Source organism: Zeus faber (genome assembly GCF_960531495.2).
Source record: "Zeus faber genome assembly, chromosome: 1".
Classification (NCBI taxonomy): Eukaryota; Metazoa; Chordata; class Actinopteri; order Zeiformes; family Zeidae; genus Zeus; species Zeus faber.
Window position 1 is genome coordinate 1,279,332 of NC_137193.1, and position 72,089 is coordinate 1,351,420.

Consider the following 72,089-nt stretch of genomic DNA (forward strand, 5'->3'; position numbering starts at 1 on the left):
GCACATTAAAGAGGAAGAGGAGGAGTTCCCCGTGAAGACTGAACATGATGAAGAGTGCGCTCAGTGGTCCCAGCTTCATCAGCGCCAAACTGAGGAGGAGAGAGAGGCAGAAGCTGTAGCCAGCACCTCAACTCAACAGATGGAAACACAAGTAGTAGAAGTAGAAGTAGAAGTGGATCCACAGACTGAGACTGAAGACAGTGACGGAGGTTGGGAGGAGACGGCAGAACCTCCGTCAGGTAACTGTTTTTTTTCCCTCTCCCTCCAAGATCTTCTACTGAGTCAGTTCTGACTAAACTGCTTGTTACTTTCCGACTCCAATGGGATGATGCATTTATCTTTTAAACCAGTGTTTTTCAACCACTGTGCTGAGCTCACTATTGTGTAATGAGATCTCAATCTTGAGGTTTCACTCATCTTTCTGTGTCTGCATTTCAGCGTTGCCTCCAGAGCTCCAGCAGCTCTCTGTCTGTAAAGAGGAGCTTCCCCCTGAGCAGCAGGAGCAGGGCCCCGGTCTGGGCCAGGAGGAGCCGGGGCCCCCGCACATTAAAGAGGAAGAGGAGGAGTTCCCCGTGAAGACTGAACATGATGAAGAGTGCGCTCAGTGGTCCCAGCTTCATCAGCGCCAAACTGAGGAGGAGAGAGAGGCAGAAGCTGTAGCCAGCACCTCAACTCAACAGATGGAAACACAAGCTGATGGAGAGGACTGGGGAGTGTCAGAAGCAGCCAGTAGCTCAGATCCAGCTGCTGCTTTACAACCAGCTGGTGCTGAGCAGCTCTTCTCTTCACACTCCTCTCAAACTGACACTGAGGACAGTGACGGAGGTCGGGAGGAGACCGCAGATCCTCCGTCAGGTAAGTTTTTATTTTTTATCCTACCAAGCTGTTGACCCGATCAATGTCAACAAGTAGAAACTTCATTAATTGTTGATTCCCCATTCAATAAAATAAGCTAAATTATATGAATGTGATTGCGCGTTAATGATTGCATGTCCAGTTGATTTGTCCACTTGAGAGGGCAGAACGGAGACCGGCAGCTTGTGAGAAGTGCCGGCATGCACTCGTACACGCTCCATAAGAGCAGTTCACCTTATGGATATGATTTGGATTGTAATATCAAGGATAGGATAATAATGTTCAACGGAACATGAGGCTTTGATAGCTTCTTCTTCTTCTTCTTCTTCTTCTATTCTTTGGGCTGCTCCCGTTAAGATTAGATAAGATAAGATGAACCTTTATTTGTCCCAGAACGGGGACATTTGCATAGTTAGTTAGGGGTCACCACAGGGGATCATCTGCCTCCAACACCTTGTGTTCTGCCTCTTCCTCCCTGACACCACCCGCCTGCATGTCCTCCCTCAGCACCTCCATCAAGCTTCTCTTTGGCTTCCTCTTTTTCTCTTGCCTGGCAGCTCCACCCTCAGCCTCCTTCTCCCAATGTAACTCTCATCTCTCCTCCACACGTGTCCAAACCATCTCAATCTGGCCTCTAAAACAAATTATACAATTATAATAAAAGCAAAAACACATCTTATTGTTTTCATTTAAATGTTATATTTCCAATACTTTCTTGCTCCACTGTCTTCTAATGGAGTGAAGAGCATTTCAATGGTTCAGTTAGAATTCTCATTGAGCTTTGTTCACTGGAGAGATCTATACCTCTAAATAGTTATTGTTTAGCAGCTAGGATTGCGTTTTGCGAGTTAGATTTCGGGCGAGGATGCAATAAAAAACTGTTTTGTGTTTTCCTTCCCCCAACCATAAATTGAGGCAGAAAAAAAATAGTGTTTAAATTTCTATGTACAAATTGGTGCATAAAATATCACCCCACCCGTAATAAACTTTACTGTCTATATATACCTTATTTATTGTAATTGTAATTGCATGTTTTGTATGTTAACAAATAATAATAATTGTCAAAATCCTTGTTGGTTTTATAATTATTTTTAATAGGCCTACGTTTTAAATTTGCCTAATTTAAAAAATTAAGTACATTTACTTGAATTTGCTTTACTTAAACAAGAACATTTTTCTATGTGGCAAGTAAAACATCTATTATGAGATGTTTCCAAACACACTTTTTAAGAGAAGTGGCTGAAGGGCAAGTGCCTTAAAAAGCTTAATGTCAAGCCCTGGATACTATATGTACTACAATGGTCAGCATTTTCAATACTTTGAAGCATTCGTGCCTTGGTGACCTAAAAACTTTGTCAAAGTACAATTATAATGGAAAGTGCATAATTTTCATCAACTTACCTTAAGTTGTATGTGTGAAAGCATTATCTTCAAAGAGACTAAAGGGTTCAGATGTAATGTGTACTATGTGATGTATGCTGTCATAATGAAAAGTACTGGGGTAGTGTCCATTAAGGCTGCAGGAACAAAATTTTAATATAATTAGAATGTAAAAAAGACATTATTCAAATCCTGAAATTGCCATTATATTGTATTATTTTTTTAATAACAAAGTAATTCATTCTAAATGTTTTGGTTAAAGTAAGCAAATCAATTCATATGTGATCAGCAATAAAGTTCAATTTAAGTTAATCCAGTTTGTAGAACAGTGAACGCACATTAGACAGATAATAATCTGTAACTGTGCAAAGTCCAGGTCCCTCCCACCTCGTCTGTCATTATGTGTACAAGGGAGAGTGCGTCTTTGACCAGAATGTCCAGTAATTCTACTGATGTGGTGATCCGGCTTCCCAGCTCCTCTTGGTAGCGTGCTGATGTGTCCTTGAGCAAGACACTTAACCCCTTCACTGCTCCCTGGGCGCCGCTACATGGCAGCCCACTGCTCCTAGACACATCAGTTACTAGGATGGGTAAAATTCACAGAAAAGCATTTTGTTCTCTGAGTACTTGAACTCTATGCAATGACAAATAGTTGAATTGAATCTAATGAAAGTGGGAAATATACCCCACGATCATCAGCAGAATGTCTAGCGCAGGGCTCCGGCTCACAGACCGTGCCGGGCCATGGGGCAACAAAGCCAAAGCCAAAGAGAAGCCAGGGCTCAACCTCACGAGGGCGAGCCGTCAAACAGGGGCCTCGGAAGGCACCCGGGAGCGCTCTCCGCAGCCCCGCTGGTCTGCAGCAGGCTAGATATCACCCAGCATCAGGGGCTGTCAGGCACAGCTGGCAGGGGCCCCCCCTGGCTGCGCCTCACTCAACACTCACCCATGCCCCACTCAACTTAGCGCTTAATCTGCACTCGTTTTGTCTGTGGGGTTAGAATTGCAGGCTGTGGGGCATGAGTCGCTCAAGCATGTCCAACCCAAACCACACAACTCTCCTATTGGAGGTGAGCATGTTTTTTAACTGAAATACATGGACTAGTACTCGGATTCTCTTATGCCATTGTAAAAGCACATGTTTCCCCCCGGATGCTGCGTTCATCAAATGAGCGTCGCCTGGCTCTGCCGGCCGTACAGCCATGGCAATCCAGGCTGTTCTCATTTGTAGTTCCACGTTGGTGGAACGAGCTGCCAAAAATGACCAGAGCAGGGACCTCCCTCTCTGTCTTTAAGAAGCACTTGAAGACCCAGCTCTTCAGAGAGTACCTCCTCTCCTAACCTACAATTACTTAGCACTACCTAGCAGTATTTATTGTTACACTAATTTCTCTGTCGCAATGTAGCTTGAATGTTATTCTCCCTTGTAAGTCGCTTTGGATAAAAGCGTCTGATAAATGACTAAATGTAAAATGTAATGTAATGCCATTGCTGTTTACGCATTTTGTGATTGTTGACTGAAGATCCAGTGGTACTGAAGAAGCATTATTCCAAAGATGAAATGTATACGTACTGTATTTGTGTGGCTACACTCTTTTGACTCAACATCTTAAGTTACTGGAGCCCTTTCAGACATTTTGTAATCGCTTTGTTTTCTCCCTCTTCTTCTTCTTCTTCTTCTTCAAGGAGTGAAATCCCAGTCGGCCTGGACTCTGGGATTGGAACACATTAAAAAGAGTCACAGCGAGCTTTACTTCCAACACCTGAGAAGTGGAGAGATCAGAGCACAGAGTCTCCTCCCCTTTGCAGTGTCCCAGCCAATAGGAACCTCCGGAGCCACCCCGACCCAGAAAGACACACCAGGAAATCACAGTTGTGACCTGTGTGGGAAAACCTTCAGGTGGCCATGCCGACTCAAAGCACATCAGACTGTCCACACCGGAGAGAAGTCATTCCACTGTGACCAGTGTGAGAAGACTTGTACTACAAAAAGTCAGCTAAAAGTACACCAGCGCATTCATTCAGGAGAGAGACCCTACCAGTGTCTGCAGTGTGCCAAGAGTTTCAGGAAAAAAAGTGTTCTGGACAGGCACCAGCTCATTCACACAGGAGAGCGATCATATCACTGTGAACAGTGTGGAAAGAGCTTTTATGTAAAAAATAAACTTACGGAGCATCAGCGTTGTCACACAGGAGAGAAACCGTATCACTGCCAGCAGTGTGGAAAGCGGTTCAACGCAAAAGCTGATCTTGATGTTCATCGGCGCATTCACACAGGGGAGAAGCCCTATCGCTGTGAGCAGTGTGGAAAGAGCTTTAATGCACAAAATAAACTCAAACTACATCAGCGCATTCACACAGGGGAGAGACCATATCACTGTGAGCAATGTGGAAAGAGCTTTAATGCACAAAATAAAGTCACACGACATCAGCGTATTCACACAGGAGCTAAACCGTACCGCTGCCCACAGTGTTTGAAGAGTTTCACTTGGTCCTCGCAGCTGAAGACACATCACTGCGTCCAAACTGCTGATTAAACCTCCTTGGTTTAATCCTCGGCAGCCCACCTCCACAGGCTCGCAGCGAGTTCCCCAGCCTTGCCTTCTGCACTGTTTCACAAGCTCCTGCTACTTGGTGCGGTTCCTCTCATAGACCTTGTCCATATGCATTTCCCAGGGCTCTTTCAGTTCCAGCATGATCAGTTTCTTGATGGACTCTGAAACGATGATCATGTCTACTGGCCCAGGTTCATTTCTCGTCGCCAGTCCGTGGAAGTGGTGAATAGACCAGACTTGGCTCTTGGTTGTAAGTCGGGCTTCTCCCCGGCTTTGAGGAACGTGATGGTCTTTGGCTGGTGGTGGCCCTTGTTGGTGTTGATGGTCGTGGCCTTACTCTCGGCGACTACCTTAAGAATCTGGTCATGGCGGCAGCGATAGCACCCATCCCCAAGGGCTTTAGGGCAGCTGCTAAGGAGGTGGGAGCATGGACTTGATGGGAAAGTGTACTGCAGCCAAAGATCACCCGGTCCAACATCTGGCAAGCAGACTTTCATCGCATCAGGTTCTTGGTCCAAGCTGTCTATGCTGTCCTAGCAAGTCCAGCAAACCTTCACATCTGGGGCTAAAGTGAGACCCCTTCCTGCCCTCGTTGTTCTGGAAGAGGATCCTTCTGTGCTGTCCCGTCCCTACCATCCTGCTGGCTTTTACTTCCTCCACGCCTGCCCAGACTTCTTCCTAAACGAGATGTTGTCGCTCTTTGCCCTGGACGTTGTCGACCCTGGTCATCGGGAAGTAGCCTATGCCTGCACACCCTGTTGCTACGGACCCCATCAATGCCTTCTGATTTGTTTGTGCTCCATTTCCTGTCTGTTCGAACCTGGATGCCGGCAGATGCCACTTTTAGATCCCTGGATTCTCTGTACTGGAGAGCTTCCCCAGTCCATGACACCACAAACTCTTAGCTAGGCCACTGATCAGGAGCTCGAGGATTTTTATGGTGCCATACAGAGCAGCACTACTCATAGGCTTAGCCATATTCACAAGTAGCTGCTGATCTTCCTCTCCAGGGCCTCAACTGTCTTTATGGGCACTGCACACACCAGCAAAGACCACAGGATCTAGGGTAGTATGGAATGCTATCAAATCCAGGCCTTGAACCTCCCCGGCAAGCCTCTTTTGTCACCGATGTCTTTGCTGGTTTTCTGGATGGAAGCAGCATCGTTGCTCTGTAATGGACGGGATGGTGGGTCCGGTCAGGGAGAACCGGGACTTGTCCACTAACTTTCCCAAGCAATAGAGACCTTGATTTTGTTGGTTTAAAGCTCATCCTTACCCAGTTGATAAGGTTCTCTAGGCCTTGGAGTATCTACCTCCTATCTATGACAGATGTAGTAGTAAGGATGTCAGTCAGGTCGTCCATGAATGCTCTTATTGGGGGCTGTCGCACTCCAGTCTTGGGCAAAGGGCCCCTGCATTCTACCTCTGCTGATTTGACAACCATGTTCATGACGAGGGCGAAAACGGATGACTGAGATGGTGCAGCCGGTTTTAATGCCTTTCTCAAGCCAATGCCAGTAGGATGTGCTGGACCCAGCAGTGACTCTTATACTGAAGTCACCGTAATAGTCCAGAAATAGGTCCTTGATTTTGCTGGGAACATGATGTCGATAAAGGGCAAGATCAACAAGTTTGTGTGGTATGGATCCGTATGCATTTGCAATGTCCAGCCACAACAGTCAGGTCTCCCTTGCCTTCGGGCGTCTCCCTGATGAGTTGTGTGACCACATTGTTCCAAACAGCCAGGCACATCCCTGGATCCCACCCTTCTGAACGGAGGTGTCAATACAGCTGTTCTTCAGAAGGAACTCGGTTAGTTGTCCTGACAGGGTTCTACTGTAAAGCAAACACAGTTATCACCAATCACAGGCAATAGTTAATGTGTTAATATATACAATATACAACATAATGCACCTGTTTTTGTTTGGAAAAAACAAATGTCAACTTTAAATAAATGTAGTAAACCATAAAGCATAGTTTCCTAATGTGTTAAACTGTCAGACAATCATGAATTTGCAAGAAATAAAATAACAGTTAAGTTTTGGTTTTGCCATGATGTAATACTTTTATGCAATGCTTTTTAAATATATTATGGTTTGTTGACTGATAGAATCTATCGACTTGTGTGATATTTAAAACAAAGGATATTTCATTCACTTTTTGAATTGTATAGTTTGTAGTTTATGTATTTTCTGTATATATCAACTATTTTTATGCTTAGAATCTAGTCATATATTACATATTTCATTAGTGGGAACTGGGATGGACAAATAGAATAATATGGTCAAATTCTTGTGTTTTCTTGTTCTGGGACTTTGCCTTTTTAATAAAACCTTCCAAAGTCTGTTGCTTGTCATCTAAACACCTTTGATAATTCACATTAAAGGGATTGTTTCTATATACTGTTTATACAATGTTTATACAAATGTAACATAGTGGAAAAGGTTCTGTTTAAATCCCGCTAAAGGGACAACTATGCTATCTGCTGTTGTAAAATTGCACTTGCATTGCATAGTGGTTGCAAAGGTTTCAAGATTTCAAGAGGTTTAATCGTCACATACATATAAATACATATACATACATACTTTTTTTATATATGCAGTGAAATGTCAATGCAGCGCACCCAGTGATTTGTTCTAAATTGAACACAATAGCAACATAAAAATTTCTACTTGATTAACTAACTAATTCCTAAAATGTAATGCAGTAAGTCGAATACTATAGAATAAAATAAAATATATAATAAAATATGAACTCAAGGGTAATGCAGAGTGGGGGTACAAAATAGAATAAAGGGAATAGACTTATGTATATGGGATAGGCTATTAATATATATACAGATATGTGCATTAAAGTGGCATGTGAATAAAGTGAGGTAGTGTTTGTGAGATATACAGCACAGTATACAACAGTACAGCGCAGCAATACGATAACACCGAACAACCCAGAACAGTGACACAGTATGCGGTACAGTATGCTACATATACTACAGTAAGGTAGTGGAGCCTATGTGTGTGTCTCAGTGAGGACCCCTGGTGAGGTCAGCATTGACAGTTCTAATGGCTTGCGGGAAAAAACTCTGTCTCAGTCTCTGTTCTCGCTGTGTGACTGTGGAGGCTCTTGCCTGACGCAGCAGCTGAAACAGTCCGTTGTTGGGGTGATGAGGATCCTTCATGATCCTGCAGCTCTGCTACTTCACCTCCTGGTGTATAGGTCCTACAGGGAGGGGAGGGTAGTTCCAGTGGTACGTTCAGCTGAATGCACCACCCTCTGCAGGGCCTGTCTGTCCTGAGCAGTACAGTTCCCAAAGCAGGCAGTGATGTTGCCTGTCAGGATGCTCTCCACCGCTCCACAGTAGAAGGACTTGAGGATCCTCACCGAGATCCTGAGTTTCCTCATCTGCCTGAGGTGGTAAAGACGCTGCCTCGCCTTCCTCACCAGAGTGTCTGTTTGTAAAGTCCATGTTAAATCCTCTGTGATGTGGACTCCCAGGTATTTGAAGCTGCTCACCCTGTCAACAGACGTCCCATTAATCACCAAGGGTGCGTGCATACTCGGTTGTAATCCTCGCCTCAAGTCCACAATCAGCTCCTTAGTTTTGCTGACGTTCAGGTGGAAGCTGTTGTCCTGGCACCAGAGTGACAGGTCAACCACCTCCTCGCGGTAGGCCTTCTCGTCACCATCGGTGATCAGGCCCACGACAACGGTGTTGTCAGCAAACTTGATGATGGTGTTGGAGTTGGACCTGGCCACACAGTCATTTGGGTATAAGGAGTACAGTAGGGGGCTGAGGACGCAGCCTTGGGGGGATAGTGTGTTCAGAGTGAGGGAGCTGGACATGTGCTTCTCCACCCTAACCATGGGCTGAGAGGAAGTCCAGGATCCAGGCACACAGCATAGTATTCAGTCCGAGCTCCTTCAGCTTGACGGCCAGTCTGGTGGGGACTATGGTGTTGAAAGCTGAACTATAATCAATGAACAGCATTCTCACATAGGCCCCCTTCTGGCCATCCAGGTGCGTGAGCGTGGTGTGCAGTACCTGGGAAACCGCATCATCCGTGGATCTGTTCTGCTGGTACGCAAACTGCAACGGGTCCAAGGTGCGGGGGAGGGAGGCGCAGATATAATCCTTAATCAGCCTCTCGAAACACTTCATGACCACCGAGGTGAGGGCCACTGGACGGTAGTCATTCAGGCAGGCAGGAGAGGCGATCTTAGGGACAGGAACGACGGTGGACCTCTTGAAGCAGGACGGGACCACTCAGTCAGCCAGGGAGATGTTGAATATTGTAGTGAACACCGGAGCTAGCTGGTTAGAACAGGTCTTCAGTGCTGTTGCCAGACTTAAACCGTGCATAAAAGGAGTTCAGTTTGTTGGCTAGGGAGGCGTCGACACTCTTGGCTGGGGAGTAGTTGCTTTTGTAGTTTGTTATAGTCTGCAGCCCCTGCCACAAGCGTCTGGTGTCCCGTTTCTCCATCTGTAGCTCCACAGTCTCCCTGTGCGTCCGTTTAGCGTCCCTCACCGCCCTCCCCAGATAGTAGGACGCCGCTTTGTAACTGTCCATATTTCCGGATACAAGACCTTTGTTGTAAGCGGCCGTGCGAGCATTCAGAGCAGAGCGGATGGATTTATCAACCCACGGTTTCTGGTTTAGAAATATCCGAACTTTAACCGTGGGAACGATGCTGTCCGCTAATGTAGCCACGAAGCTACATTAGCTACCTCTGTAAACTCGCTGAAGTCACTTGAACTTGATTGGAACATGTCCCAGTCTACGTCAGTCAGAGCGTCCTGAAGGACAGCCTCTGATTGGTCCGTCCACTGCATTTATATATATATATATATAAGAGGGACTGATAGACAAAATAAGAAAATACAAGAAAGGGAGAGAGCTCACGCTGGGGAGGACGTTCTCAAACTGGCAGCGGAAGAAGGCGTTTCCGCAGCTAGCAGATCGGCCCCTGGGCGCCTTTCACTCGGTGCCTTGTCCCTCCCATGTCCCTGGTCAGGAAACTGAAACTGTTGAGACACTGGCCCAAGCTGTCGATCAAGGATGACATGCTGTGCAAGGTGAATAAAGACAGACAAATGGACATGACAATTCACCAGTTTGTTGCTCCGGGCTCCCTGAAAGCCCAGGCCCTCCAAGGCCTCCACAACTCAACTGGTGAGGGCTACCACTTCCGGTTCCGGTGACGTCTTTGCGAGTACGTTGCTGCTGTTGTTGTTGCTGCTGGTGTCGATGTTGCTGCTGCCATTGTTGTTGTTTCTGTGGCTGTTGTTGCTGCTGTTGTTGTTTTCTGTTGCTGTTGCTGCCACAGCGGTTGGAGTCGCTTTTATTGTTGTTTTTGTTGTCTTTGTTGTTGCTTTTGTTGTTGCTGTTGTTTCAGGGGCATTCTTTCTTTTGGGTTCGATTCCCACCTGGGGCTCTGTTGGCACCGTGCTCCGGCGGGTTATCTCCCAAACAGGAGCCTTTCTGTGTGGAGTTTGCATGTTCTCCCCGTGCTCACATGGGGTTTCCTCCACCTCACGTCAGTAAGGACCCCCACCAAAAACATGCACCATCATGGTCTGACCAGCGATGGACACTTATCACCTGGTCCCCGGGTGCGTCCACGTACGCTGCCCACTGCTCCTGGCTGTGCCCCCGGAGGAAGGACAAGCCAGGATGGTTAAATGCAGAGGAGCCATTTCACCGGCACCATCAAAGCATGTGCATGTGTGTGTGCAAGCATGTGTTGTAGTGTGGTGTGTTGTGTGACGAATAAAGACTGTTTCTTCTTCTTTCTTCTTTCTTTCTTCTTTGTAATGACCGGCTAACAACTACGTTCTCTTTTTCTTTTTTCAAGATTCAAGATTTTTTTTGATTTTTTATTTGTCACATACATATACCCCATTTTTTGTATTTCTTTGTAAAGCGCATTGTGTTGTCCTGCTATGAAATGTGCTCTATAAATAAAGTCTGACTTGACTTGACTTGACTTGACAAGAACATAGCTTTTTGTTATACAGAACCACCACCAACCCCCCTCTTTGGCAAACTATTTTAGCATGTTTGCGTCTATAAACAAATAATCAATACTCCAAGAGGGGGAGAATCACCATAGATGAGACAATTAAACATAGAACCAAACAACAAGAGGCACATGAATAAACTCAGAAACAAACAACAACATGCACATGAATTTACTCAGAAACAAACAACAGCATGTACATGGATAAAAACAACAGAGTTAGTCAGGATAACTGGAACAGCAGGCAGGCACGTGGCACGTGGCCTCTTCCTGTCATAGTTATGGCAGTAAATGAGGGCATAAAGAAGAGGAATGCAACCAGGAGGCTGCTGTGGTGCATTCACCTGGAGTAAAAGGCGTCTCCAGGGATACTGAACTCACGCCAAGAGGACACGCCCCCAGTATCTCAGAGTGGAGAGTGTTGTCTATTTTATACGATACTGAAACCTAATTTTATGTAGTAGAGAGTACTGGCTATTTTTCACAGTTCTGAAACCTGAATTTATGTACTTGGAAAATTATTTTGAATCATTCATATCTGGCTGGGTGGTTAAAAACATGTTTTTGCTGTGGTGTGAAAAACGCAGAAAAAATTATTTTCACTTTACAGATATTTTAACACTTAACGTGACGTAATACAAAAAATAAAACATTAAAACCATTCGCTGGATACAATTCAATTTCCTTGGAGTTGTAGGTGTCACAGTTGGCATTATATTAGGATACATACATACAAAAAAAAAGATTACAAAAAGCCTTTCAAATGGACTACAGTCTTTCCATTTTACAACGAGACTGTTGTAAACCTGCAAGTCCTCCACCTCTGAAAATGAGAGTAGGAAGCTTCTCAACTAACTTGGGCCCTACTCTGAAGTAGTAGTGTTACTCCTAGTTAATCTAACAATGTGATGCATGTATGTATCCATAGATGCTGCCAACTATGACGTCTACAGCTCCAGGGAAATTGAATTGCATTCAGCTAATTGCCTTAATGAGTTTTTTTTGTATTACTTACTACTTAACATTAAGTGTTAAAATACCTGTAAAGTGAAAATAAGTTGTGTTCTGAGTTTGCCACGCCACAGAATAACCACCCAAACAAATTTGAAAGATTCAAAAATCTTGCCGAGTACATAAAATTAGGTTTCAGTATCGTATAAAATAGACAACACTCTCCACTCTGAGATACTGGGGGGGTGTCCTATTGGCGTGAGTTCAGTCTCCCTGGAGACGCCTTTTACTCCAGGTGTTTATTCCCAAAACAGCGTTTGATCCCAAACTCCGTAAGCTGTTAGTAAAGCTTATCACCACTGATGCTCACTGATGCATCATGCTTTCCCCCATTTCTCACACTTTACATGTAACCATATAGGGTAATGTTATTTAGTCTCACTAAACATGGGGATGGTAGCTCAGGCGGTAGAGCTGGTGGTCTAGTGATCCAAAGGTTGCTGGTTCGATCCCAGGCTCCTCCTGCTAGCATGCCTTAGTGTCCTTGAGCAAGACACTTAACCCCTCATTGCTCCTGATGGCTGCGTCCGTCGCTGTTTGAACAATTGTAAGTCGCTTTGGATAAAAGCGTCTGTTAAATGACTCACAGTATCTTTGTTTAAATGTCAAACTTGTGTCACAAAGCAATGTTCAGCTTTTACACCATTTTTGACACTGCTGATGGAGGTCACCACAGAGGCTTTATCACCAGCTTCTTAAAACTTTCAACCAGTTCATCGCAGTTGCGCCCAGTTTGGCGCGATAGTATGCTATGGGTTGTCTTCGATGGCCACTGCATGTTTCCTTCATCAGAATGGTGGAAACATAGTTCTGACTATGATGAGCCACATACAAAATAAATGGTTTTGCATAATCCGGGTTTGCTAACGTGCTAGCACCCTGCATTTCCTGTTTTATATTTTCAAAAGCTGTTACAGTATCACAGTTCCATGTGAACCGAGCAGGCAAATTAGTCTGGCCTGCACTTTTTGTTATTTCTCCAAGAGTGGCGGTTTTCATTTTATTCTCAATCCAATCTGAGCTGAATTCTGTCATTGAAACGCCGTCATCCGTCTCAGTCTGCGGCTGTGGGGCTTTGCCGACCCCTTCCAGCTGACTGGGGAACTGTTGCTTTTGATTGATAGGTAATTGTCCGGCCCAAGGACTCCACCTCTGGTTGACAATGTTGTAATTTTTCTGGGACACTTTATGCCCTCCTCCTGCTAATTTTTGCAATACAGCCATGGAGTCACTATGACCCCAGTTCCTCTGAGTCAGCTTTCAAAACCCGATTAAAAATATGTGGTGAATGTTTAAAACCTTGAGGCATGTGTGTATACGTGTACTGTTTTCCTTTGTATGTGAATGCAAATATATGCTGGCTCTCCTGTTGCCAGTGGAACACTGAAAAAAGCTCCACACACATCAATCACTTTGAAGTACTTGGCGTCTGGGGGGACATTAGTCAACAGTGTGTGGGGATTTGGAACCTCGGCCTCCTGATCCTCTACGACATCATTTACAGCTCTTTGATCATGCACTTGCAGCCATTTTTGTTTATCCGCCTTCAGCACTGGCAGCAGAGGGGTGTTACAACAACTCTGAGTTTCTATCAAATCCCCTGCTGCTTTCAAACCTTCTATTGTAGCTTCGGGGCGTGGCTCGTACTTTGTGTATATATGGTAACTAGAGGATTGGTGGGTAACCCTTGACTCGGATGTTGCTAACCTGGGGGCGGACCGGGCTGAGTGATCGGTATCACGATGCCTGGTTCAGCTGCGGTTGCCACGCCTTACATTTTATTTTTGTCTCTCTTTCTTTGTCAGTTCCTCCAGCTGGAGCTGAGACAGTTTTCGCTGTATTTCCTTGCCTTGCTCTGTCAGTTTTTGTTCATTCAGGCGAAATGTATCCACCGCGTGGATGACATGGTCGTAAAACTCCTGATTGTTCTTGGATGAGGTTAATCCAATACTCCGCTGTGCGCCTGGATCCTGGACTTCCTCACAGGCCGCCCCCAGGTGGTCAAGGTGGGGAAGCACATGTCCAGCTCCCTCACCCTGAATACAGGATCCCCCCAGGGCTGCATTCTCAGCCCCCTACTGTACTCCCTGTACACACATGACTGTGTGGCCAGGTCCAGCTCCAACACCATCATCAAGTTTGCTGACGACACCGTGGTCGTGGGCCTGATCACCGACTGCGATGAGAAGGCCTACCGCGAGGAGGTGGCTGACCTGTCACTCTGGTGCCAGGACAACAGCCTCCACCTGAACGTCAGCAAAACCAAGGAGCTGATTGTGGACTTTAGGCGTGGATCACAATCGAGGACGCACGCGCCCTTGTGGATTAATGGGACTTCTGTTGATAGGGTGAGCAGCTTCAGATATCTGGGAGTCCACATCACAGAGGACTTAACATGGACTGTTCACACAGACACTCTGGTGAGAAAGGCGAGGCAGCGTCTCTACCACCTCAGGCAGCTGAGGAAATTCCGGGTCTCGGTGAGGATCCTCAAGTCCTTCTACTCTGGAGCAGTGGAGAGCATCCTGACAGGCAACATCACTGCCTGGTTTGGGAACTGTACTGCCCAGGACAGGCGGGCCCTGCAGAGGGTGGTGCGTTCAGCTGAACATACCACTGGAACTACCCTCCCCCCCTTGCAGGAGCTATACACCAGTAGGTGTAGTAGCAGAGCTGCAGGATCATGAAGGATCCTCATCACCCCAACAACAGACTGTTTCAGCTGCTGCGGTCAGGCAAGCGCCTCCGCAGTCACACAGCGAGAACAGAGAGACTGAGACGGAGTTTCTTCCCGCAAGCCATTAGAACTGTCAACGCTGACCTCACCAGGGGTCCTAACTGAGCCATGCACTAGGCTCCACTACCTACTGTACTGTATGTAGCATACTGTACCGCATACTGTATCACTGTTCAGGGTTGTTCGTGATGCCGTATTGCTGCGCCGTACTGTTGTATACTGTGCTGTATTATCACTACCTCACACTATTCACATTCACATGCCACTTTAATTCACATGCCACTTTAAATGCACATATCTGTATATACATAGGCATATTCCTTCTATCTATTCAATTCATTTTTATTGTATTTTATTCTATATATTTTTTATCTTATTCTATAAGTATTCCACTTACTGTATTACGTTTTAGGAGTCAGTTAGTCGGTCTATTAGAAAGGAATTTTCTACTTTTTATTTTATTTTCTATTTTTTCCTAGGACATATTGTGTGCTATCACCGGGTGCGTTGCATTACATTTCACTGCATATATGTATGAAAGTATGTATATGTATGTGACAAATAAAAAATCTTGAATCTTGAATCTTGAATGTATACAAATATACAAATATACATATATACAGATATACACATATACAGATATACACATAGATACACATATACACATATACAAATAAAGTGTTTGACACATAAAACATTGGAATGAAGTGGTGTAGAAGCTTAAATCCCCTGAAGATACTGAGGTAAATATGTTCAGTTTCAAGTTCTATAGTACACAGTGACATAACACAGTACACAGTCCTCCTCTCCCCTCTCCTCCTCTCCCCTCTCCTCAGGGCTGCTGCTCTTCTTCGTTGGTATGGCCATAAACATCCACAGTGACTCCATCCTCCGCAACCTGAGGAAGCCTGGAGAGAGCGTGTACAGGATCCCTCAAGGTAGTAATACGCAGTACTGCAGTACTATGTAGCACTACACAGTACTGCCACGGTAGATGGTGGAGTACTCAGTGAGGTAGTGCAGTACTCTGTGTCTTCTCCAGGGGGGATGTTTGAGCTGGTCTCTGGAGGAGAGGAACCTAGAGGAGGATCCTAGATGAGGAACCAAGATGAGGAACCTAGATGAGGAACCTAGATGAGGATACTCTTCCCTAACTTCCGCCACTTTCCCTTCCGCTTTCAAAGCGGCTCGGGTCACACCACTGCTCAAAAAACCCTCACTCGATCCCAATCAAGTAGGAAACTATCGGCCGGTCTCTCTCCTCCCATTCCTTTCCAAAACCTTAGAGAGGGCGGTCTCTAGACAGGTTACAGAATACCTGTCTAGAAACAACCTTCTTGATACACTTCAATCTGGCTTCAAAAGTGGTCACTCCACTGAAACAGCCCTGTTGTCTGTGACAGAGGCCTTAAAAACTGCTAGAGCTGCTGCCAAATCCTCGGTCCTCATTCTGCTTGACTTATCAGCTGCTTTTGACACAGTCAATCACAGCATACTCCTGTCCATACTCTCAAGCATGGGCATAACGGGCAGTGCACTTTCCTGGTTCGAATCTTACCTTATTGGGCGCTCGTTCAGTGTGACATGGCGAGGCCAGCTGTCTGTGCCTCACAACCTCACCACAGGGGTGCCCCAAGGCTCGGTGCTGGGACCCCTCCTCTTTGCCATATACACCACCTCACTGGGCCCGATCATCCGCTCACATGGCTTTTCATATCACTGCTATGCGGATGATACTCAACTCTATCTGTCCTTCCCGCCAGACGACCCCACTGTCTCGACGCGGATCTCGGATTGTCTCGCTGACATATCCACATGGATGAAGGATTATCATCTTCAACTAAATCTGGCGAAAACGGAACTGCTGGTCTTCCCGGCCAAACAAGGTATTTATCACAACATTGATATTAAAATTAACTCATTCTCTTGTTCCTACCAAGGCTGCAAGGAATCTTGGTGTCATTATTGATGACCAACTGACATTCTCGGACCATGTTGCCGCAGTCTCCCGGTCCTGCCGCTTCGCACTACTCAACATCCGAAAAGTCAGGCCGTACCTGACCCAATATGCCACTCAACTGCTGGTACAAACCTTGGTGATGTCCCGTCTCGACTACTGCAATGCCCTCTTAACAGGCTTGCCGGCCTGTGCGGTGAAGCCACTTCAGATGATACAGAATGCGGCGGCGCGACTGGTGTTCAACCAGCCAAAGAGGGCACATGTCACTCCGCTGCTCATCGAGCTCCACTGGTTACCTGTAGCCGCCCGCATCAAGTTCAAGTCTCTTATGCTGGCCTACAGAGTGACTGCTGGGAATGCTCCCGCCTACTTAAATGCTCTTGTAAGAGCACATGTTGCCCCCCGGATGCTGCGCTCGTCAAATGAGCGTGGCCTGGCTCTGCCGGCCATACAGCCACGGCAATCCAGGCTATTCTCATTTGTAGTTCCACGTTGGTGGAACGAGCTGCCAAAAATGACCAGAGCGGGGACCTCCCTCTGTCTTTAAGAAGCACCTGAAGACCCAGCTCTTCAGTGAGTACCTCCTGTCCTAACCTACAATTACTTAGCACCACCTTGCAGTATTTATTGTTACACCAATGTTGTTGTTACACTAATCTCTGTCGCAATGTAGCTGAATGTTATTCTCCCTTGTAAGTCGCTTTGGATTTACATTTAGTCATTTATCAGACGCTTTTATCCAAAGCGACTTACAATTGTTCAAACACCGACGGACGCAGCCATCAGGAGCAATTAGGGGTTAATTGTCTTGCTCAAGGACACTACAGCATGCTAGCAGGAGGAGCCTGGGATCGAACCAGCAACCTTTAGATCACTAGACCACCAGCTCTACCGCCTGAGCCACCATCCCCTGGATAAAAGCGTCTGCTAAATGACTAAATGTAAATGTAAATGTACTAAATGAGTAACCTAGATGACAAACCTAGATGAGGAAACTAGATGAGGAAACTAGATGAGGAAACGAGATGAGCACCCTAGATGAGTATCCTAGATGAGGAACCTTGATGAGGATCCTAGGTGAGGAACCTTGAAGAGAATCCTAGATGAAGATCCCAGATGAGGAAGCTAGGTGAGGATCCTAGATGAGGAACCTTGATGAGGAACCTTGATGAGGGCGGGCCCAGATCAGGGCCCAGGAACGCAGGGGCCCTGGAACGCAGGCCCTAGCCTGGACAGAGCACTTCCCGGTGGGAGGATATAAACAGGATGTGGACAGGATGTGGAGGATACAAACAGGATGTGGAGGATACAAATCGGATGTGGAGGATATAAACAGGATGTGGAGGATGCAAACAGGAAGTGGAGGATATGAACAGGATGTGGAGGATATAAACAGGATGTGGAGGATGCAAACAGGATGTGGAGGATACAAACAGGATGTGGAGGATATAAACAGGATGTGGAGGATATGGACAGGATGTGGAGGATATAAACAGGATGTGGAAGATATGAACAGGATGTGGAGGATATAAACAGGATGTGGAGGATGCAAACAGGATGTGGAGGATACAAACAGGATGTGGAGGATATAAACAGGATGTGGAGGATATAAACATGATGTGCAGGATACAAACAGGATGTGGAGGATACAAACATCATACCTCACTGTTCTCAGCTAAGCTTTGGGATCCATGTTGAGATGTGATGTGTCTGAACCGCCCTCACTACAAGCAGGTGAACAGACAGACAGACAGGGCAGGCAGGCAGGCAGACAGAGAGAGAGACAGGCAGGCAGGCAGACAGAGAGACAGGCAGACCTGCTGTCCAACTGAATGATGGTGTAGTGTACAAATGCAGAACGTGTGTTGAAGCCTCCAGCTAACTCCACCCCCCCCCTCTCCCTCTCTCTCTCCCCCTCTCCCACTCAGCAGTTGACCATGGAGTGCAGGGAGACGCTGGTGGACCTCCTGAGCTGGAGTCTTCTTGTGGGAGCTCTGCTCCTGCTGCCTCATCAGAGCAGGACCCCCACGCGCTACGGCCGCTACGGCCGCTACGCCCGGCCCGGCCTCCCGGCGGGGGCCCGCTGCCCGGCCCGGCTGGCCTGGTTCCTGCAGGAGCTGCCCTCCTTCCTCGTCCCCCTGCTCCTCTTGCTCTGCACCAACTCCCGGCCTGGCCTGGGGAGGGGCCTCCTGCTGGGAACCTTCTGCCTGCACTACTTCCACAGGTGTGTGTGTGTGTGTGTGTGTGTGTGTGGGGGGGGGGGGTCGTGGGGGTGTTCTTTCAGCCATCCACTCTCAATCGATCGACCGGTCGATTAATTGAGAGTGGATGGCTGAAAGCCTGCGTGGCCCCCAGTACGGACCCCTGACCCCGGTGGTCTTCCCGTCCCCCAGGACCTTTGTGTTCTCGCTGCGGACCCGGGGCCGGCCCTGCCCTCTGCCCATTGTGCTGAGCGCTGCCACCTTCTGCTCCCTCAACGGCTTCCTGCAGGGCCACCAGCTGCTGCACTGCACCCGCTACCAAACCCTGGAGGCCCCCGACCGGGTGCTGCAGGCCCGGTTGGCCGCCGGTAGGTGGCCCCTCATGCAACACAAATATACTTCATACTGAGTGTGTGGCTCTGACTCCAAGCTTTTACTGCAGTGAAACACAAATAGCGAGTACAGGTACCCTGAACCCGCATTTCAATTCCTACTTCAGCAAAAGTTTAAAAGCACCTGCTCTTTAATGTACTTAAAGTATTCAAAGTAAAAGTACTTCCTAACATAATACTTCATAAAGGAAGCTCATGTAGATGCTCATATGCAATAGAATAGTTGTAGTGGTATCATCATAATATGTATACAAATATACATATATACAGATATACACATATACTGATATACACATAGATACACATATACAAATAAAGTGTTTGACACATAAAACATTGGAATGAAGTGGTGTAGAAGCTTAAATCTCCTGAGGATACTGAGGTAAATATGTTCAGTTTCAAGTTCTAAAGTACACAGTGACATAACACAGTACACAGTGACATAACACAATACACAGTCCTCCTCTCCTCTCCTCTCCTCTCCTCTCCTCTCCTCTCCTCTCCTCTCCTCTCCTCTCCTCTCCTCAGGGCTGCTGCTCTTCTTCGTTGGTATGGCCATAAACATCCACAGTGACTCCATCCTCCGCAACCTGAGGAAGCCTGGAGAGAGCGTGTACAGGATCCCTCAAGGTAGTAATACGCAGTATTGCAGTACTATGTAGCACTACACAGTACTGCCACAGTAGATGGTGGAGTACTCAGTGAGGTAGTGCAGTACTCTGTGTCTTCTCCAGGGGGGATGTTTGAGCTGGTCTCTGGAGCTAACTTCCTGGGGGAGATCCTGGAGTGGACGGGCTTCGCTGTGGCCTCCTGGTCTCTGCCCAGCGCCTCCTTCGCCTTCTTCACCCTCTGCTCCATCGGGCCCAGGGCCTACCACCACCACAGGTACCTCCTCCACCTACACCACCTCCACAGGTCCCCTTCTCTACCTCCTCCACCTCCACTAAAACCACAGGTACCTCCTCTACCTCCACCTACAGCAGATCCTCATCCTAGATGAGGAACCCCGATGAGGAACTTAGATGAGGATCCGAGATGAGTAACCTAGATGACAAACCTAGATGAGGAACCTAGATGAGGAAACTAGATGAGGAACCTAGATGAGGAACCTAGATGAGGAAACTAGATGGGCAACCTAGTTGACGAACCTAGAGGAGGATCCTAGATGAGGAACCGAGATGAGGAACCTAGATGAGAATCCTAGATGAGCAACCCAGTTGACAAACCTAGATGAGGAACCTAGTTGAAAAACCTAGAGGAGGGTCCTAGATGAGGAACCAAGATGAGGAACCTAGATGACGAACCTAGATGAGGAACCTAGATGAGGAACCTAGATGAGGATACTAAATGAGGAACCTAGATGACAAAGCTAGATGAGGAAAATAGATGAGGAAACTAGATGAGGAAACTAGATGAGGAAACGAGATGAGCACCCTAGATGAGAATCCTAGATGAGGAACTTAGATGAGGAACCTAGATGACAAACCTAGATGATGAACCTAGATGAGGAACCTAGTTGACAAACCTAGATGACGATACGAGCTGAGAACCTAGATGACGACCCTAGATTAGGATCCTAGATGAGGAACCAAGATGAGGAACCTAGATGACGAACCTAGATGAGGATCCTAGATGAGGAACCTTGATGAGGAACCTAGATGAGGAACCAAGTAGACAAACCTAGATGAGGATTCTAGATGAGGAACCAAGTTGACGAACCTAGATGAGGGTCCTAGATGAGGATACTAGATGAGGAACCTAGTTGACAAACCTAGATGAGGATACGAGCTGAGAACCTAGATGACGACCCTAGTTTAGGATCCTAGATGAGGAACCTCGATGAGGATTCTAGATGAAAATCCCAGATGTGGAAGCTAGATGAGGATCCTAGATGAGGGTACTAGATTAGGAACCTAGATGACAAACCAAGGTGAGGATCCTTGATAAGGATACGAGCTGAGAACCTAGATGACGACCCAAAATTAGGATCCTAGATGAGGAACCTAGATGAGGAAACTAGATGGGCAACCTAGTTGACGAACCTAAAGGAGGATCCTAGATGAGGAACCGAGATGAGTTCTTGTGTTTGACGTACATGAGCCAGACGTGACCGTCAAACAGACCGGGCGGGTCTGGCAAAGTGTAGTTCCTTGAGCACCTACCTACCCACCTAGATGAGGAAAATAGATGAGGAACCTAGATGACAAACCTAGATGAGAAACTAGATGAGGATGCTAGATGAGGAACCTAGATGAGGATGCTAGATGAGGAACCTAGATGACAAACCTAGATGAGGATCCAAGATGAGGAACCTAAACGAGGATCCTAGATGAGGAAACAAGATGAGGAACCTAGATGAGGGTCCTAGATGAGGATACTAGATGAGGAACCTAGTTGACAAACCTAGATGAGGATACGAGCTGAGAACCTAGATGACGACCCTAGTTTAGGATCCTAGATGAGGAACCTCGATGAGGATTCTAGATGAAAATCCCAGATGTGGAAGCTAGATGAGGATCCTAGATGAGGGTACTAGATTAGGAACCTAGATGACAAACCAAGGTGAGGATCCTTGATAAGGATACGAGCTGAGAACCTAGATGACGACCCAAAATTAGGATCCTAGATGAGGAACCTAGATGAGGAAACTAGATGGGCAACCTAGTTGACGAACCTAAAGGAGGATCCTAGATGAGGAACCGAGATGAGTTCTTGTGTTTGACGTACATGAGCCAGACGTGACCGTCAAACAGACCGGGCGGGTCTGGCAAAGTGTAGTTCCTTGAGCACCTACCTACCCACCTAGATGAGGAAAATAGATGAGGAACCTAGATGACAAACCTAGATGAGAAACTAGATGAGGATGCTAGATGAGGAACCTAGATGAGGATGCTAGATGAGGAACCTAGATGACAAACCTAGATGAGGATCCAAGATGAGGAACCTAAACGAGGATCCTAGATGAGGAAACAAGATGAGGAACCTAGATGAGAATCCTAGATGAGGAACTTAGATGAGGATACGAGCTGAGAACCTAGATGACGAACCTAGATTAGGATCCTAGATGAGGAACCTCAATGAGGATTCTAGATGAAAATCCCAGATGTGGATCCTAGATGAGGAACCTTGATGAGAAACCGAGATGAGGAACCTTGATGAGAAACCGAGATGAGGAACCTTGATGAGAAACCTAGATGAGGAACCTTGATGAGGAACCTAGATGAGGATCCTAGATGAGGAACCTTGAAGAGGAACCAAGGTGAGGATCCTAGATGAGGAACCTAGATGACAAACCTAGATGAGGATCCTATATGAGGAACCTACATAAGGATCCTAGATGAGGAACCTGGATGAGGAACCTAGATGAGGAACCTAGATGAGGAACCTAGATGAGGGTACTAGGTTAGGAACCTAGATGACAAACCTAGGTGAGGATCCTTGATAAGGATATGAGCTGAGAACCTAGATGACGACCCAAGATTAGGATCCTAGATGGGGAACCTTGATGAGGAACCTAGATGAGAATCCTCGATGACAAACCTAGATGAGGATCCGAGATGAGGAACCTAGATGAGGATACTAGATGAGGAACCTAGATGACGAACCTAGATGACGAACCTAGATGAGCAACTTAGATGAGGAACTTAGATAAGGAACCTAGATGAGGAACCTTGATGAGGATCCAAGATGAGGAACCTTGAAGAGGAACCAAGGTGAGGATCCTAGATGAGGAACCTAGATGACAAACCTAGATGGGATCCTAGATGAGAAACCTAGGTGGTGAATCTAGATGAGGAACCTAGATGAGGATGCTAGATGAGGAACCTAGATGACAAGCCTAGATGACAAACCTAGATGAGGATATGAGATGAGTAACCTAGATGACAAACCTAGATGAGGAACCTAGATAAGGAACCTAGATGACAAACCTAGATGAGGATCCTATATGAGGAACCTAGATGAGGAACGTAGATGAGGGTTCTAGATTAGGAACCTAGATGACAAACCTAGATGAGGATAAAGATGAGGAACCTAGATGACGAACCTAGATGAGGATCCTATATGAGGAACCTAGATGACAAACCTAGATGAGGATCCTATATGAGGAACCTAGATGAGGAACGTAGATGAGGGTTCTAGATTAGGAACCTAGATGACAAACCTAGATGAGGATAAAGATGAGGAACCTAGATGACAAACCTAGATGAGGATAAAGATGAGGAACCTAGATGACGAACCTAGATGAGGATCCTAGATGAGGGACCTAGTTGACGAACCCTGATGACGAACCTAGAAGATGATCCGAGATGAGGAACCTAGATGAGGAACCTTGATGAGGAACCTAGATGAGGAACCTTGATGAGGAAACATGAAGAAGATCCGAGATGAGAACCCTTGAATATGATCTCCAAGTCCGGAGTAATATTACGTTCAGCAGCGCTGTTGTTCTCAGCGTCGCTGTGGGAGAACTGACTATCATCACGGAAAAGTCCAGTACGCGCTGCCCTCCACAACTTTGTCTCCTTGTGTCTGTAAAACACGTACGATTTAAAGTTTGAATTCTATCAAAACGGTTCCACATTGTGACTTCACATCACATGGAAAATGGAGCAATGATCTTCACCTGGACTCTCGATCGGCGTTGTTTAGCGCTGTTCAGCGCCTCGGCAAGTGAACTGAATTGTCCCATGTAATCTAACGGGAATATTTAACTTCTCTTTTTAAAAAATAAAAAAAAAGATTAAAGATTAAAGATTTTTAAAAAAAGGAACACGAACCTGGAAAAATCTCATTTTCTTTCAAGAAAGGTTTTTTCAACTTCACATATTGTCTTTCTATGAGTTTAATATGAATTATGCATATTTATATTCATTAGATCGCACCTTCCCTCCTGTTTTCCAGGAATTACCAGCAAACCTTCAAGGATTATCCAGGTTCCAGGAAAGCTCTGGTTCCTTTCCTGCTGTGAGGACCCTGCAGTTGTTCATGGAAAACACTACAACAATGTGACAACAACGTGACAACAACATGACACGTGACAACAACCTGAAAACAAGGTGATGACAAGATAACAACAATGTGAGAACATGACAACAGGGTGACAACAACGTGACCACGTGACAACAACACGTGGACACATGATAACAACATGAAAACAAGGTGACGACAAGATGACAACAATGTGACAACATGACAACAGGGTGACAACAATGTGACAACAACGTGACAACAATGTGGTAATACCATGACAATAACATGACAGCATGACAACAACGTGACAATAATGTGACAACAATGTGACAACTACGCGACAACAATGTGACACCAACTTGACAACAACGTAACAACAATGTGACACCAATGTATGAAAGTATGTATATGTATGAAAGTATGTATATGTATGTGACAAATAAACCTCTTGAATCTTGAATCGTTAACAACGTGACAACAATGTGACAATTACGTGGAAACGTGACAATAACGTGACAACAATGTGACATTTCACATCTTTTCGAATCACAAACTTTTGAAAAACATTCCAAACACAGAACAACAAAGACACATCAACACAGGAAAGTGAGAAAGGCATCAGTGACGTCAGGCGTCCAGCAGGGGAAGTGCATGGACAGAACAACATGGGGGGTCTGGTGTCACTTTAGGTCTTCAGTGCTTTTTGGTTCGGATGTGGTTGTGTGGTTGAGGTTTGGATTTTATAAATGTTTTGTGAATGTGGAATTTCCTCCATCACTCCACACAGTATTTAGTCTCAGCTTCCCAGTCACTCATTGCCCACCGTCAACTAGCTTACCCGAGTTGTAAATCTACTGGCTCCTAGTGCTTGTTTCAAGTCTCTAGTCTATGTCTCTTTATTTTGACTTCCCCTTACCTTCAGGTCTCCGCCCGTCGACCAAGGCTGTCCGTCCTTCTCCGTCCAGCCATGTTCCCCGTCTCTCCAAGGTCAGCAGGTCCTTGATTACATTTCACTGCATATATGTATGGAAGTATGTATATGTATGTGACAAATAAAAAATCTTGAATCTTGAATCTCTCCACCCGGACCCTGGACCCCTCCTCCCGGTCATCATCATCATCCCTGCCCAGCCCTGCTCCACCCCTACCTGAGCGTGTGGGCTAATAAACTTCCTTCGTCTGCCTCCCATCTCCCCGTGCCGTGCGTTTGGGTCCCTCCTGGCCCCGGTCGTGACAGTATGGTCTGGCCATAAAACATGAACCCAGCCGACACAGAGGGGCTCCGCCGCGCACTCCACAACCAAGAAGTGTTGCTTGGTCAACATGACCAGGCCCTCCGGGACATCGCGGAACACTAAAATGCACTATAACCTTTACAGGTGAACTTAATTTGACCTTCTCTAAACTTGTGAATGCACATGTCCAACTGTTCAATGTTTCAGTACTTTTTGCACAACTTGCTGTTCTCTAACAAGGAGCTGAACGGAAAAATTCACAACAGGTGTTTGATCCATGAATGGACCAATACATTTACTGGTTCAATTAGAGTTGGTATTTAAACAGTCCTCTTCATCATGCTGTTCACATGTTGACATCATGACACCAAGACCACAACTAACAACTGATCAACAGCACCTTCAAACAGGATGTTGTCAGAGCGAAGTGGCCACTGAGCTTAGAGTGTCACAGAGTGTCATCAGCAGGTTGCAACAGAGATACAGAGACTGGGAGAGTCACAGAAAGACATAGAAGTGGACGTCCTTTGGCCACATCCCACACTGATGAGCGCTTCATTGTGAACAGTGCCCTGCGCAACCGCATGATGATGCCACTCAACTCCAGACACATTTAAGGAAGGTGAGAGGCACCAAGTGTCACATCAGACCATTCAAAACCATTTACATCAGCGTGGTCTGCGTGCTAGACCACCTGCAAGGGCACCTGACCCCACCACCATCGTGGCACGGTGGCGCAGTGCATTGCACTGCTGCCTCACAGCAAGAAGGTCCTGGGTTCGATTCCCGCCTGGGGCGCTGTTGGCACCGTGCTCCGGTGGGTTATCTCCCAAACAGGAGCCTTTCTGTGTGGAGTTTGCATGTTCTCCCCGTGCTCACATGGGGTTTCCTCCACCTCACGTCAGTAAGGACCCCCACTAAAAAAAACAAAACATGCACCCATCATGGTCTGACCAGCGATTGACACTTATCACCTGGTCCCCGGGCGCGTCCACGTACGCTGCCCACTGCTCCTGGCTGTGGCCCCGGAGGAAGGACAAGCCAGGATGGTTCAATGCAGAGGAACCGTTTCACCAGCACCATCAAAGCGTGTGTGTGTGTGTGTGTGTGTGTGTGTGTGTGATGAATAAAGACTGTTTCTTCTTTATTTTTGTTTCACCAGGCACAGGCATCATGGTCTTGCAGGGGCCAGGGAGCGTTGACGCTGGACGAGGGGCCAGGGGCCTCAGTGCTGATTTCTGATGAAAGTCCATTCACGTGGAGCAGAAATGATGGAGACGTCAAGGAGAGCGCTACGCATCAGCCACTGTTGTCACCAGACGAGCCTTTGGTGGTGGTGGTGTTACAGTGTGGGCAGGTGTGTCTAGTCAATACAGAACTGCCCTACACTTTGTGAATGGTACAGTGACAAGCCCATACTACCTGAATGACATCATTCATCCAGTCATTGTGCCCCTGCATGAACAACACAGGCCTCATTTCATCTTCATGGACGACAACGCTCCAGCTCATGGAGGTGTCATCATTAGGGAACGGCTGCTGGAGACTGGGGCACCTCAAATGGAGTGGCCTGCACTTTCTCCAGACCTGAATCCCATAGAAAACCTATGGGACCAGCTGAGTGGCCGTGTAGAGGCTCCTAACTCTGTACCCAAGAACCTCAATGACCTGAGGGCCCCCTTCAAGAAGAGTGGGGGGCCAGGCCTCAGCAGACAATAAGTCGACTTGTGAACAGCTTGAGACGTCCTTGTCAAGCTGTAACTGATGCTCGAGGCCACATGACAAGTTATTGAGACGTTGACATTTGTTGTTGTGGTAAACCCACCACTGTTGTTGGCTTTTGTTTCAATACATAGTTTGAGATGAGGAAATCACCATTGTATCTTCTACTTAAATGCTCTACTTTCATCATATATCACTGGAGCGTCAACTTTTTAAATTTTCCATAAATTTCACCCGAAAGACAAATATCCAGAACTTTTAGTGAGTAGCGTGTGTGTGTATATGAAATAACTCGCATAGATAGAACAGTGCTGCAGGTGCACACCCTGCGTCTTTCGACGCAAACGCTGAGTGACGTCACAACCGTTGTGACCACGTCGCTCTGACGCTGCTGCGTCTTCAGGTCTGGACCGGCGTTCGGGTCGGGACTGCGCATGCGTCGTCCGAAACCGCGCTGGGTCTGCACTACGCACGCGTCGTCCGGACCCGCCTCGTTAAAGTGAATTATGGTGCAAGGTAAAGTGACTTTCTGGTGTTGAGTTGTTCCAGTCCCCAGCTGTGTCTACGCAGTGGCTTAGCACTAACGTGGGGTTAGCATTAGCCTCGTGTTAGCATTAGCCTAGCGTAAGCATTAGCCTAGCGTAAGCATTAGCTCAGTGTTAGCATTAGCCTAGCGTAAGCGTTAGCCTAGCGTAAGCGTTAGCCTAGCGTAAGCGTTAGCCTAGCGTAAGCATTAGCCTAGTGTTAGCACTTGCGCCACACGGTTGGGTCCATCAGAACGTTGAAAGACATTGTAAAGTGAACGTCCACAGGATGTATTTAGTGGAATTTACAGCGCAGACTCCTCAGGAAATCAGCTGCTTCTCTGCCTTCTTACCTTCCTTCTTTATTCCTCCGGCTGCGTTACACACCAGCGGCCTCCACGACGGAACAACAAATGCACTTTAAACTAGACTAGAACAAATCACTGTTTTTTATTTCGTTGTTAGGATTTTTATTAATCTTCTCCTTGGCACCTTTGGGGCTAAAAGTGTCTGGAACACGACCACGGTTGAGGTCTCGTGGAGCTGGGACGCCGCAGACACGTTGTGGTTCAAGTTTGACTCAAATTGATCCACATGCGAAGCGGGAACTAGTTGAAAACCACCAGAATTTGCCCAGAAGTATCTGAACGTTGGTACACGTTCAGATACGGACACGCCGGGGCTGCATCGCTCTGCAGGGTTAGAGCGGGGGTGTCCAAACCTTTTTCCGCTGAGTGCCACATGCAGAACAATATGCGAAGGGCGGGGCCACTCCCTAGAGGGTTGGGGTTGGGGTGTGCTGCCTCAGCTCGAGTGCATTAAAGTTAGTATAACCAATCAAGCGTAGGTAAACAACGCTTGATAATTGAATCTGCTTAAATAATAAAAACAGCCTCCGTCACAGCTTTCCATGAATGGGTTGACATTTATTTTGTGACAAAAATGGCTGTCAGCACATTGTCAAAACAGCAGCTTCAGATTGGTTGTGAGTCAGGGTGGAGATCCCCCTTCACAGCCCGGTATGAAGAGGACACATCAGTGGGAAAGGCGATGGGAGAGAAGCTGATGTTGATTTCTTCAGAGAATCATCACGCTGCATTTCCATAAGTTCTGATCGCAGACTCTTCCACTTGTTCTGCATCCATCAGGCAGGGGGTGGACAACAGATTCATTTCTTTCTCAATGGTAGAAAAATGTTGGAAGCTCTTGACTGAATTCTGTCACGAGAGATGTGGTCACAGACACATGGTTCCCCTTTTTAGCAGAAAGCTTGGCCTTGGGAAAAGCTCCTTTGATTTTGGACAGCGAGGGGAGGTGTGCAACACTGAAGTTGCGTCTCAGAGACGGAGCTTCACACAGAAGGCTTTCATGTGTGCATAAAGTTGTGGTACCAGCTGCTCTTTGCCTTGTGGGCTCTCGTTCAGTGTGTTCAGATGATAGGATCAAGTGAAAAAGCCAGGTCTGCCACCACAAAGGGTCACTCAGCTCATGAAGAGCTCGGTCCTTCCCTTTCAAACACTGGTCGATTTCTGATCTCAGGGAATCAAACCGCTGCAGTGAAGGGTAGAGTAGGTCCCCGTATTCAGCATCGACATCAGATAGGAAAGCTTGAAATTCTCTGTGGTAGAGTCCTCGTGCTCGAATTACGTTGACGTTGTTGAGGTTTCCCAACAGTGTTCATCACGGCGCCAAGCTGCGCTGTCTTGGCACAGTGGGCTTCCTGTTGGATGATAGTGCATTTTAACAGCCTCACCTCCACTCTCTTGCACCTTGGCGCACACCACGGAGGCCATTCCTTTGCGCCCGCCTGTCATTGCTGGAGCCCCATCCGTTGTAACTCCACATAACTTGACCCATTTAAGTCCCATCTTGTCAGTTGCATCTGACACAGCTTCAAAAACATCCTGACCCGTTCTTGTGCCTTTAAGACTCCTAAGAACAAGCAGCTCCTCTGTAATGCAAAAGTTACCGTCAATTCCCCGCAAAAAAATGAACAGCTGTGCGGTGTTTGCTGCATCTGTGCTCTCATCGCATGCAATCGAGTAAAACTGAAAAGCACAAGTTTACCAAGTCATCAACTGACGCACAGCTGTGTTTCTGGACTCGCTAACTTTTGTTTTGTCGAGACGCTGCTTTGTTCAAGACAGTAGCTCCGCCTAGTGTTATAACTAAGAAGTACAATACAGTCAAGCACAAGTTTTATGTGTGGTCGATAGTTCATTATATTTTTCGAATTTGCTGCGAGCCAATTGAAAATGGACCAGGGGCCACAGCTGGCCTGCGGGCCGTAGTTTGGACACCCCCCTGTTAGAAGTTACAAACAAGGCGTGTCCATGTGTGTTTATGTATCATCTGACCTGGTTGACATCTGGTTGATACGCTATCTCTTTTGACTTTTTGAGATTGGAGACATTCTAACCCTGTGTTGGGTGCGGCGTCGTGTTGCTCCTTAGGCCGCGGGATTCGAGGAGGTTGCAAAATATAAAATCTCAGAGAATTTCAAATTTAAATTCACAATTTAAACTCGTGCCCCTCGCGCCAAGCCAGCAAATAACAAATAGAATATGACTTCCACAAATCAGAGACCGTGTTAGAAATGCAAGATGGTCTTTTCATTACACTGGAGTCCAGCTTCGACAGCTATGAGTACAGTACTTGACTACTTGAGGTACAGATCTAGACGTGGTTTTAGGGAGACTGCGTGGGCGAAAAGTCTTAAGAATTCTGAGGAATTTGACGCACCATGTAAACAGGCACCGTGGATCGGCTCCTAACGCCTCACTTCAGCGTCGCCAAAATAGGGGAGGTGCATGATGTGGTGCACCACCCCACCACCATAGCACCACCCCCCGGTGACATCATTACATTGTACTTTATCAATGAATCGACCGTTGCTTCAGGTTAAAAACCTTCCATGAAGGAAATTCCTTCCATTTTGCATCCCCAATTGAAAATAACGTGTATTTATTATTTTTGTGAAATAACGTGTATTTATTATGTTTGTGAAATGTGTATTTATTCTGTTTGTTATATAAAATAATATACAAAGTTTGTTTATTCCTGTTCCAGATGCCGAAAAATAGCCGAAAGTCGAAGGCGGTCGAGAAGCAGTTGTCCAAACTTGCAGCCTCAGAGGTCAGTCATACTGTTGTAAAAGAAAACACTGAGGAAAATGACCGAAAAAAACCCATGAAACAAAAAAAAAATTACAAAATAAATATTGAAACGACGTCTACGAACAAAGTGAATGTGGATGAGAGCGTTGACTCCCCATGCGTATCGGTGTGTAGAGGCTCATTTCAGCAGGACCATTCACATTTTGGAGACTCCAGGAACAAGGTCATGTTCCAAGAACAAGGTCATGTTCCAGGAACAAGGTCATGTTCCAGGAACAGATTATATTGCAGTAACACGACCGCATTTGAAATGACGTCTTGTTATCCCAGCCTGAGTCCACCCCGACCGTGCGACTACGTGATGCGTTTCCTGTACATGTTGGAAACGTTCCCCCAGTTCAACATATTTCATGTCAATATGAAAAGATGTTTTCCAAACCTCAGTTACTTGTAATCACTATGATGTACAAATAATTGACCTTTTGTGGCAGAATTCACAGATGATGTCGTACGCCACAGGATAAGGACGACGTTATGGCCCAACAATTAAATTATTTTTCTATATGACAAATTGGGGTGAGGATCTGTGGTTTGATCTTGTAAATGTCATGGGTAGCTGCCAGGACTCCAGGGAGCCCTGTACCACCGCTGCTGTAGCTTTGTTTCTGTTTGTTGTCCTTGTGATCTTGTGATCTTCCACATTCATTCCACATGTTGTGCTTGATGGTATTTTGCTACTGTGTCACATGTTGTACCTGATGGTATGTTACTACATGTTGTACTTGATGGTATGTTACTACATGTTGTACTTGATGGTATGTTACTAAATGTTGTACTTGATGTTGACCTGTGTTCACTTGCAGGACAGCATCACTGGCACTGACATGGAGAAGCTGGATATCTGCAACATGACTTCATCGCAGGTTGTGAGAAACATGTTTTTTTTTTGTGAACACAGTTCTCACCATGTCCTTGAGGTGCTTGAATTGCGTCCTCAGAAATGGAAGTTCTGGTATACCTTGAAAACAGCCACTTTTGTGCTGAAGTGCTTGAAAGGTCTGTAAAAAAATCTCCAAAATGCGATCATTGGAAAGCGGTGATGTTCCCCCAGGTTTTATTATTCAGATCGAAACCTAATCAAATATTTCCTGAATTCCTTTTGATGATGTCACGGAAATAGATAGATTTAATCCAGCATGGTTGGAAATAGACACTTATAATAGGAGGTGACAATGAGATCAATCATATATATATATATATATATCACATGAAGTCCTTGAAAATGAAAAGATAGTGCTTGGGAAATTACTTAAGTCCTTGAATTTCATTTAGTAATGGCAGAATGAACCCTGGGTCAAATAACAATGACTTCATGTGTGTTACAGTAGACCACAGGTCAATGTCCTACGGCACCAACCTGTCAGACTGACACCACCTTATCTCGAGGATTATAGAAACATGAAGCAGCAAAAATAATACATTTAAAACCACCCGGACCCTGATCACACAACTGCACATTCCAGTGACATGTACAATGTCCGCGTGCAATTAAAGGCACAAATCCATTATTCTTCATCCCAATAAACTCAGCATTTCTGGACCACATCAACTCATCACATGCATTAGGTATGGCTGGTTCAGCACTCCTAGTTTCTTTTTACAAATTTGCCAGACTTCAAAAAAAACTGCTTAAAATGAATATAGAATGAGTATCAATATTGTTTAGCTCTGACAGGTGGAATATGACAACATACAAGCTTGTTAAGTCTGAATGTTTTCCTTGTTTTTCACCTCCAAATAAAAACTAAGAACACACCAGGTAGCATTAATCTATCCATTTGGGGCGCGGCTCTCTGTGTTCGGGGCGCATAGAGAGCCCTGTTTGTGTCCGTACCATTCACACATATAGAAATATATTTATAATTTCCCTTATTCATAATTCCTCATTTTATAATCATTGTGCATTTTGTAATTTCTATCTGTTTTATCCTGTTCTTGTGATGCACTGACCGGCAAAAAGACAAAAAGTGCAGTATTAGTTATTAAAGTGTGTTTGCTTGTTACTTGCAGCCGGTGCTTCCCTACATTGTGATCACACACATCTCGCAGCTGCAGGGGCGAACCCTGACCACGCCCATCATCTACACACATCCAATAGGAGAACAGCAACACAGGAATCGGTCACACATCCAGCCAATCAGCATTCAGCAAGGTAAAGGATGCTTAAAGCAACATAAGAATCAGAGATGCCACGGTGCAGTGGGCTCACCGTTCAGTATGTACCACGGTTTAGGGGCCACAGCAAAGGGTACGGTTTCGGTATCTTTATATTTAAGGAAAAAAAGGTTTTTTAGGTCAAAAGGTGTAAAAAATGTTTTTATAGTAGTCGGTAAATAACTAGTGTAACACTGTGTGTATGACTGTGGGGGGTGGTTCAAGTTCATTGGTGATTTGTTATAATTTACATTACTTGGATTGGAGGGGGGGTGTCAGGTTAGTGGATAATTCAAATATTAACAATAATATTTTTAGAACGGTTCACAATAAAATAAAAACAGTACTTTAGTTGGTTATTTTTGTGTAGAACAGGTATAAAGAGTATTTTTCACACATAAATAATAATTGTAAGATACATTTAAATACAACCTCACAGTCAGGCCAGTGCGTGTCTGCCTTTGTGCCGCTTTGTGAACCTAACGTGACAGTGGGTGTGCTCCTTTTCAGCCAGGGCACCTCCTAGGGAGGGAGCAGTTGAGGCCATGTTTTACATAGAGTGAGAAACATTTGCCACCTTAAACAACTCAACATAAAACTATAAAACTTGACAAAAAACGAAGGGCTCATCACCCAGCGAACGGTTCCCTTCATTCCTTTAAAAGAGACGTTCAAAAGAATCGGATTGTTTCTGAACGAGTGCAGAAGTTCATAATAAAGAGGGACACGCCCATCCCAGGGGTTATTTTCCGACTGGACATCTTGATTGATTGCACTTCTTACAAAAACATTTCTATGTAGTTTTATCTTGTGTTTGTATGGAAACGGCTGCTTAGTTTAGGAAAAAAAATACACCTCTCGCACAAGAATCTAGAAATGCTGCGTGACTCCGCACGGCTGACGTGGCCAGTGGAGCTCCAACAGTGGATTCAGTAGAAAGCAGCACTTACGGCACACCGTGCCGCACCTGTAAACTGCCCGACCGGTGGACTTCTATCCTGATATCGAAATACTGCAGTTCATGTGTGCGTATTGAACCGTAGGGGGCGTAGCGAATGGCTCGATAGCATACCGTGTACAGTTGCACAAGAATATATATTTTTTACGCTAAAAGTGTTGGCGACTGAGTTTTCCTCCCTGTGTTTGTTTGTCAGCGTTGCCTCCAGAGCTCCAGCAGCTCTCTGTCTGTAAAGAGGAGCTTCCCCCTGAGCAGCAGGAGCGGGGCCCCGGTCTGGGCCAGGAGGAGCCGGGGCCCCCGCACATTAAAGAGGAAGAGGAGGAGTTCCCCGTGAAGACTGAACAGGATGAAGAGTGCGCTCAGTGGTCCCAGCTTCATCAGCGCCAAACTGAGGTGAAGAGAGAGGCAGAAGCTGTAGCCAGCACCTCAACTCAACAGATGGAAACACAAGTAGTAGAAATAAAAGTAGAAGTAGATCCAGAAGATCCAGCTGCTGCTTTAGAACCAGGTGGTGCCGAGCAGCTCCTCTCTTCACGCTCTTCTGAACCTGAACCTGAACCTGAACCTGAGACTGAAGACAGCGATGGAGGTTGGATGGAGACCACAGAACCTCCGTCAGGTAACTGTTTTTCTTTTTCCTACCAATATCTCCTGCTTAGTCTTTGAGTTGACTGAGCCCAGCGACCTTGCGAAGGAGCCTCATTTCGGCCGCCTGTACACCGTATTCTATCCATCACGACCCAAAGCTGATGACCATCGGTCAACATCAGAAAATTGACCGGTAAATTGAGAGCTTTGCCTCCTGGCTGTGCCCACTCCAGGGCGGTCTGGTACAGCACCTGCTTTCAATCTCATATTTCCATTCACCTTCACGCATCCACACGACCCTGCACTGCTTCATCATCTAACACTTGTACCTCTTCTACCAATGAAGCAGTGGAAGATGTTCATATCATTTGGTGTTTAGTGAGTGGTCTACTTCCTCTGCTGACCTCAGTCGGTCCGACCACGTTCTTCAGTGACACTATTGCCCCATTGCAAGGCTGAAGCTACTCTCCTGGCTTCTCTCAAGGTGGAGGAACACCAGATAAAGGTAAAGATAAAGGTACTTTATTAATCCCCAAAGGGAAATTCCGATGTTGCAGCAGCAATGACATATATGACAAAACACACACCATATAAAATTACTAAATAAACAAAAAATCTAAATAATAATAATAGCAGTTAAGAGAATAAAATATAATTTAGCTGCGTGAAAGGTAAAGCTTAAAGTGTAAGTTAAATGTAAAGATAAGCTGAGGAAAATGGATGGATGGAAAATGGATGGCAATAGTTTTTCCATAGAGATGTACTCTATTAATAAATGTAACCATTGGGATGTGGTGAGATTATCTCTGTTTTTCCAATTGAGTAATATTGATTTCTTGGTCATTGTTAAGGCCATCAAAATGGGTTGGTGGTGTTTCATGGTGGGTCGACTGAGGAGAGGTAACCGAGAAGACATATAGACGAGGAGAATGGAACGCTGCGACCCAGAAGGGTTGATAGCTTCTTGGTGATGTTGGTCCAGAATGCTAGGATAGGTGGGCAGAGCCAGAAGGCACGAATGTAGTCATCTCTGGTATCAAGGGAACATTGGGAGCAAACGTCTTCATCCACAAGACCCATTTTGTACGGGGGGATGGTAGCTCAGGAGGTAGAGCTGGTGGTCTAGTGATCTAAAGGTTGCTGGTTCGATCCCAGGCTCCTCCTGCTAGCATGCTGTAGTGTCCTTGAGCAAGACACTTAACCCCTAATTGCGCCTGATGGCTGCGTCCGTCGGTGTTTGAACAATTGTAAGTCGCTTTGGATAAAAGCATCTGATCAATGACTAAATGTAAATGTACATGTTGTGTTGCGTGATATGGGCTCTGTGCAAAATCTTATATTGGATGAGTTGCATTTTGGAGTTGCGGGTCATAGAAAAGGTGTTGTTGCAAATAAGCTTCCACAGGTTGATATCGGTGGGAACAGCAAGGTCTCTTTCCCATTTCATTGTTGGTAAAGATAAAGTGTCTTCTGTTTATTAAAAAAAAAAAAAAAAAGTTTGTATATTCTGGAAAAGGAGTTTTTTTTAAATGACCGATATGAGTGAGATGTTCAATCATTGGAGGTGGTAGTAGGATGTTGTTCGTCAATTTGATTTGAACTTTTAGAAACTGCTGTAGATGAAGGATTTGAAGGAAGCCGTGGCCACAATATTATACCTTTGGGTTGAGGTTGGGAAGGATGTAAGCGACTTGTTTTCAAAAATGTGTTCCAGAGAATCTTTAGGTCTTTTCCAAAACCTAAAGATTATTGGTCTGTTTTGAACCAGAAAATCTGGGTTGTGCCAGATTGGAGTGGATTTGTTTGGGGACGGAGTGGGACCACTGAGTTTGAGGAATCTCCACCAGGCTCACAGAGTTGTTGGATGAATGGGTTTTCAAAGAAATTATGTTTCCTTATTGATTCAGTAAAGAATGGGAGATCACATAATGATAACTCCTGACATTCTGTTTGTTCAATGTCTCGAGAGTCTAGAGTATTAAACCACTGTACTGTTGGTTGCACTGTGGTCATTGAAAATATGTAGTTTATGTTTGGTAGTATATTCCTTTTCACTGCTCTGCTGCTATCCTACCAATTAGTGAGATAGGTAGGTTGTTCCATCGAATTAGGTCTTCAATGGATTTTTCACCACTAATTGGTGAAAAAGTGAATGATAGATAGAAAGGTGTAGAACACACAGTGCATGGCAGCTTGCTGCATATGGGAGCTCACAGTGTCCATGCTCCCTGTCCACCCCTGAAAGCACCTACAATGGACACGTCAGCGTCACAACTGGACCATGGAGCCATGGAAGAAGGTGGAGGTCTGATGCATGCCTCCACGTATCACAGCTGCTTTGGCGACACGAGGGGGAGCTACACAATATTACTGTTACTAGTGTTGCTTTTAATGTAAACATCTATGTAAACAATGTTAATTTAAAATCTGAGATGTGTATGTTTATTCTATCAGATGTGCAGTAAATAGGGCTGCATGATTATTTCTAAAAATGATAATCGCGATTATTTTGCTCGACATTGTGATCACGATTATTTATCATTTTCATCCATTTTGGGGATAAAACTAATTTCCTAAGAAGCATTTTCACTGTTATGAGAAGAGAAATCTCTCTCTCATATCGTGGATTGAAGAAACTGCGGCAGACACAAAAGCAAACAAACAAAAGCCGCCGTTATCCAGTCGCCGAGTTATCAGGTCACAGCTATGATCAAACGCATACGAACCGCATCCTCAGATAGAGCCGTCATCAACAATCATAGTCACTGCTTGTAAAAAAACACACAAATAAAGGACCCCTCCACTTGAAGAACCGCTTTCTGACTGATGATTAGACCCGTCGACTTTTAGGGGGCAGCCCTAACTCACGTTTCTTTCGGCTTCGAGCCTCCGCTTCTCCCGGCAAACAGATCAACCATTGTGACTACTTTTCCACAAATGTCGCTTGGGGGTCTTCCTAGGTGCCAGCGCATCCAGTATGTCATCAGAGGGGATACCATTACAGGCAAGACCCCAGCGGGGACCCCTGACGCGGTCCGGCTGACCTCTCTAAGGGGCTCCCTCTGTAGATGATGCAGTGACTGCAGTGTTTTATAATCCACTCTTGTCTTTCTCTCCCTCTCTTCTTCCAGCAGAGAAACCCCAGTTGGCTCCTACTCAGGGATTTTCCTGTCCCGAGTGTCTGTCCTCCTTCGCGTCTCCCGTCTCCGACTACTACGTTCAGAGTGGAAGCAGTGAGCTTAGCCTCCAGCAGCCGGGAAGTGGAGCGATCAGAGCGGAATCTCATCCGGTGGGAACCTCTGGAGCCACCCGGCAACGGAAGGACTTACAACAAATTCATACTTGTAACCGTTGCGGGAAGTCTTTAATTTCCCAGAAACAATATGACTGTGAACAGTGCGGGAAGATTTTTACTGCGCCAAGTTTCCTGAAGAAGCATCAGCTTAGCCACACAGGAGAGAAACCTTATCCCTGTGAACAGTGCGGGAAGAGGTTTAGTCAATTAGGACATCTCAAGCAACACTGGCTTATGCACAAAGGAGAGAAACCTTACCCCTGTGATCACTGCGGGAAGCGCTTCAGCCAATTAGGAACCTTCACACGACATCAGCTCACACACACGGGAAAGAAGCCTTACCCCTGTGAACAGTGTGGGAAAAGATTCAGTCGATCAGGAACTCTCAAACAACACCAACGAACACACACGGGAGAGAAACCTTACTCCTGTGAACTGTGTGGGAAGCGCTTCAGTCATTTGGGAAATCTCAAGAGTCATCAGCGCACACACACAGGAGAGAAACCCTACTCCTGTGAACAGTGCGGGCGGAGCTTCAATGACAGCGGTAACCTCAAGAAGCATCAGCGCATTCACACGCGATATCAGCCTTAGCCCTGGGAGCGCTGCGGGGAAAGAGTTAGTCGTGATTCCACACCAGAACGAGAGCGTACACCTCAACAGTGTGAGAAGAGCTTTTGTTCTCAGTCGTCTCAATAGACGTCACGTTAGTCACAAAGGAGAGGGGCCGCAGAACGTTGGAGCCCGAGCTACTGGCACCAGGCGGGAGCGGCCGAGTCCGTCCCCGGGCGCCGCGCCGACGCCTTTTCGCATGAGTGAAACAGAGAGGATGTGGAACGTTCTAGTTGGACGACGTCAGTTGTTTAATTTTCTAAATGGAACTGCAATGTTTTGCAGCGCTCCAAGCAGCTCGCTTCAGAAAGGCTGAACCGACCCGAGCAACGATAATTTTGTCTCGACTCTTTGCGTCGCGACCTCTTTAGTGCAAAACAAAAACGAGCCTGAAACGATCGGAGGTTTTCCTTTTGTTTTGTGTTTTCCCGCGCACACTCCAGAGACGCCGTCTCTCTGTTCCCCCCGTGCGAAGCACAAAGCGTCAACTCCGAGCACATCACCGTAGCCACACGGAGACGGGCGGTGCCGCTGTCCAAGAGCTCCACCAGGTCACCGCCGCTGAAGGAACATCGTTTCATCCAAACTGACAGTGAAACCCTGCCTTGTGTTCTTTGTGCTGTTGACTATTAGTTCCGTCCTCAGGTTGAAGTCATTTGAATGTGGATCCTTCCCCCTGAAGATAAAAGCTGTTGTGTGTTGACGCTAGAGATCTAAGTGTCACAGAGGGGGGTGGGCTGAGGCTCTGTCGCCAGGGCATTCGTTTACAACTCTTCTCTTTTTGCTGCCGCTCTGCTTTGTGTTTTCCCTCAAAGAAAAGTTTGCTCAGCCCTTCACTGCTTTACAGCCTCCAGTCGTTTGGGATCCAGCAAAATGTCAGACACTCTGAACACATTCATTTTAATAGTATAAACTATTATTACTATTTGTGAACTGTAAATTATTCGTTGTTTAATTCCAAATTTGTCTTTGTAAAAAAATGTTATACTAATATTAAAATTTTGTCAATAGGTGGTCTTAAATAAAGAGGCAGACAGACGTTGGATTAACCTGTACAAGGGTCGGATCAGAGATGTGCTAAGGAGCAGCTCTATGAGACGAACAGTTTATTTTGGGGAGTCAGAAACAGTATATACAGTATATAGTCATTCTGGCGTCACAGATTCGTAGGTGTTCAGGATGAGGTGAACTGACGAGCTGTGGAGTGGAGGGGTGTTGTTCCTGCTCTTGCAGCTGCGTCGAGGTGAGGCCTAAACACTGATAGCTGCGTCAGGACTCCAAGGCTGGGATGTATGTGTGCTGAAAATAAAGATATGTGACTGGGGTTGTATGAGGTTGTGTTCTTCATTATGTGCGTCATATGTGTATGTGATTACATAGATTTCGAAATATTGTTACATTATATTGTTGCAGTTGAACAGTTTTTTGTGTTTATGTTTTATCGAGAAGCATCGTGTTTTCCAGACATTCTGACCGTTCTATGGCTTCAGTTTTAAACTGCATGTAAAACAACATGGCTTGTTGTCAGAGATACGACCATTTTTGTAAGTTGTTATTGAGGTTTGTCACTTTACAGAACATAATAAATGGAAACGCAGACCTACGTCAAGCAATGTATTTGAAATGACTATTATAAAGAGGTTTCTTTAAATCCTAATCCCAATATGGTCGTCTGTATCATACGTTACAGGTCTTTTATTTTGAAAAGCCACATCAGAATGTTGTGAAACTTCATGGGGGATGTCGAGTTTGTGTACTTACATTCTGGGGTGGAATTATTCTGTGGAAACCTGGAGTTTACTTGTAATCTTATTCTGAATGAGTCATAACACACACACTCAATGACTGTATTCATTTCATAACGTATGTTGGCGGCCTTTTGAGCTTTTAACCGTCTGCATGTCTCCCTGCATTCACGCAGGAGCCCAACGTTTTACCGCATGTCCGTTATGAACACGCAACGACACTCGTCTTCAGTCCTGGGAAGGTGTTAAGCAAAGTGGCAAAGTGGCAAAAAGTCAGAACCGTTGCCAAAAGCTGTTGAGGAAATAGATGTGCAGCGGGAGCGCATGAGAGATGGGCACATGGTGATGACAAACTACTGTAAGACACTGGAATTGAACCAGTTGCAAGAAATGGAGGACAGGATCAAAATTAAGCACAAAGGGTTCTTATGTTTGAACGACAGAAGCAGCACAAAGCGGGGCTGAAGTACATGTTCACAATTTGATCCAACACAAGGTTGAAGCAGTGGTAAGAAGAATGAAAGGAAAAGAAGCTGGAGGAAACAGTGTGATTAGTACAAGAAAATCAACGTCAGGAGGAGAAGTGCGGAGCGTGACATGGAACACAGAGGATGGGTCAAAGTGCAACATCTGCTTGTATTTGGAAGGTAATAAAAAGAAGTGTCATTTGCTCCATTCACCACCTCATCCACCTGATGGAAGCAAAGGAACAGGATATAGATATGATATAGAATACAGAGAACATTGTAATTGAAAAGACCTAATGCATGGTGTTAATAACAGGATGAGTGCACTTCCATGTTATTTCTTGTTCAACTCCGTCATGTTCACAGTGTGATGTGCGCAACTCGCTGCCAGACGCCACCAATTCCCATCACGGCCCAATAACATGGAAATCAACGGGGAAATATTGTTGTTCATATTTAGATGAACAAACCAGGAAGGCTTCACTGCTAATCTCCTCTGTGTCGTTCTAAGGTGGTGTTTCTGCACAGGGAGCCATTGATGAGAATTTAAATAACAAACATCAAGTCACACACACAACACGAGGCAGCGGAACCACGTGCTCAGTGTAGTTTCCGGGGGAACGTTTTCAGCGACGCACCGGAAGTCGGGAAGCTCGTCAGCGCAGCTTGTTTACGTTTCTCCTCCGCCGCAGTTTGTCCGCCGTGGTAAGATGTGGAGGTTAGAAGCCCTGAGAGCAGGTATCCGCCGTCCTCTGGCCGCGGCCGTGGAGGAGATTTTAGGATTGTTTGAGAAAACCATCTCAGAATACGAGGAGAAAGTTTCTCGTTTACAAGAAGAAAACAACGGTCAACGCCAGTTACTGGACGCGGCGCAGAGTCCCCGAGTTGTGCTGCACAGAGCAGGTGTGGAAGCAGGCACACTTTGATTGATATCAACACCACGTGCTCTCGTTCATAATCATTTGATAGCTTTTTAACTTGGGTCCATTTAAATGATCCATAACAGTTGAGCAAAGTTGTGAGTTTCCCCGAATTAGCCTCTGGGATGAATAAAGTTGTATTGTTTGTTCCTGAACTAGTTTGCTTGTGGGAGGTGGAACTATGTTTCTGTCTGACCTCCAGCCTGTTCAGATAGTCTGACTGTTCGCCACTTGGTAAATGGCTGCTTTTGCTTTTGAAAAAGGAAATCTATTATTTCTGTGGTTAAGTGACAGTTGATGACAAAAGAGAGAAGTCAACCGAGTACCACTACTGCTGTTACTTTAAATACAAGAAGTACAACCACGATAAGTATCAGAATCAGAATAGTCTTTATTGTGTTTGTTTACACGAACAAGGAATTGGTCTTGGTGTTCGATGCATACATGAAACATGAATGTAAAACAATAAGTAAAATATTGGTGAAATACATAAGTATATGAGAATATATATATATATTAATAAAGCCGTACAGTTTGCAGGAATGTGCAAATGCTCAGTATAAATTGTAACAGTATGTTTACCATTACTACTACTATGATTACTGCTGCTACTAACTCTTCTTCAGAACAAGATCAAGAAGATGTTACTGAAGTTTCCACTTCTGCTTGGTCTCACCGTCCTAGTTTTCCTCCCCGTGTTTGTTTGTCAGCGTTGCCTCCAGAGCTCCAGCAGCTCTCTGTCTGTAAAGAGGAGCTTCCCCCTGAGCAGCAGGAGCAGGGCCCCGGTCTGGGCCAGGAGGAGCCGGGGCCCCCGCACATTAAAGAGGAAGAGGAGGAGTTCCCCGTGAAGACTGAACATGATGAAGAGTGCGCTCAGTGGTCCCAGCTTCATCAGCGCCAAACTGAGGAGGAGAGAGAGGCAGAAGCTGTAGCCAGCACCTCAACTCAACAGATGGAAACACAAGCTGATGGAGAGGACTGGGGAGTGTCAGAAGCAGCCAGTAGCTCAGATCCAGCAGCTGCTTTACAACCAGCTGGTGCTGAGCAGCTCTTCTCTTCACACGCCTCTCAAACTGACACTGAGGACAGTGGCGGAGGTCGGGAGGAGACCACAGAATCTCCATTAGGTAACTGTTTGTTTCTTTCCTGTCGCTGTTTGGATCAGTGTCCGCAGGTGATAAGTTCCTCAATAGTTGATGCCCAATACAATAAAAATTTATATGAGGGATATACACACCCATCAGCCACAACATTAAAATGACTGGCAAGTGAAGTGAATAACATTTATCATCTGGTTTCAATGGCGCCTGTCAAGTGGTGGGATATATTATTATATATATATATATATATATATATATATACACTGTTATATATTATTATTATATATATACTGTTATATAATATTATATACATACAGTGGGGCAAAAAAGTATTTATTCAGCCACCAATTGTGCAAGTTCTCCCACTTAAAAAGATGAGAGAGGCCTGTTATTTTCATCATAGGTTCACTTCGACTATGAGAGACAAAATGAGGAAAAAAAAAATCCAGAAAATCACATTGTCTGATTTTTAAAGAATTTATTTGCAAATTATGGTGGAAAATAAGTATTTAGTCAATAACAAAAGTTCATCTCAATACTTTGTTATATACCCTTTGTTTGCAATGACAGAGGTCAAACGTTTTCTGTAAGTCTTCACAAGGTTTTCACCCACTGTTCCTGGTATTTTGGCCAATTCCTCCATGCAGATCTCCTCTAGAGCAGGGATGTTTTGGGGCTGTCGCTGGGCAACACGGACTTTCAACTCCGCCCACACTTCAAGGTTTTCTATGGGGTTGAGATCTGGAGACTGGCTAGGCCACTCCAGGACCTTGAAATGCTTCTTACGAAGCCACTCCTTCGTTGCCCGGGCGGTGTGTTTGGGATCATTGTCATGCTGAAAGACCCAGCAACGTTTCATCTTCAATGCCCTTGCTGACGGAAGGAGGTTTTCACTCAAAATCTCACGATACATGGCCCCATTCATTCTTTCCTTTACACGAATCAGTCGTCCTGGTCCCTTTGCAGAAAAACAGCCCCAAAGCATGATGTTTCCACCCCCATGCTTCACAGTAGGTATGGTGTTCTTTGGATGCAACTCAGCTTTCTTTCTCCTCCAAACACGACAAGTTGAGTTTTTACCAAAAAGTTCTATTTTGGTTTCATCTGACCATATGACATTCTCCCAATCCTCTTCTGGATCATCCAAATGCTCTCTAGCAAACTTCAGACGGGCCTGGACATGTAGTGGCTTAAGCAGGGGGACATGTGTGGCACTGCAGGATTTAAGTCCCTGGCGGTCCTGGATTCTTTCCCCCCATTCTGTTTTCATAGTCGAAGTGAACCTATGATGAAAATGACAGGCCTCTCTCATCTTTTTAAGTGGGAGAACTTGCACAATTGGTGGCTGACTAAATACTTTTTTGCCCCACTGTATATATGAGGCAGCAGGTGAAGAGTGAGTTGTTGAAGTTGATGTGTTGAAGCAGCGTAAGGATCTGAGCCACTTTGACAAGGAGCACATTGTGATGCTGGACGACTGGGTCAGAGCATCTCCACAAGCACAGGTCTTGTGGCTGTTCCCGCTCTGCAGTGGTTACTACCAAAAGTGTCCAAGGAAGGACGACCGCTGAACCTGCGACAGGGTCACGGGGCCCAAGGCTCATTGATGCACGTGGGGAGTGAAGTCTAGTCCGTCTGGTTCGATGCCACAGAAGAACTACTGCAGCACAAAGTGGTGAAACAGTGGATGTTGCTATGATAGAAAGGTGTAGAACACAGTGCATGGCAGCTTGCTGCGTATGGGAGCTCACAGTGTCCATGCTGACCCCTGTCCACCCCTGAAAGCACCTACAATGGGGATGGTAGCTCAGGAGGTAGAGCTGGTGGTCTAGTGATCTAAAGGTTGCTGGTTGGATCCCAGGCTCCTCCTGCTAGCATGCTGTAGTGTCCTTGAGCAAGACACTTAACCCCTAATTGCTCCTGATGGCTGCGTCCGTCGATGATTGAACAATTGTAAGTCGCTTTGGATAAAAGCGTCTGATCAATGAAATGTAATGTAATGTAATGTAATGTAAAATGTAATGAATCATCTTTTCTTCTACATCGTGTGTGTGTGTGTGTGTGTGTGTGTGTGTGTGTGTGTGTGTGTGTGTGTGTGTGTGTGTGTGTGTGTGTGTGGTGCAACTTAGACACATCATCAGTGATGTGACCTGGGATCATCGGGTGATTCGGGTCTTTCAACATCATACACCCTCCCCCAGGTGACCCAGCCGTGGTGATCAGGTCCCGGCTTATGGCTAAATAGCATGTGTCCACGGATCACTCCGCTTGATCTACAGCCATCTGGCAAAATGCCATGTTGGTAGATCCAGGCTTGGAACCTTCCTGGCAGACCTGACTTGTCCACTGCCATCAGCCATGTTCCCAACTGGGCGGTGGTTTTCTTTGAGTGCCGCGGTGCCCCTCAAGGTGCAGTCATAGATCTTGCCCAAGCTCTTAACTGGCTTCTCTCCGGGGACCTGGACGGCTTGAAGTCCATCCGGCCCCAGCTGATGAGACACTCAAGCCCTTGGAGGATCCATCTACAGTCCGGGACAGATGTTGTGGTCACCGTCAGATCGTCCATGAGTGCCCTAATGGGGGGCTGCTGCATACTGGACTTGGTGATTGGTCCTCTGCACTCCACCTCTGCTGACTTCACCAGCATGTTCAGGGCTAAGGCGAACAGTATCACAGAGATGGTGCATCCGGTAATAATGCCCTTTTCGAGCCAATGAAATGCAGAGGTTATTGCTCCAGAGGTGACTCTCAAACTGAAGCAGCTGTAATAGTCCAGTATGAGGTCCTTGATCTTGCCTGGAATGTGGTGTCGGTCAAGTGAGGTTTCTGTTGGGAGCTCTAGGTATGATGGCGTTATTCACCACCTGTAAATCTTGTACCATCCTCCAGCCAGTAGATGTTGCAGCCTTCTCAACAAGAAACATGGGTGTGTTACAAGGCTTATCATCACACTGTATAATAACGCGTTTATGTCGCAGTGGCTCTAAAATTGGTCTGACTACCTCATTGGCCTCTGGTTTTAGGAGATATTGCCTCTGAAAAGGTCTAAAGGAAGATTCTGGTGTTATCCTTACTGGTTCTACTCCTTTAATTGGCCCCACATCAGCTGGCCCTAAAGACCATAAGGAACCTGGAACCTCCCTTATCAGGTCTTCTTCCTCAACCGTTAAGTTTATAATCTGTCACTGCCTTTTGGTTGTGCCTGCGATATGTGTGGCTTTCCTTGTCATAGTGGCCCAGTTTAGTCATTGCATGTATAGCTTGGCATTGTCGCTGTAATAAATTAGCTTCCTTGAGTCTGTCAGCTTCCAATCAGTGAGCTTTTCTCCTTCTGTTACCAATGCCCCTCCAGCGCTTTTTTGTCTGTTTGGACAGTGAAATGTGTGAGATAATTAGGTAGCCCTGGTATAGCATTTTTCTGGCCCTATCAGCTGGCATGCCAACCCCCACATAGACTGGACCTCAGGTAGTATTACCGCTTGGAGTTACCACTGCCACAGCCACTGAACCTTCGAGTACCTGGCCATGCCCCTCAGTCTGTCCAATGCTCCGGGGGTGTTCCAAGCTTTGATTTATGATGTTCTTTGGGAAATGTTGAATAATTTGTGTCTGTGTTTCTCCATGACATTTTCATCTTTTCCCAGTCCCCTGCAGAGCACGAGCTACACGTACGCCAGGTCCTGCAACGCCTCCTTGAGAACAGGTTGTATGTGAACACAGGGAAGTGTGTGTTCGATGTTCCTCCCGTGTCTTTCCTGGGATTTATCATCGGCCAGGGGAGGATGGAGACGGACCCTGGGAAGGTGGCTGGTGTGGCAGAGTGGCAAACCCCCACCAACAGGAAACAACTCCAGCGCTTTCTTAGCGTTGCCAGCTTTTATATCACCTGTGCCCGAAACAATACCTCCACCAACCCCACTCCAGCCTCCTCCGTCCCCTACCCATCCCCAGTCGCCCATGGTCCCAAATCGCCCTGGACTTTGTCAGCGGTCTCCCACCATCCAGTGGCAACACCACTATCCTCACCGTAGTTGACCGGTTCTCGAAGGCCGCCCACCTCATCGCCCTGACCAAACTGCCATCAGCGAAGGAGACCACCAATTCTGGTGGCAGAGGTGTTCGGCCTCCACGGTATCCCCGCGGACGTCTTCTCGAACAGGGGCCCGTAGTTTATCTCCCAGGTTTGGTGAGCCTTTTGCTCTGCCCTGGGAGCTAAGGTCAGTCTTTCCTCCGGTTTCCACCCCCAGACCAACAGCCAGACGGAGCGGACAAATCACTAGATGGAGGCTATGCTCCGCTGCGTCACGGCTGGGTTGCCCAGGCGGAGGCGTTAGTGGGTTGAGTACGGCCATAACACCCTCAACAACGCGTCCACTGGTCTGTCCCCCTTCCTCTGCTCCCTAGGTTATTAACCCCCTCTATTCCCGTCCCACAAAACGGAGATCTCTGTTCCCTCCGTGCAGGCCCACATCTTCCGCTACCAATGCACCAGGAACAAGGCCCGCTCAGCCCTGCTCCAGGCGCCCAGTGGCAAGCCATACGGCGCCGGACCCCAGCGCACCCGTACTCCCTCGGCCAAAAGGTTTGGCTCTGGCAAGGGACCTGCCCTTCAAGGTGGAGTCCTGCAAGCTCGCCCCTCAGTATGTTGGCCCCTTTGTTTTCGAGTCCATCATCAACCCTTGTGCTCTTCGTCTTTTCCCCCACCCCCTTCCCTTCATGTCCACCCTACCTTTCATGTCTCCCAAATCAAGCCAGTGGCCTCCCTTTCCCCCCCTGCCCCGGCCCCTCTGCCCCCCTGCACCATTGACGACCACCCTGCCTTCATGGTCCGGCGCCTGTTGGTTGTGCATCGCTGGGTGTGGTCTGCAGTACCTTGTTACTGGGAGGGGTACAGTCCAGAGGAATGTTCCTGGGTTCCCCGTAGGCATATTTTTGATGCCTTCCTCATCAGGGACTTTAACAGAGCTCATCCTCCTGGCTCCAGGCGTCCGACAGGTGGCGTCTGTAGAGGGGGATGTACTGTCACACCCACAGTCTCTTATATCATGGACAGGCCCTGCTAACCTGCCTAACCTGCCTTTCTCCCTTCCACGTCCTGCGTCATGGAGCTTGGCTTCCTGTCTACCCGTCTGGAACCTCCCGTCTGCAGTCCTGCCTTCCAGGACCCGTCTGCCCGATCTAGCCCATGTGGGTCTCACCCTCCGTCAAACCAGTGTCCCTCAATAACACTCCGTTGTTAAACCCCGTCTGCCAGCAGTCTCTGTGTCGTGCATTTGAGTCCCCCCTAGCCCTGGTCGTAGCAACTTGTCAGTAGTGTTGGTTTTGTCATCTGGGATGTCAGGACCCGGCTTTGCTGTGATTCAGAAGAGACAGAGATGAGCAACATGGCAGTTTTCAAATCCCCTCTCAACCAGTTCAGCCCCTTTCACACATAGTTCCTGGTAAACTAATGCGATAGCAACGGGACACGAGACACTAGCAACGGGACACGAGACGCTTGTTGCATGGGCTGCTGACTATTACGAACTATAAGAGAAGCCCCTCCCCAGCCACGAGTCTGGCAGCAACACCGCTAGCTCGCCGGCTAATTACACCGCTGGGGATGAGCGTGCACTCTGTGTCTGAGCATGACGTCAGGAGGGCTCTGATGCGGATGAACACCAGGAAAGCTGCGGGCCCAGATGGCATATCTGGACGAGTACTGAAGACCTGTGCTTACCAGCTAGCTCCGGTGTTCACTACAATATTCAACATCTCCCTGGCTGAATCAGTGGTCCCGTCCTGCTTCAAGAGGTCCATCGTCGTTCCTGTCCCGAAGATCGCCTCTCCGACCTGCCTGAATGACTACCGTCCGGTGGCCCTCACCTCGGTGGTCATGAAGTGTTTCGAGAGGCTGATTAAGGATTACATCTGCGCCTCCCTCCCCCGCACCTTGGACCCGTTGCAGTTCGCGTACCGGCAGAACAGATCCACGGATGATGCAGTTTCCCAGGTACTGCACACCACGCTCACGCACCTGGATGGCCAGAAGGGGGCCTATGTGAGAATGCTGTCCAGCGATTATAGTTCAGCTTTCAATACCATAGTCCCCACCAGACTGGCTGTCAAGCTGCAGAAGCTAGGACTGAGCACTCCGCTGTTTGTCTGGATCCTGGACTTTCTCTCAGCCCGGCCCCAGGTGGTTAGGGTGGGGTTAGGGTGGGGAAGCACATGTCCAGCTCCCTCACTCTGAACACAGGATCCCCCCAGGGCTGCGTCCTCAGCCTCCTACAGTACTCCCTGTACACACATAACTGTGTGGCCAGGTATAAAAGTATGTATATGTATGTGACGAATAAACCTCTTGAATCTTGGATAACCAGTAATTTGATGATTTTTCACTATTCACACATGCAGCTTTATGTAGAAACATTTCCGCCTGCATCTTCTCACACATGCCGTGCCAATGCCGGAACATTTGGAGCGAGGGACAGTCGAGCAGAAGTCTCCCAGTGCGGTCCGCCACCCCCTAGTGACCCACTGGCCGATACTCCCCTTATTCACATGTTGGCGGGGGGTGGTTGCGTATTTGCGAGACAAGTAATGTTTTTTTCGTGATCTACTTCAATCAGAAACACACGTTCAAAATATTAAGAGCGTTGGATGCTGGACTGAGACAAGGACGAGGAGTCTTGTGATTGGTTCGCCCATGCAGAAAATGTTCCTGAGCATTGCAGGGATAGATTGCATGTGTGATAGGGGCTAAAGACTATGCTCAGCTGAGCCAGCGTTCCCTCCCCCACCTGCAGCAGATTAAAACCCACACCCTCTACCACACACAGCCTCCACCCCTGTGATGTCCCCTGCCTACCCTACTGTACTGTTGCGGGTGTGGTTATGAGTGACTGTTTTCCTATGTATCCATAAAGGTACCAGAGGAATGCAGGCGTGGCAATCAGCCAGATTCAGAACACCTGGGGACTGGTGCTCCCAATCAGATAAAAGGCCACCCTGAGCATTGTTCGGTCTTTCTCCCCCCCCCTTACTCATCCCAGGCAGGCTTTTGCCTTCATTGGTCTTTAATTTACTGCCATCCCTTGTGTCCATTCTGCAAGCGACCAGTCTGTTTGATGGAAAGGATCATTTGGATTTGGGATGGCTTTGCTGAGTAAATTGAACATTTTGTGCATGGTTTTAGTTTTGTAAAAGGTTTTGTAGAGTTGTTTCTTACCTGGATTTTGTGGAAGACAATTCTAGTTTCTTTGCCCGTTGTTTATGCTGGTATCAGCTGGTCCAGATGACACTCCTGTGTTGCCCCGTGCGTTGTTTTTGCGATGTGGTGTGTAGTTTTCCCCTGTAGGCTGTAGCGACATTCTCCTTTGAGTTCGTTGGGTTGGCTTTGTGTAGTGTTTTGGCAAACGTGGTTGAAGCTTGGCTTGGTAGCGTGGCGCCTGTTCTGGAAGGCTTGCTAGCTGGCTCTCTCTAGATGTGTTTAATTTACTCAGTTTCCTGCTGCATGTTGGCAGAGGAGAAACAAAGCAAAACAAAGCAGGTTCACGGGTCCCAGGACAGCATGGTGGTACGACACGACAAGAGTAGTCTGCCATGGCCCACCTTCTTTGTAAACCGCTCTCTTTTCTTTCTCTCTGTTCTTCCAGCTGTGAAGACTCATGGCTTTTCCTGCCCTGGGTGTCGCTTCTCCTTCTCATCTCAGCTCTTCCTCCACAAACACATCAAGAGGAGTCACAGCGAGCTTTACGTCGAACAGCTGAGAAGTGGAGAGATCAGACCAGAGAGTCTCCTCCCCTCCGGAGCCTCTCAGCCAATAGGAAGTTCTGGAACCGCCGGGAAACAGAAAGACACACCAAAAAATCACAGTTGCGACCAGTGTGACAAACGTTTCCTCACCTCGGGTAATCTAAAACAACATCGGCGAATTCACACGGGAGAGAAGCCGTACTGCTGTGAACAGTGTGGAAAGGGATTTAGCAACAGTAGTTATCTCAAAATACATCAGCGTATTCACACCGGGGAGAAACCGTACCGCTGTGACCAGTGCGGGAGGAGGTTCAATCGATCAGAAACTCTTAAGACGCACCAACGTATCCACACGGGTGATAGACCGTACCACTGTGACAAGTGCGGGAAGAGGTACTGTTGCAGTGGGGAGTTAGTAGAGCATCGGCGTCAACACACCGGAGAGAAACCGTACTGCTGTCAACAGTGTGGGAAGCGGTTCACTCGCTCATCTCACATGAAGAGACATTCTTGTGTCCAAACAGCTCATTAAAGGGGACCTATTATACAGAACTCACTTTTTCAGGGTTTGCACATACATTTGGGTCTCAGATGGTCCTACTAACAAACTGTGAAATAAGCCAACCTAGTCCGATTTTTATCGCGTCCCTATATCAGAAAACATGTTTCAACGAGCCGTTCAGATTTGTGTCTCAGTCCTACGTCACATTGAGACTTGAACTAGAAGAGACTTGGATTGAGAGCAGAATTAGTAACCCCCCTCTATCTGAGTAACTCCACCCACCGCTGGACCATCTAGCATCTAAGCTACGAACTAAGCATGGCAAGTGCTCCTGTTGTTGGCAGCAGAGACCAGCACAAATCTTTTAAAAGGAGGAGGAATCGATACCAACTATCCGTGACAAAACTGCAGAAAAATGTGTGTATTGTAGGGAACGTTGACGGTTGGCTTCGCCGCGTGCATCACGCAAAGTGGGTACAGACTTTTCAATGATGCCTTGATCGGAGAGAAGCTGGATTGTTGATTTCTTGCCTCAAATTTGTTCGAAACAGATTTAGGTGGACTGATAAGGTGAAATCAGTGAATGTTTACGTTCTTCATACAACGGAACACTACTACTCAAGCTCAAACCCCATTGGCTCACAGAACTAGGCGCCTCAGGAGGGAGGCGACACACTGAAATGGAGCATCAGGAACAGGATGGTTCAGAGGTTTGTTAGAATGGCTTGAATGCATAATCATAGCGGTATTTTCAGCAAAAAAATGACAGCATGTTTTGTGGACCTCAGAGACCAATATAAACTTGTTGAAAAGGAGTAAAATAGGTCCTCTTCAAACTCTTAAGTGCTTGGGTCTCCACAGTCAATCAGGGCCTGTACACAAACATCTGAGAATCTCTCTGAGGAATTTCTGAATGTATTCTGATACTCTGTAAGTATTTATGTAACTTAATGTGCTGCCATCTATGAAACCAACAAAACCACTGAATTACAATAATGTGTATTTTGTTTTGCGTTACTTCACAAGTGTTTTTATTTTTTTATTATTAACCAGTGCTGTCAGCATGCTGGGCATCCAAGATATTTGGTATTTGTTCCATTGCATCTAGGACAGAGTTAGTCTGCAAGAGGAGTTTAACAACTCAACTTGAAATGAAACTCTTTATTCTTTCTTAAATCATCAACTGCTGCAATAACTCTGTCCTGTGACGAGCTGTGGGATGACAAGAACCACCACCAACCCCCTCTATGGAGAACCATCTTACCATGTGTTGGTCTTTAAATAACTTATCATCATTACTACTCCAAGAGGGAGAATCACCACGGGTGAAACAAATAAACATAGAAGCAAACATGTACATGGGAAAACATAAACATAGAACCACAATATGTACATGGAAAAACAAACATAGAAACAAACATGTACATGGAAAAACAAAAATAGAAACAAACATGTATATGGAAAAACAAACATAGAAACAAACATGTACATGGAAAAACAAAAATAGAAACAAACAACATGTACATGGAAAAAACAGAAACAAACATGTACATGGAAAAACAAACATAGAAACAAACATGTACATGGAAAAACAAACATAGAAACAAACATGTACATGGAAAAACAAACATAGAAACAAATGACATGTACATGGAAAAACAAACGTAAAACCAAACATGTACATGGAAAAACGTAATCATAGAAACATCAGACGACAACATGTATTGAAAAACAGTTTATTAGGTCCAGCAAAACTGGAACATCAATTGGTCATGTGGCCACTTCCTGTCATAGTTATGGGAGTAAATGAGGAGAAAAGGAGGAATGGAACAAGGAGGGTGCTCAGTAGGAGTGGAGCCGAGTCCAAGTACAGTATTCTGCCAATCACAAATAGTGGGTTTTTATGAATATTCATGAAGGCGGATGGTGGCCGGGTCCACAATCTTCAAGCAGACATTGATTAGTTTCAACTTTAGTTTATCGGAGTGTGGATTAGGAACCAAATGTTAGATTTCAAATGATTCTCTTTTTAACCATGTTTATGCTTATACTGTACATGTTTATTGCTGTGTTTTGGGTGAAAACCAGAAACCAATATTACATTATTATAATTATTACAATATTTTATTGAAGAACAGTTAAATTGCGGGGCGTGGGGGTGCGAGTCCTCAAAGAATGTCAAATCCAAATCAGTCCCACCCCTCCTTCCACGCAGACCCTGGTCTGGTGGAGTGTCGTTCGGAGTAGGATTTATGTGTGAGTGTGTTCTTAGCTGATATTGTAGTATAATTTGAAGCTTATTTCTCAGGGAATCAGTGAGTAAGTAAACATGTCTTTGTGTGGAGTATGACACAACTAGAAGCAGATGTGGAAGGCAGGAAGGGGCTCCTTCCATCACCCATGGACAAGGAATGCAGAGGTTTGGGGAATCAAATCAACCTCATGAAATACATGTTTGAATGAAGACAAGATATAACATGTTCAGATATAATATGAGTAGGATATTGTTATAAGAATTTTATGTCTATGTTTTGTTGTACTTTTCACATTAACTTTTGTACAAGGTATGTGTACTCTGTGTTTCTTCTAAAGGCTAAATAGAGTTCATGTCTTAAAAAAGACATGAACTAGTCACTTTCTGTGCCTTAATGTAAAGAGGAGAAAGGCAACATGTCTCGACCATCAGATGCGGGAACCTCAACAGATGTTCTGTCTCAAAGATACTGCCCCATCAGCGAAACTGTGTTATCAGCATGACCCATGCGGAGGCGTCGCGACATCTGCTGATATCCCAACGACTCGTCAGCTTTGCCACTCCAAGAAGACTGTATAGAAAGTTGAGCTCTCCAATGAGAACTGAGCACTGCCTCTGTGAAATTCTGGTGTGTTTTTACACTGAAACTGCTCCTCTTGTACAAGATTAAATACTTTATTAACCTAAAGTATTTGTCGCTGATTTTCAATGTAACGGTTAGTCCGTCCACAAACAAAGTTTATAACAATTAAACTTTAACAGATATGACTTATTCAGACATCATATGAACAATGTATTCGGACAATATAAATAAGAGTGAACGTCTTGACAGAGAGGCCTCTGTAAAGCCAGAGGATGGGGGCTTTCTTTGAGTGACCTGTGACCTCTCTCCAAGGTAGAGAGGGGTACTGAGTAATTATCTCCACATGGTGTCTAAGCTCAGAAAAATAGGAGACAAGGAGGAGTCAATGCTTCGAGAAGAATATACAACAATATATAACAATAATTAATAAAGAGTCTGATCTGTGTATCCAACTTACCTCAGGCGCTGCCTATTTGTTGAAAGAACCTGACAGTGGGCTTTCCTCCACCACACTTTCTAAGAGTGGGTGGGGTAGGACAGTCGTGAAGCACATTGAGGGGCGAATTCACAAAGAATGGTCCGCGGTCACTAATAGCTCCATGAATTGCGCATCAATGGGGCCCCCCTATCTGCATTGTCTCAGCATCCGACTCACAAAAGATATTGCGCAAACATGGCCAAAAGGTTTTGCTGCTGAGTGCAAGTTGCCCTTGTTTCGTGCCTGATTGCGGATTCTGAGATACGGATACAGATTCAAACACGCTGTACTTTTGGATTCAAATCTATTTTGTATCTTTAAGTTCATGTGCAGTCACTGCAGACTATATGTGCAGACTATAAAACATTAAAATAATATGAGTACATCGATAATATTACTCACTCTTCCCACACAGTTAATTTAATACATTAATAAAATGTATGTTTATTACAATTTTTACTTAAGAAATTCTAGTTCTCACTGAATCCCCCCCCCCCCCCCCCGCATTGGAATTCTGACTTTATTCTCGAAACATGGGTATTTTACATTTTTTATGCTCTCAGGTATATAATAACATTTTTCATGAATGCTGTCCATGCTGCTGAGGTTCGATGCCTGTTTCTGCAATATCTTTTGGGTTAAACAGGAATTATGGAACAGTTTTTGTCAACGTCTAACCAGAAATCAGAAATCAGAAATACTTTAATAATCTCAGGGGGAAATTACTTAAACAACACCCTTTTTTGTAGAATAAATTATTCAACGTTTCAACAAATTGTTTTGGAATGCATTTTGAAAACCACCATGGAATGTTCAAGCATCACTACCTTCGGATGCCGTGACAGTAATTATTATAATAATGATGATAATAATAATTATAATAATAATAATAATAATAATAATAATAGTAATAATAATAAATCTAGCTATAGGCAGCAATACACAGGGTCCAGTTTAGTCGTGTTAGGTACGTATTATAGTCCCTGGCTTGTAGGCTCGGGTTGTCGGTCTGCGCGTAGCAAACGCTAAGCAGTTCATAGGGTGCAAGACGCTGGATGCGAATGACTTCCAAGAGACGAAGCTTGGACTTAAATTTGGATGATGATGTCACAAAGCGCCTGGCTACTGAGGTGTCTGGAAGGTTTGAGGTGAATAGGTCACTGGGCTACCAAAAATTTTATATAGTGCGGTAATAATATTAACGTATGTTACTTCGAAAGTTACACTGAGAAATTCAACTTTAGAGTGTACATTGGAGGCCTAGCGAGGAGAGAAGCGAAAATGTTTAGATATATGTCAGACAGAGGCTGAGCTGACACCTATGGATTGGAACCAGATGTGCTATGTTATCTCTATACAGCTATTAAAGCGAGTGCCGAGTGCCGCTCGGCAGAGAATACTTCCGGCTTTGTTCTCTCCTGGGCGGTCCATGGCAAGTCCGGTTTGATGCTGATTTGTGTAATAAAACTATTATTTTAATCAAGTCAGCATCAGCGGAGACTCCTTCTTCATCAACACATCAAAATCATCCAGAAACGACACTACTCAAACGAATCAAGTCGCGCCACCGTTATTCAACTTATGGTAAATTTGCAACTGTTTTTCACAAATTTCTGCACCAAATGTACAACAAGTTTTGTCACCTGGCGTCAGGACTCACTCGACTCGCGGGGTGGAGGGGCATCACCATGGCCCTTCTCCTCGGTGCTTTGCAAGGCTCCCCTAGTTTAGCTCCTACAAGGACTGCATTATGCTGATAAGTCCGTGGGAACTGCTTATCCAGATATGCAAATGAGGATGGACAGTCCCAGCTGGTGATTGGTTTAACCGCTGGTCCGGATACATCGCAGATCTTCCCTGTTGACGTGAGTCCTGATGCTATTTTTAAAAAGCGGGATACCGCAAATGAATATAACCCTGTTCCCACTGCTCTGTTATACCTTGGAAGTTATTCTGTCTGTCGGTTGGCCGGTTGTACCAGCAGAGCTATCGCCTTATCTCTTGACAGCAGGGCGTCAAATTAACTGGCTTCGTCCTTATGCCAATAAGGACAAAGCCAGAGGGTGGAGCTTATGTGAAACAAAATGATGAGCTTGGTCGAACCCAAGTTCTATGATCATTGGCGAAACACTCTAGCTTTTTCTGCCATGACTTTATTGGCTTAGATCTGTTTTCAGATACGACCAATAGCAGCTTCCCCTGCAGGATATAACAGGGGGTCACATCACGGTGCACCATGAGACCATTCTACTGAAGGAGCTTGAACTGTGTCAGGATAAGACAAACAGGGCGGTAAAGCCAGAGCTAAGGCGAAGACTCGCTCCTACCGGACCAGGCTCCGGTTTCCCAGTGGGTCATGTCCACAGGCTGCAGAGGAAAGGAAACTACGCCCGGAGTGTTGGCGCTGGCGCTTCCGTCTACATGGCGGCCACGCTGGAGTATCTGACCTCTGAGATCCCGGAGTCGGCCGGAAACGCTTCTTGCGACAACAGGAACACCCGGATCATCCCCCATGCAGCTGGCCTTCCACAGTGACGAGGAGCTCAGGGCGGCGTCCTGCCAAACATCCAGGCTATTCTGCTGCCCGGGACCGTGGAGGCCAAGTAAACCTGGAACGATACGGACCCCTAGGCTATTTTCAGAGCTTCTAAAGCTCAGCATTCATTCAGAATAACATCAAGTTCAAGTCAAGTAGAGCAAAGATAAAATGGTGGAAGTTGAAAAAGGAGGAGTGTTGCATGCAATTTAGGGAAGAGGTAAGGCAGGCAATAGGTTGGAATGATGGGTACCTGATGACTGGGAAACAACTGCAGAAGTGGTGAGAGAGACGGCAAGAAGGGACTCGGTGTATCATGCGGGAAGAGGAAGGAAGACAAGGACTCTTGGTGGTGGAATGAGGAAGAACAGGAGAGCATAGAGCAGAAGAGGTTAATGAAGAAGAAATGGGAAAGTCAGAGAGATGAAGAAAGTAGACAGGAGTACAAGCTGATGCGGCGCAAGACGAAGAGAGAAGTGGCAAAGGAAAAGGAAAAGGCATTGAACGAGTTGTATGAGAGGTTGGACAGTAAGGAAGGAGTTGTACCGATTGGCAAGACAAAGGGACCAAGCTGGGAAGGATGTACAGCAGGTTAAGGGTGATGAAGGATAATGATGGGAATGTGCTGACTAGTGAGGAGAGTGTGTTGAGAAGGTGGAAGGAGTACTTTGAGGAGTTGATGAAGGAAGAAAATGAGAGGGAGAGAAGAGTGGATGATGGTGGGATAGTGGATCAAGAAGTGCAGCAAATGAGCAAGAATGAGGTGAGAACAGCATTAAAGAAGATGAAGAGTGGAAAGGCAGTTGGCCCAGATGACAAACCTGGGAAAGCATGGAAATGTTTAGGTGAGATGGCAGTGACGTTCCTAACGAGACTGTTTAACACCACCCTGGAAAGGGAGAGGATGCCAGAGGAGTGGAGAAGAATTGTACTGGTACCATCTTCAAGAATAAGGGAGACGTACAGAGCTGTAGTAACTACAGGGGAATAAAGTTGATCAGCCACAGCATGAAGCTATGGGAAAGGGTAGTGGAGGCCAGGTTAAGAGGAGCGGTGGGGATCAGCGGGCAGCAGTATGGTTTCATGCCAGGAAAGAGTACTACAGATGCCATGTTTGCTTTAAGAATGCTGATGGAAAAGCACAGGGAAGGCCAGAGGGAGTTGCACTGCGTCTTTGTGGATTTAGGGAAAGCGTATGATAGGCTGCCGAGAGAGGAAGTGTGGTATTGCATGAGGAAGTCGGGGGTGGCAGAGATGTACTTAAGAGTGGTACAGGATATGTATGAGGGCAGTCAGACAGTAGTAAGGTGTGTAGTAGGCGTGACCAAGGCATCAAAGTGGAGGTGGGACTGCATCAAGGATCAGCTCTGAGCCCTTTCTTGTTGCAGTGGTGATGGACAGGTTAACAGATGAAATCAGGCAGGAGTCTCTGTGGACTATGATGTTCACGAATGACATTGTGATCTGTAGCGAGAGCAGGGAGCAGGTGGAGGAGAGCCTGGAGAAGTGGAGGCAGCATTAGAGAGAAGAGGAATGAAAGTCAGCAGGAGTAAGACACAATACATGTGCCTGAATGGGAGGGAGGGCGGAGAAAAGCTTAGAATGCAAGAAGTGGAGGTGGAGAAGGTGGATGAGTTCAAGTACTTGGAGTCGACCATCCAAGGCAGCGGAGAGTACGGGAGAGAGGTGAAGAAGAGAGTACAGGCAGGGTGGAGTGGGTGAAGAAGAGAGAGCAGGCAGGGTGGAGTGGGTGGAGAAGAGTGCCCAGAGTTATCTGTGACAGAAGGGTTCCAGCAAGAGTGAAGGGAAGGTGTACAGGACGGTAGTGAGAGCAGCCATGTTGTACGGTTTAGAGGCGGTGGCACTGACTAAAAGGCAGGTGGATGAGGTGGAGGTGGCAGAGTTGAGGATGTGGAGGTTTTCATTGGGAGGGACAAGGATGGACAGGATTAAGAATGAGGACATTAGAGGGACAGCTCAGGTTGGACAGTTTGGTGGAAAAGTGAGAGAGGCCAGATTGAGATGGTTTGGACACGTGTGGAGGAGAGATGAGAGTTACATTGGGTGAAGGAGGCTGAGGGTGGAGCTGCCAGGCAAGAGGAAAAGAGGAAGCCAAAGAGAATCTTGATAGAGGTGCTGAGGGAGGACATGCAGGCAGCTGGTGTCAGGGAGGAAGATGCGCAGAACAGAAGGTGTTGGAGGCAGATGATCCGCTGTGGCCGCCCCTAATGGGAGCAGCACAAAGAAGATGATTATACTAATATAATGATGCTGTTTCCAGGTTACTGATATTTTTCTCATTACTTCCTTGATCAGATGCTTTTGTCCAAAGTAGAATAAGTAGATTTATGACAGTATCAAACGATGTCACAGCTGAACATTGTGTATAAACAAGCAGCACCTGTAGAGTTAGTACTAGTAGAGTTTCACAGAGCTATTTGGGAATTTAAGCACATTAGACAGTAAAGGGGAAGAGGGGTCAACAGCTCAGTGCTGCTCATCAACCATGGTGGTTTAGTGCATGTTGTTGCACATCAAGGAGGTTCTGAGTTCTCTCCCCCTCTTTGGAGAACCATCTTACCATGTTTTGATCAATAAATAACTAATAATTATTACAGCTCCAAGAGGGGGAGGGGGAATCACTATGGGTGAGACAGATAAACATAGAGACAAACAACAGTAATGTATGTAAATGTACGTGACAAAATGTAAACACAGAAACATCAGACATGTGTTTGACAAAACATGATTATCAAGGCAACGGAAATTGGAACAGCAATTACGGCTCGTGGCCTCTCCCTGTGATAGCTACGGCAGTAAAGGAGAGAAAGGAAGACGTATGTAATCAGAAGGGTGTTCTTTAACGTTCTGACATTTTCCAACACTCCTCATATTCATCTCTGTATTTGCGCTTGGACACCGCCTGCGAAGGAGGAAAGAAGCCCGGCTGCATGTTTCCTTAGTTCAGCTGTATTCAGACAACAAGATTCAAGATTTTTATTGTTAAGTCCCTTTATACAAGTTTAAGGGAGTAAAATTCTTGGGCTCGGCTCCTCGACATCGGGGGCAACAGTAGCAATTTAAATAACAAAAGAAAAAGCAGTAAAAACACCTAAATAAAATCAAATACAATAACAATATAGGTTATACAAATTATATATAGTGTGTGCAAGGTGCTGTGTGCATGTAGGTCCTGCCTTAATAAAAGTGTGTGTGTGTGTGTGTGTGTGTGTGTGTGTGTGAGTGAGTGTATGTCACAGGCAGCAGGCCGTTAGTGTCCATGGTTCTTAAGCCTGGTTGCCCGGTGGAAAAAAACTGTCCCGGCCAGGCCTTGAGGCTGCGCTAGCGCTTGCCAGACGGCAGCAGCTGAAACAGTATGTGGCTGGGGTCTTTTAGTCTCTGTAGAAGGCCCTTGTCGTTGTTTGGGACTATCACTGTTGTGTTGTTGGCAAACTTAATTACCAAGTTGGAGCTGTGTGTGGCCACGCAGTCTTCAACGTACAGGGAGTAGAGGAGGGGGCTCAGGACACAGCCCTGGGGGGTTCCTGTGTTGGGGTGAGAGGGGCAAAGGTGTTGGAGCCCATCCTCACCACCTGCCGTTGGTGCACAGGCCGGAGGGGATCGCGGTGCCGGAGCTGAACTGTAGTCTACGAACAGGATCCTCACGTAAGAGTTCCTCTTCCCAAGGTGGGTGGGGGCAGTGTGAAGTGTTGTGGCTGTAGCATCGTCTGTGGATCTGTTTTGTTGACAAGCAAATTGGTGACAGTCCAGGGTAGGCGCAAACAGAGGATTCCAAACCATAATGTTTTGTGAAGGCACGTGGGGCAGTTTTGGAGCACTGGAGGTTTGATATTTCAATCAGCAGCCTGGGCATGGCACCAAAATGAGGCAGCCAAATCTGCGTTGCGATTCGGTCCAAGTAGATACCCATTGTATAGGAACCAGTGCCATTAGGTGAGAGAGTGAGTAAGAGGTGTGCGCAGCTCTACAATGATACAAGATTTTTATCCATTTTTAATGTAAAAAAAAAAACAATAATCAGAATAGTCTTCATTGCCAAGAAAGTTTACATGCACAAGGAATTTGTCTTAGTGTTCGGTGCGAACATGAAACATAAATGTAAAGTAGAGCAACAGGAAAACACTAAGTAAAATAAATAAGAATATGTAAAATACAGCTGTTTTTTAAAATAAAGCTGTACAGTTTGTGCAATGTTCAGGAATAGGGTCCAGTAGTAGTCCAGGTACTGGAGGCGTACAGGACCGTGTAGTATCTATGGGGCGGGGGGGTCCATTTCAGTGGGGGGGTCCTGGTCCTTGTTGATGAGGACGGTTGCAGACGGGAAGAAACTGTTCTTGTGGTGAGAGGTTTTGGCTTTGTTGGAGAGAGTTTCAAATCTATCAAATCTTACCTGCACGCCTCAGGGTCCTGGAGGTGTACAGGTCCTGGAGGTGTACAGGTCCTGGAGAGATGGCAGATTGCAGCCAATCACCTTCTCGGCAGACGGAATGACACGCTGCAGTCTGCCCCTGTCCTTGGTGGTTGCATCAGCGTACCAGATGGTGATGGAGGAGGTAAGAACGGACTCAATGATGGAGGTGTAGACGTGTAGACCATCATCATCTCTGGCAGGTTGAACTTCAGCAGCTGCCGCAGGAAGTATGTCCCCTGCTGGGCTTTGTTGACGATGGAGCTGATGTTCAGCTCCCACTTGAGGTCCTGGGAGATGATGGTTCCCAGGAAGTTGCAGGACTCCACAGAGTAGACTGAAGGTGATGTGGGTGAGTGGGGCAGCGTTCTTCCTGAAGTCCACAACCATCTCCACTGTCTTTACAGCGTTGAGCTCCAGGTTGTTCTGGCTGCACCAAGTCACCCGATGGTCAAGCTCGAACCTGTAGGCGGACTCATCCCCACCAGAGATGAGCCCAATGAGGGTGGTGTCGTCCCCAAATTTCAGGAGCTTGACAGACTGGTGGCTGGGGGCTGTTGATGGTCTAGGAGTCAGAGACGTGTTTTCCCAGCTTCACGTGCTGCTTCCTGTCAGACAGGAAGTCCGTGATCCACCTGCAGGTCGAGTCAGGCACGCTAAGCGGGAGCTTGTCCTGCTGAAATCCACAAACAGGATCCTGCTGTAGGTTCCTGAGGAGTCCAGGTGCTGGAGGATGAAGTGGAGGGATAAGATTACTGCATCGTCTACAGTCTTGTTGGCTCTGTAGGTGAACTGCAGGGGGTCCAGGAGAGGGTCTGTGATGGATTTGAGGTGGGATTGAGGTGGGAAAGCACAAGGTGTTCAAATGACTTCACCACAGAGATCAGGGGGACGGGTCTGTAATCATTAAGTCCTGTGGTCTTAATGACTTCTTTGGGACTGGGATGATGGTGGATGGTGGAGGATACCTCACTGGTACATGTCTCCAGTGAGGTGTTGAAAATGTCTGAACACCGGAGACAGCTGATCAGCACAGTGCTTCAGGGTGGATGGAGAGACAGAGTCTGGGCCGGCTGCTTTGCGGGGGTTTTGCCTCTTGAAAAGCCTGTTAACGTCCCTCTCTGGGATGGAAAGAGTCGTCACTGAGGTGGGGGAGGAGCGGGGGGGCTCTGAGTTGAGTAGCTGTGAAGAGGACCAGTCTCCTGCTGTGGTGGGGGAGGTGCAGCTGGAAGGTTGGGGCTGGTGGAAGGTGTCATGGGGGATGGTGTCAGGACTGTCCCATTGCCTTTCAAAGCGACAGTAGAAGTTGTTCAGGTGGTTGAACAGGAGTGAGGTGTTTTTGGTTTGAGGTTGGTGATTTGTCGGAACCATTCCCAGACGGAGGCAGAGTCATTGGCTGAAAACTGGTGTTGGAGTCTCTTTGAGTTCAGTCCTTTAGCAACTCGCACCTCTTTGCTAAACCTGTAATGAGCCACTTTAAACATGTCTCTGTCTCCACTCCTAAACACCTCTAGCTGTCTGAGTTTAGCTGTGAACCAGGGCTTGTTGTTGTTATAACTCACCCTGGTGCATGATGGTACACAGCTGTCCTCGCAGAAGCTGATGTATGATGTCACAGCCTCTGTGAACTCATCCAGACTGTTGGTAGCGGTCCTGAAAACGTCCCAGTCGGTGCAGGCCAAGCAGCCTGAAGATCCTCCACAGCTTCACTGGTCCACTTCTTAGATGTCCTCACCACAGGTCTACACAGCTTTCATTACTGCCTGTTTGCAGGAACCAGGTGGAGCATGACGTGGTCAGAGTGCAGCTCGGGGGACGGCGTGATAGGCACTGCTTACTGTGGTGTAGCAGTGCTCCAAAGTATTTACCTCTCTGGTGGGGCATTGAATAACTTGTCTGTATTTGGGGAGTTCATGGCTGAGGATTCCTTTGTCAAAGTCGCCTAGGACAAGAACTAGGGAGTCCGGGTTTGTCCGTTCCAAACAGCGTATCTGGTGGGCGAGCATGCGCTGTGCGTCCTACACATTGGCCTGCGGTGGTATGTTAGTGTAAAAACACAAACCTCCACCTTTTGTTTTGCTGTCAGAGAGTTGTGTGTCCCGATCTGCTCTGAAGAGTTGGAAGCAGAGTTGTCTCCCTCCTTCAAAATATATTTTTTCTTTGTCGCTCTTTTTTTTTTTTTAATTTGGTATATTTATTAGTACTCTCCACTTGTTTGGAGGGACAAATTTATTCTGGTCTTACCCGTATCGTCAGGGAAAAACAGCAGATTCCTCATAATGGAAATTAAATAAGCAAAACAGTTACCTTGGCCAATTTTTCGATCTGCGGGAAGGATCGCTGCCTCGAAGACACCGTGCCCAGGAGGTGCAGAAATGTCCTCCTATTTACTTTTTTCAATCCTGTTCGTGATACCAAATATGTGGTGGAAAAAAATCACCCTAGAGAAGGGGTCCTTTAATTCAAGACCCTTTATTGTACTAAAGACCTTCGGTTGTCTCTGCAGAGGACAAGACTGAAAAAAATACAGGGTTTCATGGCCTTTTGTCTAGTTGTGGAGTGTGTTTTTTTTACTTAAGCAGAGTGTTCCAACAATTCGTCTGATTAATAGTACTGTTTACCAGACTGACTTATCTCACAGGAGTAGCGCTGAGGAAGAAAAGCTACGCTCAGTCCACTAGATCAATAACAATCTGTTGCACAATCACCTTTGAGCATATTAATTTAGTAACTTGTAACTTTCCACTACAACTTTGATCTGACTTTTTCGATTACTAGTCTTTTCACACAGGTCACAGTGGAATGATTTCTCACCAGTGGGGACAGTCTGATGTGCTTTGAGACGACATCACCACCTAAAGGTTTCCTCACACTGGTTACAACTGTGATTTCCTGGTGTCTTTCTGTGTTTGGGTGGTTCCAGAAGTTCCTATTGACTGAGGTGCTGCAAAGGGGAGGAGACTCTTCTCTGATTTCTCCACATCTCCGCTGTTCGACGTAAAGCTCGCTGTGACTCTTCTTAATGTGTTTGTGGTGGAAGATCTGGGATGTGAAGCAGCACCGACACGCAGGGCAGGAAAATCCCAGAGTCTAGGCCGATTGGGATTTCACTCCTTGAAAAAGAAGTGGGAGAAAAAACAACAGATTAAAACAAATCTGAAAGGGCTCCAGTAACTTACGATGTAGAGTGAAAAGAGACTCATGCCCCAAGGGATGCAATTTTTACCCCACGGACAAAATTAGTGCACATTAAGCACTGGGGTTCCGGGGGTGAGTGCGACGTGGGTGTGTGGTGGGCTGAGGGGCAGCCAGGCGGGGCCCCTGCCAGCCGTGCTCGAGTCCTGATGGCTTTCCCTCGGGGCTGCCGAGAGCGCTGCTGAGTGCCTTCCAGGGCCCCTGTTTGATAACTCGCAATTGTGACTGTGGGTCATGGCTTCTCTGTGGGTTTGGGGTTCTTCTGTGGCTGTGGTTGGTGCTTTGGGCTCAGGATGTTCTTGTGGTCTTAGGGTGTCATACATCATTTTTGTAAAGTGACCATTTTTTTGTCAAATACTTGTTCGTTTCACTTGTGGTGATTATCCCCCTCTTGGAGACGCAATGATGATTAGTTGTTCAGTTGCCCAAAACATGGTTTGACAGTCCACTGAAGAGGGTGGGGGGGTTGATGGCAGCGACAAATGCATATGAGAAATGCTGTGCTACTCTCATTCCACAGGTCATCCAAAGGACCGAATTATTGTAAGCGATTCTAGACAATTATACAACTATCATCAGAGAGTAGGAAAGGTACTAGGACTGCGCTAAAATGATTCAAACAAACAACAACAAAATCTCATGGAGGGGTCATTATTAAAGGCTAACGATCTCTTCTTTTGCTGACTATTCATAATATCATTTGCAATTCTTACTTCATTGTGGAAGGACAGCAAAGGTATGTGGGCTATAACTTTCCTTCTTTATCGCAATACATTTAACATCCCGAGTTTGGAGAGTCAAAGCCCACCAATTACCGATTTTTTGATAGTTTATCAAAAAATACAGAAAACCTATAATTTATTTAAGCTTCTATATTTGAAACAAACAAATAAATAAATAAAAATAAACACAAATAACTTTTTCAATAGATAAAAAAAATGTCAAAGATTATATAATTTTTTTCCCCGAGTTCCAGTGAACACATCATCACTCCCAACACAAATAAGTTTTCCAAGTTTCCCATGAACGTAGCATGGCTTCCTGCTTGGAGAGCTGTGTCTGTGTCTAAATGTGAGCGTAAACAACATGGATGGAGTTAAAACGCCTAGTCAAACTTTTGCGCTTATTTTGGTGAATAACTTAATAGTAGTGAGTTTAAAAATTTGGACACATCGGCTGCATAACTGCCGATCCCCATGTGGTAAAAAAAATCGAATAATGACTGATATATCCGCCAAACCAATATACCTGCCAGGCTCTACTGTTTATCAATAAGTGTTCACACAAGGACCGTTTAATTGATTTTTTCTTCTTTTTTATATTTTTATGTAATCAAAGGGCAATATCCCTTTAATATCTCTTAATGCCTGGCCTTTAGCGGTGGACAGTACCAAAGTACTTTTCATTATTACAACATATATCACAAAGCACATGACATTACATCTGAACCATTTAGTCTCTTTGAAGATCATTTTTCCACACATACAAATTTAGGTAAGTTGATGAAAATGATGCACTTTCCATTATAATTGGACTTAACCACTTTGATAAAGTTTTTAGGTCACCAAGGCTTAACTGCTTCAAAGTATTGAAAAGGCTGACCGTTGTAGTACATATAGTATCCCTTTCTTCATGTATTAAATAATGATGGATAGTACCCAAGTACTGTACTGAAACAGCTCAGAACTCGGGGAACATACACAGTGACTTAAAATTTGCTATCAAACACTACAAAGTGCACCTTTAAGTATCATCTAGAACAGTGGTTCCCAACCTTTTCCGACTTGCGGCCCACTTAAAAATCTCAAAGGTGTTGGTGGCCCACGTCCGACCAGAAGTAATACAGGAGCCAAACAGTGCGTTGTCAGAAGACGTATATTTTAACAATCATATGCATTCTCATATACGGTACAAAAAAAAGAGCTGGGTTCAAAATAACCTTATATCTATGGAACCTTTGCCTCACGTTGGTAAGGTAAAACTAACCATAACAGGAGCACATGAATATGAAGTCACCTCATGAGAAGCTGATGCTGCATGGCAGACACCAAATGCTTGATGTCTGGCTTTAAGGGACGACGCTCTGAAGAGAAGATCTGGATCAACATTCACTTTATTCCTGTGTCTTGCAATACCCTTGTAGGTTGGGAATCGGATCCAGAATGTAGGACTTTTACCAGAGCCTATTTTCAGTCTCAAAGTATTTTTAACATTTACATTTACATTTACATTTTAACGTTGCGTTGTGTACTTTGTTCACCACTGATTGTATTTGTCTCGCATTTAAGGTGAAGATAAAAAGGTAAAGATTTCAAAGGACATTTGGGGACAGAACAGGTTTGGAGGAGAAGAAATAAAAATTTGAGATGCACCAATCCACTGTTTTTCAGCTCTGGATTTTTATTATTTTGAATCTTCTTTTTTTGCATTTTCCGGGCTAAAAGTATCTCAAACAGGGCAACCACAGTACGCAAAGACACGGTTGAGGCCTCGTTAGAACCGGGGTATTTGCAACATGTTATGGTTCAAGTTTGGTCGATATCTATTCACATTTAGAGCAGAAATTAGTGAAAAACCGTTGCCAATTCACAGGAAGTAGAAGGAAATTGCCGTATCTCGATTAGTTGATGAGAGGAGCACCTATGACATCATCATCAGAAGCTATATACAGTTGGGCAAAAAAGTATTTAGTCAGCCACCAATTGTGCAAGTTCTCCCACTTAAAAAGATGAGAGAGGCCTGTTATTTTCATCATAGGTTCACTTCAACTATGAGAGACAGAATGAGGGGAAAGAATCCAGGAAATCACATTGTAGGATTTTTAATGAATTAATTGGTAAATTCCTCGGTCAAATAAGTATTTGGTCACTTACAAACAAGCAAGATTTCTGGCTTTCACAGACCTGTAACTTTTTCTTTAAGAGGCTCCTCTGTCCTCCACTCGTTACCTGTATTAATGGCACCTGTATGAACTCGTTATCAGTATAAAAGACACCTGTCCACAACCTCAAACAGTCACACTCCAAACTCCACTATGGCCAAGACCAAAGAGCTGTCAGAGGGCTGACACCAGAAACAAAATTGTAGACCTGCACCAGGCTGGGAAGACTGAATCTGCAATAGGTAAGCAGCTTGTTGTGAAGAAATCAACTGTGGGAGCAATTATTAGAAAATGGAAGACATACAAGACCACTGATAATCTCCCTCCATCTGGGGCTCCACGCAAGAGCTCACCCCGTGGGGTCAAAATGATCACAAGAACGGTGAGCAAACATCCCAGAACCACACGGGGGGACCTAGTGAATGACCTGCAGAGAGCTGGGACCAAAGTAACAAAGGCTACCATCAGTAACACACTACGCCGCCAGGGACTCAAACCCTGCAGTGCCAGACGTGTCCCCCTGCTTAAGCCAGTACATGTCCAGGCCCATCTGAAGTTTGCTAGAGAGCATTTGGATGATCCAGAAGAGGATTGGGAGAATGTCATATGGTCAGAAGAAACCAAAATAGAACTTTTTGGTAAAAACTCAACTTGTCGTGTTTGGAGGAGAAAGAAAGCTGAGTTGCATCCAAAGAACACCATACCTACTGTGAAGCATGGGGGTGGAAACATCATGCTTTGGGGCTGTTTTTCTGCAAAAGGACCAGGACGACTGATCCGTGTAAAGGAAAGAATGAATGGGGCCATGTATCGTGAGATTTTGAGTGAAAAACCTCCTTCCATCAGCAAGGGCATTGAGGATGAAACGTGGCTGGGTCTTTCAGCATGACAATGATCCCAAACACACCGCCCGGGCAACGAAGGAGTGGCTTCGTAAGAAGCATTTCAAGGTCCTGGAGTGGCCTAGCCAGTCTCCAGATCTCAACCCCATAGAAAATCTTTGGAGGGAGTTGAAAGTCCGTGTTGCCCAGCTACAGCCCCAAAACATCACTGCTTTAGAGGAGATCTGCATGGAGGAATGGGCCAAAATACCAGCAACAGTGTGTGAAAACCTTGTGAAGACTTACAGAAAACGTTTGACTACTGTCATTGCAAACAAAGGGTATATAACAAAGTATTGAGATGAACTTTTGTTATTGACCAAATACTTATTTTCCACCATAATTTGCAAATAAATTCTTTAAAAATCAGACAATGTGATTTTCTGGATTTTTTTTTCTCTTTTTGTCTCTCATAGTTGAAGTGAACCTATGATGAAAATAACAGGCCTCTCATCTTTTTAGGTGGGAGAACTTGCACAATTGGTGGCTGACCAAATACTTTTTTGCCCCACTGTACATACATACATACATACATACATACATACATACATATATACACATGAACTTAATTTGACCTTCTCTTAACTTTTGAATGCACATGTCCAACTGTTCGATGTTTCAGTACTTTTTGCACAACTTGCTGTTCTCTAACAAGGAGCTAAACGGCAAAATTCACAACAGGTGTTTGATCCATGAATGGACCAATACATTTCCTGGTTCAATTAGAGTTGGTATTTAAAGTCCCCTTCATCATGCTGTTGACATGTTGACATCATGAGACCAAGACCACACCTAACAACCGATCAACAGCACCTCGCCTTGCGAGGCTTCAAACAGGATGTTGTCAGAGGGAAGTGGCCACTGAGCTTAGAGTGTCACAGAGTGTCATCAGCAGGTTGCAACAGAGATACAGAGACTGGAAGAGTCACAGAAAGGCATAGAAGTGGACGTCCTTTGGCCACATCCCACACTGATGAGCGCTTCATTGTGAACAGTGCCCTGAGGAACCGCATGATGATGCAATTCAACTCCAGGCACATTTAAGGGAGGTGAGAGGCACCAAGTGTCACGTCAGACCATTCAAAACCATTTACATCAGCGTGGTCTGCGTGCTAGACCACCTGCAAGGGCACCCGACCACACCACCAGGCACAGCCATCATGGTCTTGCAGGGGCCAGGGAGCATTGACGCTGGACGAGGGACCAGGGGCCTCAGTGCTGATTTCTGATGAAAGTCCATTCACGTTGAGCAGAAATGATTGAGACGTCAAGGAGAGCGCTACGCATCAGCCACTGTTGTCACCAGACGAGCCTTTGGTGGTGGTGGTGTTACAGTGTGGGCAGGTGTGTCTGGTCAATACAGAACTGCCCTACACTTTGTGAATGGTACAGTGACAAGCCCATACTACCTGAATGACATCATTCATCCAGTCATTGTGCCCCTGCATGAACAACACAGGCCGCATTTCATCTTCATGGACGACAACGCTCCAGCTCATGGAGGTGTCATCATTAGGGAACGGCTGCTGAAGACTGGGGCACCTCAAATGGAGTGGCCTGCACTTTCTCCAGACCTGAATCCCATAGAAAACCTATGGGATCAGCTGAGTGGCCGTGTAGAGGCTCCTAACTCTGTACCCCAGAACCTCAATGACCTGAGGGCCTCCTTCAAGAAGAGTGGGGGGCCAGGCCTCAGCAGACAATAAGTCGACTTGTGAACAAAATGAGACGTGGTTGTCAAGCTGTAACTGATGCTCAAGGGCACATGACAAGTTATTGAGAAATTGACATTTGTTGTTGTGGTAAACCCACCACTGTTGTTGGCTTTTGCTTAAATACATTGTTTGAGATGAGGAATTCTCCATTGTATCTTCTACTTAAATGCCCTACTTTCATCTTATCATATCACTGTAGCGTTTTTACATTTATTAAATACATTATATATACACATTTATTTATTATACATACACATACATACATACATATATGTGTGTGTATATGCTGCTCCGTAGTTGGTTGCAGCAATCTTTGCGAGTGCCCAGGATCGGTCCCAACTACTGCTGGTGTAAAAGGTCAGAAACTTATTGTGTCCTCAGCAGCAGGACGCCTTCTGCAGCCCCACACAGACACCCCACGGCTGCAAGAACACTCAGAGCCCAAAGCACCACAACTGCAGAAGAACCCCAAACCCGCAGAAGCTTAGAGAGAGCGCACAGGGCAGTCGACAGGCCCACACAAATCAGGCAATATTTTTTGAGATTGCTGCGTATTTTATGGATTTCCGCTTTATTCCCTTCTTTTCCACCAACCACTTCCCTTCACATGGTACTTGCATGAGCACATGACAAATAGGGACCTTGTCTATTTAGAAAAAACAAAACAAGCTGCACCTCCTGATCCGCAGCCACCAAAGCCAAACAAACCGACCGCACGTTTCCACAGGAGGCGTTGGTCACGTGCGCATCTGATCTGGGGGCGGGGCCTCGGCGATGACGAGTTTGTTACTCGGCACCGAGATTAGATCGATTTCCCGACGCTTCTTTGGTTTCATTCGCCCGCGTCGACTCCGAGTCGGGAATGGAATCCTCACGGGGTCATTTCATTTACGTCAAAGTTATTTATTTAGGAGGAATGAGACACATTCAATATGAATTATGCCCAGGGCCCTTCATCCTTTTTTCCCAGATGGATTGAATCCTCAGTAATCACTTCCTGTTTGCAAGCAGAACATTGTATGGAAGCCTATCGGGGACTATATTCAAATAGAATTCAAATGAAAATGCAATAATCCAATTTGCATTTGTCCTTATTTTACCGGAAGTAGAAGAACGTTGAGGAGAATTGATTCATTTCAGGAGCTGGCCGCTTTGTGACATCGGTGGGAAGGAAAATAAATCACGCTGGAGAAGGGGTCCTTTAATTCAAGATCCTTTATTATAAAAAAGACCTGAGATTGTCTCTGCAGAGTACAAGACTGAAGAAAATACAACCATTCATGGCCTTTACAGAAGCGACCCTGGGTTTTTTTTGGGGGGGGGGGTTTTCAAAGGCGCTACATCAATTTTCGTTATTATTATTATTATTATTATTTTAATGAGCTGTTTGGACGCAAGAATGTCCCTTCATTTGAGATGAACGAGTGAACCGCTTCCCACACTGTTGACAGCAGTACGGTTTCTCTCCTGTGTGTTGACGCCGATGCTCTACTAACTCACGACTGCAACCGTACCTCTTCCCGCACTGGTCACAGTGGTACGGTCTATCACCCGTGTGGATACGTTGGTGCGTCTTAAGAGTTTCTAGCCGGTTGAACCTCCTCCCGCACTGGTCACAGCGGTACGGTTTCTCCCCGGTGTGAATACGCTGATGTATTTTGAGATAACTACTGTTGCTAAATCCCTTCCCGCACTGTTCACAGCGGTACGGCTTCTCTCCCGTGTGGATTCGTCTGTGTCTTTTCAGATCGCACGAGTAAAGGAAACGTTTGTCACACCGGTCACAACTGTGGTTTCTCTGCGCACCTTTCCGTCTCCGGGCGGTTCCGGAGCTTCCTATTGGCTGAGAGGCTGCGGAGGGGAGGAGACTCTCCGCTCGGATCACTCCACTTCTCAGCTGTTCGACGTAAAGCTCGCTGTGACTCCTCTTGATGTGTTTGTGGAGCAAGAGCTGAGATGAGAAGGAGAAGCGACACCCAGGGCAGGAAAAGCCATGAGTCTTCACAGCTGGAAGAACAGAGAGAACGAAAAGAGGGTGGTTTACCAAGGCAGAGGGCACCAAGAATTGGCACCAAGAATTGAGAACATTTGAGGGAGTGATCTGTAGTGTTTTACTTGTTTGTCATGTAAAATGTCCATAATGTATCAGATGTCATGCTCTCCAAACAGGCAGTCAGCTCCTTTCTTTGGGTATGTTTAACGCTCCCTCTATAACTCACATTAATACAAAACCAAATGCCCGCCGAGAAGTAAAGCAGCTCCCGATTCCTCAATTGTTGCTTTCAGCTGTTATAATTTTGTGGAACAGGTGGAGCTCAGCGGCGT

At 46.0% G+C, this 72,089-nt stretch overlaps 3 protein-coding genes across 3 annotated transcripts in view; 2 read left to right on the forward strand and 1 right to left on the reverse strand.

Annotated features, from left to right (window-relative positions):
- Positions 1-18,450: 18,450 nt before the first annotated feature.
- Positions 18,451-24,075, forward strand: LOC307239200 (3-oxo-5-alpha-steroid 4-dehydrogenase 2-like; the record flags this gene model as incomplete). Its single annotated transcript, XM_080012520.1, has 5 exons — positions 18,451-18,737; positions 18,907-19,082; positions 19,635-19,736; positions 19,841-19,991; positions 24,009-24,075. 5 exons carry the CDS (start codon positions 18,451-18,453, stop codon positions 24,073-24,075), a joined length of 783 nt encoding a protein of 260 aa, XP_079868646.1.
- Positions 24,076-30,627: 6,552 nt separating this feature from the next.
- Positions 30,628-38,581, forward strand: LOC307239208 (uncharacterized protein; the record flags this gene model as incomplete). The annotated part of the gene is made up of 5 exons (XM_080012533.1): positions 30,628-30,693; positions 31,538-31,597; positions 32,745-32,886; positions 34,043-34,465; positions 37,566-38,581. 5 exons carry the CDS (start codon positions 30,628-30,630, stop codon positions 38,321-38,323), a joined length of 1,449 nt encoding a protein of 482 aa, XP_079868659.1. The 3' UTR covers positions 38,324-38,581.
- A 25,457-nt stretch (positions 38,582-64,038) lies between these two features.
- Positions 64,039-72,089, reverse strand: part of LOC307236646 (uncharacterized protein) — a 12,124-nt gene continuing 4,073 nt past the window's right edge. Inside the window, exons 3-4 of the mRNA XM_080009122.1 lie at positions 71,571-71,771; positions 64,039-64,205 (exon numbers count right to left, since the gene is read on the reverse strand). Of these exons, the coding sequence (XP_079865248.1) occupies positions 64,183-64,205; positions 71,571-71,771 (224 nt within the window). The 3' untranslated portion in view covers positions 64,039-64,182. The remainder of the gene's footprint in view (positions 64,206-71,570; positions 71,772-72,089) is intronic.